This window comes from Mustelus asterias, chromosome 27 (assembly GCF_964213995.1).
Source record: "Mustelus asterias chromosome 27, sMusAst1.hap1.1, whole genome shotgun sequence".
Classification (NCBI taxonomy): domain Eukaryota; kingdom Metazoa; phylum Chordata; class Chondrichthyes; order Carcharhiniformes; family Triakidae; genus Mustelus; species Mustelus asterias.
In genome coordinates this window covers 746258-818346 of record NC_135827.1, presented here as the reverse complement: position 1 = coordinate 818346, position 72089 = coordinate 746258, and positions in this window count along the sequence as shown.

The window sequence follows — 72089 nt, the reverse complement described above, 5'->3', positions numbered from 1 at the left end:
GGCTGTATTCATTATAAGGAAGGCATCCTTCACCCAATGTGTACTCAGAATCCAACTGAATACTGTGCAGCTGCAACTGCTGAAACCAAGCAAACAAAGAACAGTGCAGCACAGGAAACAGGCCCTTTGGCCCTCCAAGCCTGTGCTGCTCCTTGGTCCAACTGGACCAATCGTTTGTATCCCTCCATTCCCAGGCTGCTCATGCGACTATCTGATGCGCGATTAAATCACTCGGGAGGCTAGATCGTACCCGGGAAATAAAGGCTTTTATTACTAACAAGAATGGAGCACACTATATACAATACAATCCCAGACTAAAGGGTCACCAGGCAGTGCAGTGACCTTTATACTCCTCCAGGTAGGCGGAGCCAACTGGAGTGTACCACAGAACAATATCAACAGGTAGAACACCCCAACTCTAACCCCAACAGTGACAACAGTAACATATGTACAAGTACCCATAGTGCTGACCATCTATGGTTCAGTACTCATAGTGGTAACCAACTATGGTTCACCACATTCACCCCTCCTTTAAAACAAAGGCCGGCGGGGCAAAAAAAAAACAGAACGAACTGTCCATATAATCACAAGTTCAGTCGTATTGGAGGACCGCACCGTCTCTGCGACCTCCTCAACACTGGCGGTAACGCCAGTTCTGGTGACCGTGATGACCCTCTCTCCAAGGCGATGTCCAGTGACTCCTCCAGTTCCTCACGGACAGGTGGACGACGAGGTGGCGACAATCTGCTGGACTCGAGCACGCCTCGAGGTGGCGACAATCTCCTGGACTCAGGCAAGCTGTACACGGGAGTAAGAGGATTAAGTGGTGGTCCCGATACTGCCCGCGCCGTGTCAGGAGGGGAGATAAAGGTCAAGGGGTCCCTAACTAGGGGTGTGGGAGCGACTGGGGTTTCCAAGTCCCCTGCAGGCGCCAGATCTCTAATAGAGACCGTGTCCTCTCGCCCATCAGGATATGCCACATAGACATATTGAGGGTTGGCGTGGAGGAGATGGACCTGTTCAACCAAAGGGTCGGACTTGCGGGTTCTAACATGCCGCCGCAGGAGGACAGGTCCTGAGTACATCAACCAAGACGGCAATGAGGTCCCAGAGGAAGACTTCCTAGGGAAGGAAAATATCCTCTCATGTGGAGTAGCGTTGGTTGCCGTACACAGGAGGGACCGGATGGAATGGAGCGCATCAGAAAGTACCTCTTGCCAACGGGAGACTGGAAGACCCTTAGACCTCAACGCCAGTAAGACAGCCTTCCAGACTGTAGCATTTTCTCTTTCAACCTGCCCGTTACCCCTGGGGTTGCAACTCGTAGTTCTACTTGAGGCAATCCCTTTTGAGAGCAGGTATTGCCTCAAGTCGTCACTCATAAATGACGAGCCCCTATCACTGTGGATATAGTTGGGGTAACCGAACAGGGTGAAAAGATCCCATAATGCTTTGATAACCGTGGCAGCGGTCATGTCTGAACAGGGAATGGCAAAAGAGAATCGTGAGTATTCGTCAATCACGTTGAGGAAGTACACGTTCCGATCTGTCGAAGGAAGGGGGCCCTTGAAGTCCACACTCAGTCTTTCAAAAGGGCGAGTGGCCTTAATGAGGTGTGCCCTGTCAGGTCGGTAGAAGTGCGGTTTGCATTCAGCACATACCTGGCAGCTTCGGGTTATTGACCTGACATCATCCACTGAGTAGGGTAGATTCCGGGCCTTTACGAAATGGAAGAGCCGAGTGATTCCCGGATGGCAGAGATCATTGTGGAGGGCCTGTAATCGATCCTCCTGCACACTGGCACATGTTCCACGCGACAGGGCGTCTGAGGGCTCATTGAACTTCCCCGGACGGTACATGATATCGTAATTGTAGGTGGAGAGTTCGATTCTCCACCTCAAGATTTTATCATTTTTGATCTTACCCCGTAACGTGTTGTTGAACATGAACGCCACGGACCACTGGTCTGTGAGCAGGGTGAATCGTTTCCCGCCAAGTAATGGCGCCAATGCCGTACGGCCTCCACAATGGCCTGAGCCTCTTTTTCCACCGCGGAGTGCCGAATTTCAGGGCCTTGGAGGGTGCGAGAGAAAAAGGCGACGGGCCTGCCCGCCTGGTTAAGTGTGGCGGCCAGGGCGAAATCAAATGCATCGCTCTCCACCTGAAAGGGGATGGACTCATCAACAGCGTGCATCGTGGCTTTCGCGATGTTGGCTTTTATCCCTTCAAAGGCTAAGCGAGCCTCTGCTGTCAGGGGAAAAGAGGTAGACTTTATGAGCGGATGAGCTTTGTCCGCATAATTGGGAACCCACTGTGCATAGTATGAAAAGAAACCTAAGCATCTTCTCAGTGCTTTGATACTAGTGGGCAGGGGAAGTTCAAGGAGGGAACGCATACGGTCTGGATCAGGGCCAAGGACCCTGTTTTCCACCACGTATCCGAGAATTGCTAGGCGGCGCTTGCTAAATACACACTTCTCCCTGTTGTAGGTCAGATTCAGGCGAGACGCAGTGCGTAAAAATCTAAGGAGGTTGGCATCATGGTCCTGCTGGTCATGGCCGCAGATAGTGACGTTGTCCAGGTACGGGAAGGTAGCCCGCAGCCCGTTCTGGTCCACCATTCGGTCCATTGCACGCTGGAAGACCGAGACCCCATTCGTGACGCCAAAGGGAACCCTTAAAAAGTGGTAAAGACGACCATCCGCCTCAAAGGCCGTATATTTTCGGTCCTCTGGGCGAATGGGGAGCTGGTGGTTAGCTGACTTCAAGTCAATGGTGGAGAACACCCGGTACTGCGCAATCTGGTTGACCATGTCAGATATGCGCGGGGGAGGATACGCGTCCAGCTGCATGTGTTTGTCTCCAGTTTTAACCACCACGACTTGCGCTCTCCATGGACTAGTGCTAGGTTGAATGATCCCTTCCCTGAGGAGCCGCTGAACTTCAGATTGAATAAAGATCCGATCCTCAGCGCTGTAACGCCTGCTCTTAGTTGCGATGGGCTTGCAGCCTGGCACGAGATTCTCGAATAAAGATGGCGGGGTGATTCTGAGTGTTGAGAGGCTACACGTGGAGCGCGCCGGGCAATTTAGAGGCTGCTGTGCTCCCACTGAAAGTGGAGGGAGTGGCCCATCGTACTGCAGGGTTACACTCCTCAGGTAGACCATAAAGTCTAGTCCCAGGAGTATCGGAGCGCAAAGGTGCGGTAACACGAGGAGCCTGAAGTTCTCATAAACTGTGCCCCGCACCGTTATGTTGACCATGCAGCTCCCAAGCACGGTAACAGATCGGGACCTCGACGCCATCGAAATTGTCTGTCTGACAGTCCGTACTCGGAGACCGCACCGTTTCACGGTGTCAGGGTGAATGAAACTCTCCGTGCTCCCGCTGTCAAACAAACAATGAATTAGGCGTCCATTTACCTCTATGCCTATCATGGACTTGTCGAGTCTGTGAGGCTTGGCCTGGTCCAGGATGATTGACGCCACCGTTGGGTCTTGAGTGCAGGCAGCTGAGATGGTTGATGATGATGACCCCTGCTGGTCGTCTGCGGTCGGTGCCGACCAAAATGGCTGCGCCCATGGATCGCACGTGGTCGGTGGCGCTAAAAGTGGCGGCCCCTGCAGGTCGCACGTGTCTTGCGTCTTCGTCGTCAGGAATGGCGGCGCTCTGGAATCGCACGTGGTGGAAGACCTCGAAGAAGCTGGAGACAAGGAGACAGGCTCAGGAGAATCACACGCCGCGCTGCTATGCTTCGAGGGTGGTTTAGCCCTGCAGACTTTGGCATAATGCCCTTTCTTCCCACACGCGGAGCAAAATACCGTTCTAGCTGGACATCGCTGCCGAGGGTGTTTCGCCAATCCACAGAAATAGCACCACGGGCCTCCTGGAGCTGCCGCCGTCGTCAGGTCTGAGGTTGAAAGCACAATCGCGCAGTTTTTCGGAGCCGCTGGGTAGAGTTGAGTCGGTGGCTGTACTTGCCACGATGTTCCCACGTGGTCGGTGGGGTAAGTTTCTAGACTTCTGGAGGCCGTTTCCATCGTGTCAGCCAATTCCATTGTTTTAGCGAGGTCTAGATTACCTTGCTCTAGCAGCCGCAGGCGAATATACGATGAGCCGATTCCCGCCATGAACGCATCTCGGATCAAGTCGTTAGTATACTGGGCCGCCGACACTGGCTTGCTGCTGCTGAAGTTCGCGCAGGTACTGTCCTGTCGTTTCGCCGGGCTGCCGCCGTCGAGTGGCTAGAAGGTGTCGAGCATGGATCTCGTTTGGCGGTTTGTTGTACAGTTTCTTAAGTAGTTCGATGGCCCCTTTGTAGTCTTGGGCATCGTGGATTGATGAGTATACAGTATGGCTTACCCTTGCGTGGAGGACCCGCAGTCTATCGGCGTCGTTTTGAATGGCTGTTGAGGCATCGATGTAGTCTTGAAAACACTTTAACCAATGGTCGAAAGTGTTCGACGCTCCCGCTGCACGTGGATCTAAAGTAAGCCGATCGGGTTTCAACATTTGCTCCATGGTTTTTTTTTTACCAAAATTGATGCGCGATTAAATCACTCGGGAGGCTAGATTGTACCCGGGAAATAAAGGCTTTTATTACTAACAGGAATGGAGCACACTATATACAATACAATCCCAGACTAAAGGGTCACCAGGCAGTGCAGTGACCTTTATACTCCTCCAGGTAGGCGGAGCCAACTGGAGTGTACCACAGAACAATATCAACAGGTAGAACACCCCAACCCTAACCCCAACAGTGACAACAGTAACATATCTACAAGTACCCATAGTGCTGACCATCTATGGTTCAGTACCCATAGTGGTAACCAACTATGGTTCACCACACTATCCAGGTAAGTCTGAAATGATGTCAGCGTGTCTGCCTCCACCACCCTACTTGGCAGCGCATTCCAGGCCCCACCACCCTCTGTGTAAACAACATCCCTCTAATATCTCAGTTATACTTCGCCCCTCTCACCTTGAGCCCGTGACCCCTCGTGATCGTCACCTCCAACCTGGGAAAAAGCTTCCCACCGTTCACCCTATCTATCCCCTTCATAATCTTGTACACCTCTATTAGATCTCCCCTCGTTCTCCGTCTTTCCAGGGAGAACAAGCCCAGTTTACCCAATCTCTCCTCATAGCTAAGACCCTCCATACCAGGCAACATCCTGGTAAACCTTCTCTGCACTCTCTCTAATGCCTCCACGTCCTTCTGGTAGTGCGGCGACCAGAACTGGACGCAGTACTCCAAATGTGGCCTAACCAGCGTTCTATACAGCTGCATCATCAGACTCCAGCTTTTATACTCTATACCCCGTCCTATAAAGGCAAGCATACAGGAATTGATACACCACTGATTAAATATATGGTTTCTTTATCATACTTGTGTCTGGAAGTAGATAAATAGAAAGAAATATGTATTTGATGAGATAATTAAGTAGACGTGCTCAAGTTGTAATCGGACAACTATACTCTTCTTTTACACATTATGTAATCCCAATTATTAGATATATCGACAGAGGTAATTTTTTAAACAAATGTACATCTTGATTGGTAGATGTTAATTGCTTGTACTTGAGCCAAAGGATATAAATGTCATTGTATTTCGTAATTCAGGAAGTCAGTGAGTCTCTGGTGGCCGACAGGCTTCCTTGCTCTAGCTCGAATAGAGATCTTAAACTTGGGCCGGAATTTTACGCCCCGATTCCGTGAGTGGGCGAGGCTCGGAGAATGGCATTCTCCGTTGGCCCCGGGCAGGATCATACAAACCTCGGGCGGATGTGCCGGTAAAACTCTGAGTGTCACCTGGTCAGTTATGAGGAATGAGGCACACTACAGTTGAATATCTGGGAAACTCCAGCAACAATAGCGTACACTCATCTTCTCATATTCCATTTCTTCCTCATCCCCCCAATCTCTTTTGATTCCCTAACTGCAAATGGTGTAAACAGGAATCTCTCACGTTCAGCCCCTCTGCTCTTCATTAACTTTCAGACTCCCAGTAACTGGAAGAGAAAGAAATGACTATTTAACACTACATTCTACACTCTCTCCTTTCCACCTCGATGTACGATATGCTTTGTCTGTATAGTGCGCAAGAAACAATACTTTTCACTGTATACTAATACATGTGACAATAATAAATCAAATCAAATCAAAATATATCGCCGTTCCTTCGCAATCGTTGGGTCAAAATCCTGGAATTCCCTCCTGAATGGCATTGTGGGTCAACCCACAGCACGTGGACTGCAGCGATTCAAGAAGGCAGCTCACCACCATCTTCTCAAGGGCAACTAGGGGTGGGCAATAAATGCTGGCCAGCCAGCGATGCCCCTGTCCCATGAACATAGAACATTACAGCGCAGTACAGGCCCTTCGGCCCTCGATGTTGCGCCGACCAGTGAAACCAATCTAAAGCCCATCTAACCTACACTATTCCAATATCATCCATATGTTTATCCAATAACCATTTGAATGCTCTTAATGTTGACGAGTCCACTACTGCTGCAGGCAGGGCATTCCACGCCCTTACTACTCTCGGAGTAAAGAACCTACCTCTAACATCTGTCCTATATCTCTCACCCCTCAATTTAAAGCTATGTCCCCTCGTGTTAGCCATCACCATCCGAGGAAAAAGGCTCTCACTATCCACCCTATCTAATCCTCTGATCATCTTGTATGCCTCTATTAAGTCACCTCTTAACCTTCTTCTCTCTAACGAAAACAACCTCAAGCCCCTCAGCCTTTCCTCATACGATTTTCCTACCATACCAGGCAACATACTGGTAAATCTCCTCTGGACCCTTTCCAACACTTCCACATCCTTCCTATCATGCGGCGACCAGAACTGTACGCAATACTCCAAGTGAATGAATGAACAAAAAATATTATTGATAGTGGCAGGACAGGTTAATAAAGCATGTTCTGGGCTTTATTAATAGCTGTATTGACTACAAGAGCAAGGAGGTTATGCTGAACTTATACAAGATACTCGTTAGGCCTCAGCTGGAATATTGTGTACAGTTCTAGATGCCACACTATCGGAAGGATGGGAACACATTGCAGAGAGTGCAGAAGAAGTTTGCAAGATTGATTCAAGGGATGAGAACCTTCAGTTATGAGGATCGAGTGGAGAGGTTGGGACTGTTCTCCTTCGAGAGCAGAAGGCTAAGAGGAGATTTGATAGAGATGTTCAAAATCATGTGGGGGCTGGAAAGAGTAAATAGAGATAAAATTGATTATAAAATGATCAAGAACAAGAGGGCACAGATTTAAACTAATTCACAAAAGAAGCAAATGTGATGTGAGAAAAAACTTTTTCACACAGATTGGTTCGGGTCTGGAATGAACTGCCTGGAAGTGTCTTGAAGCCAGGTTCAACTGAGACATTCAAAAGGACATTAGATGATTACTTGAATGGAAACAATGTGCAGGGGTACAATGTGCAGGTCTCTCGTGGCAGACTGGTGCAGAAGGTGAAGTTGCATGGGATCAGAGGTGAGCTGGCAAGGTGGATACAAAACTGGCTCGGTCAAAGAAGTCATGATGTGGAGATGCCGGCGTTAGACTGGGGTAAACACAGTAAGAAGTTTAACCTGGTGTTGTTAAACTTCTTACTCGGTCAAAGGAGACAGAGGGTAGCAGTGGAAGGGTGTGTTTCTGAATGGAAGGCTGTGACAAGTGGTGTTCCTCAGGGATCAGTGCTGGGACCTTTGCTGTTTGTAATATATATAAATGATTTGGAGGAAAATGTAACTGGATTGATTAGTAAGTTTGCGGACGACACAAAGGTTGGTGGATTTGCGGATAGCGATGAGGACCATCAGAGGATACAGCAGGATATAGATCAGTTGGAGACTTGGGCGGAGAGATGGCAGATGGAGTTTAATCTGGACAAATGTGAGGTAATGCATTTTGGAAGGTCTAATATAGATAGAAAATATACAGTAAATGGCAGAACCCTTAGGAGTATTGATAGGCAAAGGGATCTGGGTGTACAGGTACACAGGTCGCTGAAAGTGGCAATGCAGGTGGAGAAGGTAGTCAAGAAGGCATACGGCATGCTTGCCTTCATCGGCTGGGGTATTGAGTTTAAAAATTGGCAAGTCATGTTGCAGCTTTATAGAACCTTAGTGAGGCCGCACTTGGAATATAGTGTTCAATTCTGGTCGCCATACTACCAGAAGGATGTGGAGGCTTTGGAGAGGGTACAGAAAAGATTTACCAGGATGTTGCCTGGTATGGAGGGCATTAGCTATGAGGAGAGGTTGGAGAAACTTGGTTTGTTCTCACTGGAGCGACAGAGGTTGAGGGGAGACCTGATAGAAGTCTACAAGATTATGAGAGGCATGGACAGAGTGGAAAGTCAGAAGCTTTTTCCCAGGGTGGAAGAGTCAATTACTAGGGGGCACAGGTTTAAGGTGCGAGGGGCAAGGTTTAAAAGAGATGTACAAGGCAGATTTTTTACACAGAGAGTAGTGGGTGCCTGGAACTCGTTGCCAGGGGAGGTAGTGGAAGCAGATACGGTAGTGACTTTTAAGGGGCGTCTTGACAAGTACATGAATGAGATGGGAATAGAGGGATATGGTCCCCGGAAGCGTCGGGGGTTTTCGTTAAGTCAGGCAGCATGGTCGGTGCAGGCTTGGAGGGCCGAAGGGCTGTTCCTGTGCTGTAATTTTCTTTGTTCTTTGGGTACGGGGAAAAGGCATGAGGAATGGCACTAAGTCATGATGCTCGTTTGGAGAGCCAGTGCAGACATGATGGGTCAAATGGCCTCCTTCTGCACTGTAACCATTCTGTGATTCTGAGTGAAAACAAGGCCGGAATTATTCGGCTGTTCATGCCCTGCTGCTGCTGCAAACCAGGACGGAGAATTTGGCTCCGCCAAATTTCCGTTCACTCCAGTGGAACCAGAAAACCCTGATGGCATAAACAGCCGGAAAATTCCACCATTAATCTTTCATTTTTGCTGCGTATTCCTTGGAGTGATATTCTGTCAGGGCGAATTACCTGGTTGTGTTTTGTATTCTGTTCCACATTTTCTCACTGATATTAATCTCAAGACAGGTAGCTTTCTATTGTAACCTGGAATAGCCAAATCTTCTTGAAACTCACCTCAGCCTGGTGAATCCCCTGTTGTGTGTGTGCTGGAGCAGTTACTGAAGTAGCTGGAGGTCGTTGCTGAACTTGGCTGTCGATCTGTTCACAGTGCTGCCATTGTGCTCTTCCTGAAGGCAGTTGAACCAATCACCGAGGCAGAGCTGCGCCTGAGGGGTGCAGCCTGTCAGAACGACCTTTCATGTGGCTCCTATTTGCTGATATTTCTGAAGGAGTCAGCTGCGATAGAATATCAGCTTGGTGTAGCTTTTGTAAAGCCTGTGTGCTACCTCATTCACACTTGGAGATAAACATCTAGAAGTCTTCATCTCCTCATCTATCTTAGCCATGTTACTGGGTAAGTTGTAGTCTTACAGTTATCGCTGTAACGTACTTTCATACATTTTACTCATTTGACTGTGCTCTCTGCTCAGTAAATGACTGCTTTTGGTGCAGTTTAATTCACACACTCTGTTGGTCCATGGCTCTGCAATGAGCAGTTTTGCTCGTTCACTTTTGCCTCAATTGTTTAATTGGTGTTTTCCTTTGGTGTTCTTTGAAGACATTCCTCGTTTTACCGAGTTTGGGGATTTCTACCAGGTAAGTGGATTTAGCAATAATCCTGCTTCAAGTGGGGACCAAAGCACTTGGATGTGAGATAAATTTCAAAAGAGCCTGAGGCAAGATGAGCGGAGATTTTGTTATGCAGCAAGTTGTTAGGATCTGGAATGCGCTGCCTGGGAGAATGGTGGAAACATTAAACAGAGAATTAGAGAAATACGGGAGAAGAAAGAATTGCAAAGCCTGTAAGGAAAGGGCAGTGGAATACGACTAATTGGAGAGCTCTTTCAAAGAATGGTCTTCTTCTGTGCTTTAAGCCTATGTTTGAAGGGAAGGTACCAGAATTTCCAAGATTAGAAAACTGGTTGATCTGTATTTATAATAGGCAAACAGAAAAATAAAATTGTGAAGGGAATTTAGTTTTATGCTTCCACAGATGCAAGGGTTGCGCTCTGAGAAGCATTCGTGAGAGCGTCTTGTGAATAAGATTCCAGTACCGAAACACTTTGGGTGGGACTTTACAGCCCCGCTCGAGCGAGACTGGAAATTCCCACCTGAGGTCAACAGACATTTCCGTTGTCGGCCCCTCGCCTGCTCCGATTCCGTGGTGAACGAGGCGTTACAGTTCTGGCGTTTGTGTGTAGAAACTTTGTGTCTATGTGTGTGTCTGCATGTGTGTATATGTGTGTCTATATATTTTTATATAAATGCAGGTCTGTTCATATGTTTCCTTGTGTATCCAGGTCTGTAAATAAAAATGAGAGATTTGTCTACTCCTACCCAATGCATATATGAGCATGTTTTGAGTGTATGTGGTTGTGTGTGGATGGATGAGTGTATGTGAGTGTGTGTGGTTGTGTGTGGATGGGTGAGTGTATGTGAGTGTGTGTGCGAGAACTATCGGAGTGAATATCTGTGTTGTTGATCAAGGGATGCGGTATGTGTGAACAAATTCTCACTCAAGCATTATTTGTGTGGCTGCACGCTTGCTATCCATTTTGGTTTACAGTTATGATATTCTTGAATCTGTCCTGATGAGTGCAAGTTGAAAAGCTTCAACAACATGTTGTTTTTGTCAATATTATTCGGTTTTCTTCTCTGATGAATTGATATTTCTGCTGGAACATTTGGGGAAGTCACTGGACTCTGTGTAAACACACGCTTCTCCCTGAAAGTGACCTTGCTGCTTTACTGTATCTCCCCCAAGTACAAGAAGCAGCTAACATTACAATCTGCATCACTCGATTCTGACCAATCCTATACCTCATAGAATCATACAGCGCAGAAGCGGCCATTTGGTCCATCAAGTCTGCACCGACACGTGAAAAACACTTGACCTCTCACCTGATCCCATTTACCAGCACTTGGCCCATAGCCTTGAACGCTATGACGTGCCAAGTGCTCATCCAGGTACTTTTTAAAGGATGTGAGGCAACCCGCCTCCACCACCCTCCCAGGCAGTGCTTTCCAAACCATCACAACCCTCTGGATAAAAAAGTTTTTCCTCCCTCCCCCTAAAACTCCTGCTCCTCACCTTGAACCTATGTCCCCCTCATGACTGACCCTTCAACTAAGGGGAGAAACTGCTCCTTATCCACTCTGTCTATGTCCCTCATAATCTTGTACACCTCGATCAGGTCGCTCCTCAGTCTTCTCTGCTCCAACAAAAACAACACAAGTCTACGCAACCTCTCTTTATAACTTAACTGTTCCATCCCAGGCAGCATCTTGATGAATCTCCTCTGCGCCCCCTCCAGTGCAATCACATCCTTCCGATTGGTATGCTTGCCTTTATAGGACGGGGTATAGAGTATAAAAGCTGGAGTCTGATGATGCAGCTGTATAGAACGCTGGTTCGGCCACATTTGGAGTACTGCGTCCAGTTCTGGTCGCCGCACTACCAGAAGGACGTGGATGCGTTAGAGAGATTCCAGAGAAGGTTTACCAGGATGTTGCCTGGTATGGAGGGTCTTAGCTATGAGGAGAGATTGGGTAGACTGGGGTTGTTCTCCTTGGAAAGACGGAGAATGAGGGGAGATCTAATAGGCGTGTACAAGATCATGAAGGGTATAGATAGGGTGAACAGTGGGAAGCTTTTTCCCAGGTCGGAGGTGACGATCACGAGGGGTCATGGGCTCAAGGTGAGAGGGGCGAAGTATAACTCAGATATCAGAGGGACGTTTTTTACACAGAGGGTGGTGGGGGCCTGGAATGCGCTGCCAAGTATGGTGGTGGAGGCAGGCATGCTGACATCGTTTAAGACTTACCTGGATAGTCACATGAGCAGCCTGGGAATGGAGGGATACAAACGATTGGTCTAGTTGGACCAAGGAGCGGCACAGGCTTGGAGGGCCGAAGGGCCTGTTTCCTGTGCTGTACTGTTCTTTGTTCTTTGTTCTTTGATTATGTGACGACCAGAACTACACACAGTACTCTGGCTGTGGCCTCACCAAATTTCTACACAACTCCAACATGACTTCCCTGCTTTAGTAATCTATGCCTTGATTGATAAAGGCAACTGGCCCGTATGCCTTTTTCACCACCCTACTAACATGCCCTTCCATCTTTAGAGATCTGGGGACAAATACGCCAAGGTCCCTTTATTCCACGCAACTGTCTAGTTTCATGCCATTCGTTGAATACTTCCTTGTCAAATTACTCCTTCCAAAGTGTATAACCTCACACTTTTCAGGGTTAAATTCTGTCTGCCACTTATCATAGAATCGCTACAGTGCAGAAGGAGGCCATTCAGCCTATCCGACTGTGGACCAACTCTGACTGAGCATCTTACACAAGCCCACCTTCATGCAGTATCTCCACACCCCCACACATTTACCATGGTTAATCCCCCTAACCTAGACATCTTGGGACACTAAGGGACAATTTAGCATGGCCAATCCACTTAACCTGCACATCTTTGGAGTGTGGGAGAAAACCGGAGCACCTGGAGGAAACCAACGCAGACATGGGAAGAACATGCAAACTCCACACAGACAGTCCCAAGGCCGGAATCGAACATGGGTCCTTGAATCTGTGAGGCAGCTGTGCTAGCCACTGTGCCACCATGCCGCCTCGTTGACCATTTTGTCTATATCTTCTTGTAGCCCAAGGCACTCAACCTCACTGTCAACCACCTGACCAAACTCTGTGTCATCCGCAAACTTACTAATCCTACCCCCACATAGTCATTTATTTTGTTTATATAAATGACGAATAATAGGGGGCCCAACACAGATCCCTGTGGTACGCCACTGGACACTGGCTTCCAGTCACTAAAGCAGCCTTCTGTCATCACCCTCTGTCTCCTACCACTGAGCCAATTTTGAATCCATTTTATTAAATTACTCTGCATCTTATGTGCATTTGCCTTCTTTATAATTCTCCCATGTGGGACTTTGTCAAAGGCTTTGCTAAAATCCATACAAACTACACCAACTGCACTACCCTCATCTACCTGGTCACCTCCTCAAAAAATTCAGTCAAACTTGTTAGGCATGACCTCTCTGTGACGAAACCGTGCTGACTATCCCTGATCAAGATTTGCCTCTCCAACTAGAGAGAGATGCTCTCCTTCAGAGGTCTCTCTAATAGTTTCCCCATCACTGACGTGAGACTCACTGGTCTGTAGTTCCCTGGTTAATCTCTACAACCCTTCTTAAATAGCAGAACCACATTGGCTGTTCTCCAATCATCTGGCACTCCCCCGTGGGCAGAGAGGAATTAAACATTTGTATCAAAGCCCATGCAACCCCCTCCCTTGTCTCCCACAGCAGCCGAGGGCACAATTCATCTGGGCCTGGAGATTTATCCACTTTAGAGGCTGCCAACACCTCCAATACCTTCTCCCTCACTCTGTCAATTTGCTCAAGGACCTCACAGTCTCTCTCCCTGAATTCCATATCATCGTTCTCATTATCTTGGGTGAAGACAGATGTGAAGTATTCATTCAACACTCTAACAATGTCCTCTGGCGCCAATTATGGAATGTCCCCTTGGAACCTAATGGGTCCTACTCTTTCCCTGGTTATCTTCTTCCCATTGATATACTTATAGAATATCTTGGGATTTTCCCCACTTTTTCCAGCCAGAGCTTTCTGATATCCCCACTTTGCTTTCCTAATTGCTTTGTTAAGTTCCACACTGCACTTTCTTTGCTCCATTAATGCCTCTGCTGATTTAGAGTCATAGAGGTTTACAGCATGGAAACAGGCCCTTCGGCCCAAATGGTCCGTGCCGCCCATTTTAAAAAAAAAACCTCTAAGCTAATCCCAATTGCCCGCATTTGGCCCATATCCCTCTATACCCATCGTACCCATGTAACTGTCTAAATGCTTTTTAAAATTTGGTCTTCTTGTACCTGCAAAATGTTTTTCTTTTCCTTCTCATTTTACACCTAATCTTAATCATAGTCATTTCCACTCCTAACTTGATCTTTCTTTTGCATGGACTGGAATGGTATTAATTATTTCCATGGTGGTCCATCCTATACAAGTCAGGAGTGTGATGGAATACTCTCCACTTGCCTGGATGGGTGCAGTTCCAACAACACTTATGAAGCTTGACATTAACTTGGACAAAGCAGCCCGCTTGATTTGTTCCCTGACCACAGACATTCAATCTCTCCAGCACAAATGCACAGTGGCAGCCACAGATACCATCTACAAGATGCACTGCAGCAACTCACCAAGGATCCTTCAACAGCACCTTCCAAACCTGCAACCTTTAACAACTAGAAGGACAAGAGCAGCAGATGCATGATGTGCTGAGTTTGACTCCAACCAGTGGAGAGCTTTCCCTTTGAGTCCCATTGACTTTAATTTTGCTCGAACTCCTTGAACCCACACTCAGTCAAATGCTGTCTTAATGTCAAGAACAGTCACTCTCATGTCACCTCTGGAGTTCAGCTCATTTATCCATGTTTGGACCAAGGCAGTAATGAGCTGAGTAACCCTGGCGGAAATCCAACTGAACATCAATGCACAGCTTATTGTGGAGTAAGTGCCACTTAATAGCGCTATTGACAGCATCTTTCACCATTTGCTATTGATTGAGAATAGACTGATGGGGCAGTAATTGGCCAGATTACATTTGTCCTGCTCTTTGTGGACAGGACATACCTGGGCAGTTTTCCACATTGCCGGGTAGATGCCAGTGTTATAGCTGTACTGGAACAGCTTGGCTCGGGGCATGGAAAATTCTGGAGCACAAATCTTCAGTACTATTGCTGGAATATTGTCAGGGCCCATAGCCTTTGCATAGGCAATGACTTCAGTCATTTCTTGATATCATGTGGAGTGAATCGAATTGGCTGAAGATTGACATCTGTGATGCTGGGGGCCGATGGAGGAGGGCGAGATAGATCATCCACTCGGCACTTCTGGCTGACGATTGTTGCGAATGCTTCAACCTTGGCTTTTGCACTGATGTCCTGGGCTCCTCCATCATTGAGGATAGGGTTATTTGTGGAACCTGCTCCTTCAGTGAGTTGTTTAATTGTCCACCACCATGCACGGCTGAATGTGGCAGGACTGTAGAGCTTAAGTCTGATTATTAGTTGTGGGATCATTTTGTTATGCCCATTACTAATGGATAGGTTTAGCCATTTTTCTAGGAGGCAGCATGAATGAGATGTACTACTGGACAGTGACTCCTCCACTAGTGCAGAGTCGTGAGCCCAGTTTAATTATTGTTTCATACAAACAGTACCAGCTTCGGCATCAGTAAGGGCAGATAAGGAAAGTGTTATTCACTGAGCCAATGGCACACTGCTGCAGCTTGTTCTCATCTCTTTCAGCGTCATGTGACAGAACTGACCCACTTCAAAACAATCTGAACTCAAAACCAGAATGGTCAGTTGAAAAGAATTACCGTTCTTGGCTGTTTATTCACTGGTGGCTGGGGGTGGGCTGACACGAGCCTTTCACACACAGCACACTTCTTCTTCAGCTTCTTCAGCAGCCCCACGGGATTGAGGATGACTTATATCCACTCTGGTTTGATGGCTGAGAGGTTTAATGTGTGATTTGCAGACTCCCTATATGGTATTTGGTACATGGTATCTCCCTATATGGTATATGGCAGGTGGTATTTGAGGAGTTGGGCAGATGAGATTTTGGGAGGTTTTTGTGCTCCCTCTGATTCCTCGATTTCTCCATGTTCCTGACAACGTTTCTCCATGTGTTTGGTGTCTTCCTGAATGAACCTTCTCCATTCTGACTGGTCACAAACCTGAGTTTCCGGTTAGTCGCTGGGAATGTTTCACCTCTTTAGCGATGTTTTGAGGACATTGCTAATGTTTCCATTGTCCCCGGAATCTCCTGTTGTATGCAAGTTCCACAATCGCTTTGGGAGTTTATTGTTATGGAAATGAATGACATTGTTCAGCCGGTTGGAGCTGGTTTTGAGTGATTAGCACTTTAATGCCAGGCAGGCTGACTTGGGACAGGTAAAGCTCAGCTATCATTGTGTTCCTGGCTTCTTGGGTGAGCCAGTTCAGATTAAATAACAGCTGTCACTCCTGTTTCACCAAGATATTGAGTTTCTCTGTGAGATCAGGGTGAGGACAAACTCAAACATCCCTCCTGACTTTAAAGGGAACCTTTTTGCAGAAAGTCCCACTAGTTATCCACCCTCTGATAACCAATTGTTCAGTAAATTCAAGTACAAACAACAAAAGTCGAATTACATATGAACCCAATTTAGAAAAAACAGTCAGACAGTGTAATGAATATTGAATAATGACAGTGTCATATACTTGGAGGCAGTGTAATACAATCAGAGATAGTGAAATACGCCCTGGAACATTGTAACTCATGATGTGGAGATGCTGGCGTTGGACTGGGGTAAACACAGTAAGAAGTTTAACAACACCAGGTTAAAGTCCAACAGGTTTATTTGGTAGCAAAAGCCACACAAGCTTTCGGAGCTGCAAGCCCCTTCTTCAGGTGAGTGGGAATTCTGTTCACAAACAGAGCATATAAAGACACAAACTCAATTTACATGAATAATGGTTGGAATGCGAATACTTACAACTAATCAAGTCTTTAAGAAACAAAACAATGTGACTGTTCTCTTCCTGTTGGGGAGCACTTCAGCGGTCACGGGCATTCGGCCTCTGATATTCGGGTAAGCGTTCTCCAAGGCGGCCTTCGCGACACACGACAGCGCAGAGTCGCTGAGCAGAAACTGATAGCCAAGTTCCGCACACACGAGGACGGCCTCAACCGGGATATTGGGTTCATGTCCCACTATTTGTAACCCCCACAGAGTTTCACTGGCTGTCTTGTGTGGAGACAATACACATCTTTTTAGCCTGTCTTGATGCTCTCTCCACTCACATTGTTTTGTTTCTTAAAGACTTGATTAGTTGTAAGTATTCGCATTCCAACCACTATTCATGTAAATTGAGTTTGTGTCTTTATATGCTGTGTTTGTGAACAGAATTCCCACTCACCTGAAGAAGGGGCTTGCAGCTCCGAAAGCTTGTGTGGCTTTTGCTACCAAATAAACCTGTTGGACTTTAACCTGGTGTTGTTAAACTTCTTACATTGTAACTCACCCAGGCACCCGGAATTTTCAGCAGAGACCAGTCCAACTCGGTCACTTCTGTTCCTCTGCATGTCACACCCAACTCCTCCTGATCTCACTGAGACCATTCACAGAAAGTGTACACTCCTCTTTCCAAACTGCTCCACATAATGAATGAGTTCTGAACTGTCATCACTTTTAATAAAACAAACATAACAATCGAAACAATTTTCATTTATAACTCATTTATCACAGGAAATGTCACTTCTGTGGAGTGTTACTAGATAAAATTTAAAATAAAAGAAATCATTTTATGGGATGTGTGTGTCACTGGTTAGGCCATCATTTATTGCCCTTGAGAAGATGGTGGCAAGCCACTTCTTGAACCGCTGCAGTCCATGTGGTGTAGGTACACCCACAGTGCTGTTAGGGATTGATACTGAACCAAAGGAAATATTAGGACAACTGACCACAAGCTTGGTCAACAAGTTTGGTTTTAATGTGCGTCTTAAAAGAGGAGAGAGAGATGGTCAGCTGGAGGAGTTTAGGATGCAAATACCATTTATTTTGTAAACAGAGTAACCACTATCACTTTCACTCTGAGATATACCTAGTCCTTTTGTCCTAGTTTCTCAAGGATAACAACTCTTTATATGGTTTGTTTGATGCTCTAGGTAACCTGAATCAATTGAAGACACTCCCAGCAGTTGGCCAGACTCACGGTGCAATGGTACAGCACATGCTGGATATGAAGCCAGTTGTCTCTTTTCCATTGGATGTTCCTTCTTCCATCAGGCTCTTTCACAATGTCAATGCAGTGAGTAAAACTTAAAGCAATAAACAGCTCCATTTGTAACAAAACAAACCAATGGTGTGCCATTACCTGGATTTCAGAATGGGAGAATGGAGAGAGACATCGACAAGTCATTAAGAAGGGTGTAACTGGAAAACATGCAAAACTTTCTTTTAAGTCTCCAATCTCAGAATCATGTGGCTGGAATCTTCTGGTCCTGCTGAAAGTGAGCTTTCACAGTGGGTTCCCCAGCGGTGGGACAGGCGAACCACGCAAAACGCCATTGACTTTGACGGGACCGCAAGATCCTGTTAGCAGCCAATGACAAGCTGCCTCCACCACAGGAAACCTCAGGGCCAGAAAATCCCAGCCATCGAAAGTTTACGGCACAGAAAGAGGCCATTCGGCCCATCATATCTGCACTGGCCAAAAAACGAGCCACTTTCTAGCATTTGGTCTGTTGCCCTGCAGGTTAAATCACTTGAGATGCAAATCCAGACACCTTTTCAATGAGTTGAGGGTTTCTGCCTCTCCCATCTGTTTAGGCAGCGAGTTCCAGACCCCACAACTCTCTGAGGGAATGGTTTTTCCTCATCTCCCCTCTAATCTTTCAACCAATCCCTCTAAATCCCTGCCCCCTAGTCACTGCTCTGATTAGGTAAATAGGCCCTTCCCATACACTGTATCCAGGCCCTTCACAATTTTGAACATCTTAATCAAATCTCCCCTCAGCCTCCTCTGTTTTAAGGATATTAACCCCAATCTTTTATTTCTCAGGGACTGGTATATTTCATATCTGGGGCCTGGTTTTAAACCAGACCTGACAGTAGCTCTGTTTTCTAAAGGTGTAGATGATGTAAGTTGAGCTGTGACAATCTACACATTAGCCGGGATTTCGTTCTTGTGACGTGGGCACACCCACTCCCCCCCCCCCCCCCCCCGCGCCCCCCCCACCCCCATCCCACCCCTGTTTTGTTTCCATGGGGGAGGCCGCGCATGATGGAAGTGGACTGCGTTCTATGAAGGTGATTCACCTGAACCGTCTGTGTGAGATCATCTGATTTCTTGTGACATTAATGCCCATTTCCTCGCAGGAATTCACCTCCATGGCCACTGCTTTCCATTCCCTTCTGAGGGAGGTCCTTCAGGCCTCCAAACTCCTTGAAGAAACTGTGCACAATCCATGCACTCTGCTAGGCCACATCCAGAGCTGGACTGCAGACCAAGCCAGCTGAAAGCGGGAGGCAGTGCGACATTTTCACATCAATGGAGGATGAACTTTGTATCCTGTTTGGCCCAGCTGGGCTGGCCAATCTCAAATTCAGCCCCATGCCTCAGAAAGGGAACAAACTGATGTTTAGCCCGGGAAAACTTGGAATCTTCCAGTTAATTCCAACTTGTAAACAGGTCTCAGTAATCCGTGTTTATTCTCCTGTTTCCCAATCTAATGGAGCTCAAATAGTGAAAACATTGATAAATGACACTGGAATTGTGCTGTGAAGACTCCACTAAAACCTGTCATCTTAACTCTCCTTCCTCATCATTCCAGCGAATGGGAGGGACTAAAACCTCTAAATCAGCCATCAAACGGTGAAAAACTGTCACTTTCAACCAATCAGAGCTTTGATTTACAAAGTCCATGGTGTCGATTCCTTTTTTTTTCTGTCTGTGTGTTATAACAAATGGGATTACTATCTCAATGGAAACAAATTAAAACATGCTACCGTGCAAAGGGACCTGGGGGTCCTTGTGCATGAGACGCAAAAGCCCAGTCTGCAGGTACAACAGGTGATCAAGAAGGCAAATGGGATGTTGGCCTATATCGCGAGGGGGATAGAATATAAAAGCAGGGATGTCTTGATGCACCTGTACAGGGCATTGGTGAGGCCGCAGCTGGAATACTGTGTGCAGTATTGGTCCCCTTATATGAGGAAGGATATATTGGCATTGGAGGGAGTGCAGAGAAGGTTCACCAGGTTGATACTGGAGATGAGGGGTTTGGATTATGAGGAGAGGCTGAGGAGATTGGGTTTGTACTCGTTGGAGTTCAGAAGGATGAGGGGGGATCTTATGGAGACTTATAAGATAATGCGGGGGCTGGATAGGGTGGAGGCGGAGAGATTCTTTCCACTTAGTAAGGAAGTTAAAACTAGAGGACACAGCCTCAAAATAAAGGGGGGTCGGTTTAAGACAGAGTTGAGGAGGAACTTCTTCTCCCAGAGGGTGGTGAATCTCTGGAATTCTCTGCCCACTGAGGTGGTGGAGGCTACCTCGCTGAATATGTTTAAAGCGCGGATGGATGGATTCCTGATCGGTAAGGGAATTAAGGGTTATGGGGATCAGGCGGGTAAGTGGTACTGATCCACGTCAGATCAGCCATGATCTTATTGAATGGCGGGGCAGGCTCGAGGGGCTAGATGGCCTACTCCTGCTCCTATTTCTTATGTTCTTATGTTAGATCCATTTGCCATGACACTTTACCTGTGATCCAGTTGGCCTCGTTTTCATTGGGTCTACAGGAGTAGGCTGAGCGGGGGAAGTGAAGGGGGCTGATAAGTCAGGAGGGAGGATGGTCAGTGGAGGGTTTGTTGCCCTCCTGCCATCCTGGCATTTTCCCAGCAGCAGGTGGCCCTCCGCCATGTAGGGAGACCACCAAGTGAACCCTAGTGAACTCTCCACATACATGGAGCTGGAACTCTTGGAACCAGGCACTTTGTGTCCCACAGAGTGCCCCCCCCCCCCAACACATTGGCCACCTCTGGGGTAATACTACCCCAGGCCCTGGAAACCCTAGCCTCACTTATCTTATTGTGAGGGAGCCCATCACTGTATCTCTCAACTGGATGCAGTCCCAACATTGACCACCATTCCTGGTGGCGCTGCTGAATTGACTGGCCTTCTGATTGGTGGAATGTTATCCCTTAAAGGAGCGGGAGACCCGCCAGCAGCTATAGGATTGGTGGAACATTGAGTAGGGTCCAAGGAGGTTTGATGTCAGCTTTCCTGCCCACCGTCAGGGCAAATGCCATCCCATCCTGGGAAATATATTTGATTGTCATTTTCATTTTATAGTTATGCTCAGTATAATGATTATTTTGTTACAATGCTGTTGGAAACATTGCGTTTTGATGTTAGTTTGTTCTGATATTGCCATTGGGTTCTGCACAGATGGATGTGGTGCAGAGGGCAGTCATCAGTCACACTCTCGGAATCCCCTTCCTTCCAAACAAGAGGCAGATCAACTGCTGCAATATTTGCCAGCTGCGGTTTAACTCCCAGGTCAGTCTGGTACATCTAACTTGGTCCAGTACATAGGCATAAAGTACACAAAACTTGTGGAAACATTTTAAAACATTGTTTATTGTCGGTGACAGGAAAAAATACAAATGTCAATAACTTGTCTGATACATGGACCAGCTTTTACACAGCCCCCTTCTCAGCCCACATCTACCGATCCATCTTTCCCCATTCCACCCACACTCCCCAACCTCTCCTCCACTGCTGCACCCCTCTCTTTATTCTGTATTCCCTCTCTCTCTCTACCACTCTCTCTCTACTCCTGTACTCTCTCTCTCTGCCGCTCTCCCTCTCTGTAGTTTTTTTCCTTCTCTCTCTCAGCCACTCTTCTTCTCTCCCTCTTCCCATTCTGTGCTTCTTGCTCAGCTCCTGTCTGAATTGAGTGGATTTGTTGGGGAAGGATACAATAATAGAGGCTGGTCTTTATTCACTTACACATTTCAGACTCTGCCTCTCCAATAGAAAACAAAACTCTTTCAGTTTTCTGCGATTCCTCTTCTGAGGCGGAAAAAGCAGTTGAATTTTCTATTTGAAACAGTTCTGCTGGCCCACTGAAGCAAAAAACACCCAAAACTTAAATTAAAATGTGATTTCTGGTATTGACAATGCATTCCAGATCCATACTCTCCAGTACCAACCAGTTACAGAGAGCATCAAGCTTGTTAGACACTGCATGTACCCTCTCCAGAGACAGCTGGGCACGGGCGTAGGTGTGGAAGAGACAGGCCATCAGGCCAAAGAAACTCCTTGACTACCCACTGCCCTGTCCAGTTAATGGTCACCTCGTGCAGCCCAAGGAGCAGCCTATTGATCTGATCTGCTCCTCATTTCCCCTAACACTGTATGGCTGGACTTCAGGAGCTTGGGCCCCTGAAGTCAAACCAGAAGTTGAAAAGGAGCCCAATCCAATCATGGAAAAGATGCTGCAAAGTCCCACATTCTGCATAAATATGAAAAACAGACATTTCCATTTTGCAGAAATTACAGCTAAACCATCAGTTGCCTGGGACTGCCCTAAGTGACCTAACTCTCCTGACCAAATTCCCGATAGACATGGAGGGTGTGCCTCCCCCAGATGTCTGGGAAGAATGTCACGTTGAGTCCGGATGGTCGATGAGTGTGAGGATGTGAAGGGGATGCGAGAGCATTCTGGGAGACTGAGAACCCATCTCATTGAAACTTTGTACATTTTTACAAGGTGTGACAGGATAGATGTCGATTGGATGTTTCCCTGGGTTGGGGACATCCCTTCCTGCCTCACTCTGGTTAGCGATTCTCTTATTGTTGCCTTGCTCTCTCTTGAATTGATCAAATCTTCCCCACATGGTCCTTTACCCTCTCACTATTTAGTTTAAAACTTTCTCTATTGCTCTCACTATACGACACACCAGAATATTGGCCCAGCATAGTTCAGGTAAACACTGCCCCAACCAAGCTCCCACTTTCCCCAGTATTGGTGCAGTGCCCCTGAATCAAAATCCATTCAGAACATAGGAGCAGGAGTCGATCCTTCGGCCTACCAAACCTGCTCCGCCATTCACTACTATCACAGCTGATCTGGGGTTTCAACCTCATTTTCCATTTCCCCTAATTAGTGGAGAGACCAAAAATAAGAAATCTAATTTAAATTTAAAATTTCCAGTCCCAGCAATTATAGGCCAGTCAATTTCAAATCAATAGTGGGTAAGATTTTAGAATTAATAAACAGGATGGTGAAAAAGGCTTATGGGACACTTGCCTTATCAGTCGAGGCATAGATTACAAAAGCAGGGAGGTCATGTTGGAGCTGCATAGAACTTTGGTGAGGCCACAGCGAGAGCACTGTGTGCAGTTCTGGTCGCCACATTATCGGAAGGATGTGATTGCACTCAAGGGGGCGTGGAGGAGATTCACCAGGATGCTGCCTGGGATCGAGCATTTACAATATGAAGAGAGGCTGGACAACTTGGGATGTTTTTGTTGGAGCAGAGAAGACTGAGGGGCGACCTGATCAAGGTGTACAAGATTATGAGAGACATGGACAGAGTGGATAAGGAGCAGCTGTTCCCTTAATTGAAGGGTCAGTCACAAGGGGACATAGGTTCAAGGTGAGGGGCAGGAGGTTTCGGGGGATGTGAGGAAATATTTTTTTACCCAGAGGGTGGCGATGGTTTAGAATGCGCTGCCTGGGAGGGTGGTGGAGGCGGGATGCCTCACATCCTTTCAGAAGTATCTGCATGATATTTGTATATGTATTTCTTTATATATATATATGTATTTCTCCCTGGAAAGATGGAGAATGAGGGGAGATCTAATAGAGGTGTACAAGATTATGAAGGGGATAGATAGGGTGAACGGTGGGAAGCTTTTTCCCAGATCAGAAGTGACGTTCACGAGGGGTCACGGGCTCAAAGTGAGAGGGGCGAAGTATAACTCAGATATTAGAGGGATGTTTTTTACACAGAGGGTGGTGGGGGCCTGGAATTCGCTGCCAAGTAGGTTGGTGGAGGCAGGCACGCTGACATCGTTTAAGACTTACCTGGATAGTCACATGAGCAGCCTGGGAATGGAGGGATACAAACGATTGGTCTAGTTGGACCAAGGAGCGGCACAGGCTTGGAGGGCCGAAGGGCCTGTTTCCTGTGCTGCACTGTTCTTTGTTCTTTGATGAGGATTTGGGAGATCATAACATTCAGGGCTATGGGAAGCAGCCCCGCTTGATTGGCATCACATCCACAAACATTCAATCCCTCCACCATCAATGCTCAGTAGCAGCAGTGTGTACTATCTACAAGATGCACTGCAGCAACTCATCAAAGATCCATAGGCAGCACATCACATCAGCACATCAGTTGGTAGGGTACGGGAACCGTGGTGCACGAAGGTTGTGATGAACCTGGTGAATAAGAAAAGAGAGGCGTACAGAAGTTTCAGAGAGCTAGGAGGTGTTAAGGATTTAGAGGAGTATACGGGATGTAGGAAGGAGCTTAAGAAGGAAATTAGGAGAGCGAGAAGGGGTCATGAGAAGGCCTTGGCGGGTAAGATTAAGGAGAATCCCAAGGCTTTCTACAAATATGTCAAGAGTAAAAGGATGAGATGTGAAGGCATAGGACCCTTAAAAGGTGAAGGGGGAAAAGTTTGTGCGGAACCGTTAGAAATGGCGGAGCTGCTTAATGAATACTTTACCTCGGTATTCACGGTGGAAAGGGATCTGGGTGGTTGTACTGCTGGTTTGCGGTGGACAGAAAGGATCGAGCATGTGGACATAAAGAAAGAGGATGTGTTGGAACTATTGAATGGCATCAAGGTTGGTAAGTCGCCGGGACCGGATGGGATGTACCCCAGGTTACTGTGGGAGGCGAGGGAGGAGATTGCGGAGCCTTTGGCGATGATCTTTGCATCGTCGATGGAGACGGGAGAGGTTCCGGAGGATTGGAGGATTGCAGATGTGGTCCCTATATTCAAGAAAGGGAACAGGTTCAGCCCGGGAAATTACCGACCGGTGAGTCTAACCTCAGTGGTTGGTAAGTTGATGGAGAGGATCCTGAGAGACAGGATTTATGATCATCTAGAGAAGTTTAGTATGATCAAAAGTAGTCAGCACGGCTTTGTCAAGGGCAGGTCGTGCCTTACGAGCCTGGTTGAGTTCTTTGAAAATGTGACCAAACACATTGACGAAGGAAGAGCGGTGGATGTGGTCTATATGGACTTCAGCAAGGCGTTCGATAAGGTCCCCCATGCAAGACTTCTTGAGAAAGTGAGAGGGCATGGGATCCAAGGGGCTGTTGCCTTGTGGATCCAGAACTGGCTTGCCTGCAGAAGGCAGAGAGTGGCTGTGGAGGGGTCTTTCTCTGCATGGAGGTCAGTGACCAGTGGAGTGCCCCAGGGATCTGTTCTGGGACCCTTGCTGTTTGTCATTTTCATAAATGACCTGGATGAGGAAGTGGAGGGATGGGTTGGTAAGTTTGCTGACGACACCAAGGTAGGTGGTGTTGTGGATAGTTTGGAGGGATGTCAGAAGTTGCAGCGAGACATAGATAGAATGCAAGACTGGGCGGAGAAGTGGCAGATGGACTTCAACCCGGATAAGTGTGTGGTGATCCATTTTGGCAGATCCAATGGGATGAAGCAGCAGTATAATATGAAGGGTACCATTCTTAGCAGTGTAGAGGATCAGAAGGACCTTGGGGTCCGGGTCCATAGGACTCTTAAATCGGCCTCGCAGGTGGAGGATGCGGTCAAGAAGGCGTACGGCGTACTGGCCTTCATTAATCGAGGGATTGAGTTTAGGAGTCGGGAGATAATGCTGCAGCTTTATAGGACCCTGGTTAGACCCCACTTGGAGTACTGCGCGCAGTTCTGGTCACCTCATTACAGGAAAGATGTTGAAGCCATTGAAAGGGTGCAGAGGAGATTTACAAGGATGTTGCCTGGATTGGGGGGCATGCCTTATGAGGATAGGTTGAGGGAGCTTGGTCTCTTCTCCCTGGAGAGACGAAGGATGAGAGGTGACCTGATAGAGGTTTACAAGATGTTGAGAGGTCTGGATAGGGTAGACTCTCAGAGGCTATTTCCAAGGGCTGAAATGGTTGCTATGAGAGGACACAGGTTTAAGGTGCTGGGGGGTGGGTACAGAGGAGATGTCAGGGGTAAGTTTTTCACTCAGAGGGTGGTGGGTGAGTGGAATCGGCTGACGTCGGTGGTGGTGGAGGCAAACTCGTTGGGGTCTTTTAAGAGACTTCTGGATGAGTACATGGGATTTAATGGGATTGAGGGCTATAGATAGGCCTAGAGGTGGGGATGTGATCGGCGCAACTTGTGGGCCGAAGGGCCTGTTTGTGCTGTGGCTTTCTATGTTCTATGTTCTATCACAAACCCATGATCACTTCCATCTAGAAGGATAGGGGCAGTTGGGGAATTGTTGGCAGCAGGACGAGTTGGAGTGTTGTTGGGAGCAGAGCGAGTTGGGGAGTTGTTGGGAGCAGAGAGAGTTGGGGAGCTGTTGGGAGCAGAGCGAGTTGGGGAGTTGTTGGGAGCAGAGCGAGTTGGGGAGTTGTTGGGAGCAGAGCGAGTTGGGGAGTTGTTGGGAGCAGAGCGAGTTGGGGAGTTGTTGGGAGCAGAGCGAGTTGGGGAGTTGTTGGAAGCAGAGCATGTTGGGGAGCTGTTGGGAGCAGAGCGAGTTGGGGAGCTGTTGGGAGCAGAGTGAGTTGGGGAGTTGTTGGGAGCAGAGTGAGTTGGGGAGTTGTTGGGAGCAGAGCGAGTTGGGGTGTTGTTGGGAGCAGAGTGAGTTGGGGTGTTGTTGGAAGCAGAGCGAGTTGGGGAGCTGTTGGAAGCAGAGGAAGTTGGGGAGTTGTTGGGAGCAGAGTGAGTTGGGGAGTTGTTGGGAGCGGAGCGAGTTGGGGAGTTGTTGGGAGCAGAGCGAGTTGGGGCGTTGTTGGGAGCAGAGTGAGTTGGGGAGTTGTTGGGTGCAGAGTGAGTTGGGGAGTTGTTGGGAGCAGAGTGAGTTGGGGAGTTGTTGGGAGCAGAGCGAGTTGGGGCGTTGTTGGGAGCAGCGTGAGTTGGGGAGTTGTTGGGTGCAGAGTGAGTTGGGGAGTTGTTGGGAGCAGAGTGAGTTGGGGAGTTGTTGGGAGCAGAGCGAGTTGGGGCGTTGTTGGGAGCAGAGTGAGTTGGGGACTTGTTGGGTGCAGAGTGAGTTGGGGAGTTGTTGGGAGCAGAGTGAGTTGGGGAGTTGTTGGGAGCAGAGCGAGTTCGGGTGTTGTTGGGTGCAGAGTGAGTTGGGGAGTTGTTGGGTGCAGAGTGAGTTGGGGAGTTGTTGGGTGCAGAGTGAGTTGGGGAGTTGTTGGGTGCAGAGTGAGTTGGGGAGTTGTTGGGAGCAGAGTGAGTTGGGGAGTTGTTGGGAGCAGAGCGAGTTGGGGTGTTGTTGGGTGCAGAGTGAGTTGGGGAGTTGTTGGGAGCAGAGGAAGTTGGGAATTTGTTGGGAGCAGAGTGAGTTGGGGAGTTGTTGGGAGCGGAGCGAGTTGGGGAGTTGTTGGGAGAAGAGCGCGTTGGGGTGTTGTTGGGAGCAGAGCGAGTTGGGGTGTTGTTGGGAGCAGAGCGAGTTGGGGTGTTGTTGGGAGCAGAGCGAGTTGGGGTGTTGTTGGGAGCAGAGCGAGTTGGGGAGTTGTTGGGTGCAGAGCGAGTTGGGGTGTTGTTGGGAGCAGAGTGAGTTGGGGAGTTGTTGGGTGCAGAGTGAGTTGGGGAGTTGTTGGGTGCAGAGTGAGTTGGGGAGTTGTTGGGAGCAGAGTGAGTTGGGGAGTTGTTGGGGGCAGAGCGAGTTGGGGTGTTGTTGGGTGCAGAGTGAGTTGGGGAGTTGTTGGGAGCAGAGGAAGTTGGGAATTTGTTGGGAGCAGAGTGAGTTGGGGAGTTGTTGGGAGCGGAGCGAGTTGGGGAGTTGTTGGGAGAAGAGCGCGTTGGGGTGTTGTTGGGAGCAGAGCGAGTTGGGGTGTTGTTGGGAGCAGAGCGAGTTGGGGTGTTGTTGGGAGCAGAGCGAGTTGGGGTGTTGTTGGGAGCAGAGCGAGTTGGGGAGTTGTTGGGTGCAGAGCGAGTGGGGTGTTGTTGGGTGCAGGGTGAGTTGGGGTGTTGTTGGGAGCAGAGCGAGTTGGGGTGTTGTTGGGTGCAGAGTGAGTTGGGGTGTTGTTGGGAGCAGAGCGAGTTGGGGAGTTGTTGGAAGCAGAGCGAGTTGGGGAGTTGTTGGGAGCAGAGCGAGTTGGGGTGTTGTTGGGAGCAGAGCGAGTTGGGGTGTTGTTGGGTGCAGGGTGAGTTGGGGAGTTGTTGGGTGCAGAGTGAGTTGGGGAGTTGTTGGGAGCAGAGTGAGTTGGGGAGTTGTTGGGAGCAGAGCGAGTTGGGGCGTTGTTGGGAGCAGAGTGAGTTGGGGTGTTGTTGGGTGCAGAGTGAGTTGGGGAGATGTTGGGAGCAGAGGAAGTTGGGAATTTGTTGGGAGCAGAGTGAGTTGGGGAGTTGTTGGGAGCGGAGCGAGTTGGGGAGTTGTTGGGAGAAGAGCGCGTTGGGGTGTTGTTGGGAGCAGAGCGAGTTGGGGTGTTGTTGGGAGCAGAGCGAGTTGGGGTGTTGTTGGGAGCAGAGCGAGTTGGGGTGTTGTTGGGAGCAGAGCGAGTTGGGGAGTTGTTGGGTGCAGAGCGAGTTGGGGTGTTGTTGGGAGCAGAGTGAGTTGGGGAGTTGTTGGGTGCAGAGTGAGTTGGGGAGTTGTTGGGTGCAGAGTGAGTTGGGGAGTTGTTGGGAGCAGAGTGAGTTGGGGAGTTGTTGGGAGCAGAGCGAGTTGGGGTGTTGTTGGGTGCAGAGTGAGTTGGGGAGTTGTTGGGAGCAGAGGAAGTTGGGAATTTGTTGGGAGCAGAGTGAGTTGGGGAGTTGTTGGGAGCGGAGCGAGTTGGGGAGTTGTTGGGAGAAGAGCACGTTGGGGTGTTGTTGGGAGCAGAGCGAGTTGGGGTGTTGTTGGGAGCAGAGCGAGTTGGGGTGTTGTTGGGAGCAGAGCGAGTTCGGGTGTTGTTGGGAGCAGAGCGAGTTGGGGTGTTGTTGGGAGCAGAGCGAGTTGGGGAGTTGTTGGGTGCAGAGCGAGTGGGGTGTTGTTGGGTGCAGGGTGAGTTGGGGTGTTGTTGGGAGCAGAGCGAGTTGGGGTGTTGTTGGGTGCAGAGTGAGTTGGGGTGTTGTTGGGAGCAGAGCGAGTTGGGGAGTTGTTGGAAGCAGAGCGAGTTGGGGAGTTGTTGGGAGCAGAGCGAGTTGGGGTGTTGTTGGGAGCAGAGCGAGTTGGGGTGTTGTTGGGTGCAGGGTGAGTTGGGGAGTTGTTGGGTGCAGAGTGAGTTGGGGAATTGTTGGAAGCAGAGTGAGTTGGGGAGTTGTTGGGAGCAGGGTGAGTTGGGGAGTTGTTGGGTGCCGAGTGAGTTGGGGAGTTGTTGGAAGCAGAGTGAGTTGGGGTGTTGTTGGGAGCAGGGTGAGTTGGGGAGTTGTTGGGTGCAGAGTGAGTTGGGGAGTTGTTGGAAGTAGAGTGAGTTGGGGTGTTATTGGGAGCAGGGTGAGTTGGGGCGTTGTTGGAAGCAGAGTGAGTTGGGGAGTTGTTGGGAGCAGAGCGAGTTGGGGTGTTGTTGGGAGAAGAGTGAGTTGGGGAGTTGTTGGGAGCAGGGTGAGTTGTGGAGTTGTTGGGTGCAGAGTGAGTTGGGGAGTTGTTGGAAGCAGAGTGAGTTGGGGTGTTATTGGGAGCAGGGTGAGTTGGGGCGTTGTTGGAAGCAGAGTGAGTTGGGGTGTTGTTGGGAGCAGAGCGAGTTGGGGTGTTGTTGGGAGCAGAGTGAGTTGGGGAGTTGTTGGGAGCAGGGTGAGTTGGGGAGTTGTTGGGTACAGAGCGAGTTGGGGAGTTGTTGGGAGCAGGGTGAGTTGGGGAGTTGTTGGGAGCAGGGTGAGTTGGGGAGTTGTTGGAAGCAGACCCTTGTTGTTTTTTTGCAAATCCTTCAGTTGTAGGAGTCGTTAAATCAATCTTCCTTTTTTCTACCTACCACACTGAGTCACCTCAAATATCATGGGATAAACGGGAACACCACAACCTCCAAGTTCCCCCCCCAAGGCACTCAACATCCTGACTTGGAAATATATTGCCGTTCTTTCGCAGTTGCTGGGTCAAAATCCTGGAATTCCTTCACTAATGGCATTGTGGGTCAACCCACAGCACATGGACTGCAGCGATTCAAGAAGACCATCAGGAGTATAGACACACAGAGGGACCTGGGTGTGCAAGTCCACAGATCCTTAAAGGTGGCAGCACAGGTGGAGAGGGTGGTGAAGAAGGCATATGGCATGCTTGCCTTTATTGGACGGGGCATAGAATATAAAAGTTGGCATATGATGTTGCGGCTGTACGGAACGTTGGTTAGGCCACATTTGGAATACTGCGTCCAGTTCTGGTCGCCACACTACCAGAAGGACGTGGAGGCTTTGGGAAGAGTACAGAAAAGGTTTACTAGGATGTTACCTGGTATGGAGGGTCTTAACTATGGGGAGAGATTGGGTAAACTGGGGTTGTTCTCCCTGGAAAGACGGAGGGGCGACCTAATAGAGGTGTATAAAATTATGAAGGGCATAGATAGGGTGAACAGTGGGAAGCTTTTTCCCAGGTCGGAGGTGACGAACACAAGGGGTCACGGGTTCAAGCGGAGGGGGGCAAGGTTCAACACAGATGTCAGGGGGACGTATTTTACACAGAGGGTGGTGGGGGCCTGGAATGCACTGCCAACCAAGGTGATTGAGGCGGACATGCTGGGATCATTTAAGACTTATCTAGATAGCCACATGAACAGACTGGGAATAGAGGGATACAAACGAATGGTCTAGTTGGTCACATGAGCGGCGCAGGCTTGGAGGGCCGAAGGGCCTGTTCCTGTGCTGTATTGTTCTTTGTTCTTTGTTCTAAGACAGCTCACCACCACCTTCTCAAGGGCAACTAGAGATGGGCAATAAATGCTGGCCAGCCAGCGACGCCCTTTCCAATGAATAAAAAAAAGGCAGGTGTTTCTCGTGTGTTGGTACAGACTTGATGGGCCGAAGGGCCTCTTTTGCACCGTATGATTCTATGATCAACGTGGAGAGGTTTGAATGAATTAACAAGAGTCAGCACAGATGAGTAAAAGACATATCATTCTTGACTAACGTGATATTCGAGGTGACTCAGTGTGACAGGTAGAAAACAGGAAGATTGATTTAACGACTCCTATAACTGTAGGATTTGCAAAAAAACAACACGGGTCTGCTCCCGACAACACCCCAACTCACTCTGCTCCCAACAACTCCCCAAGTCGCTCTGCTCCCAACGACACCCCAACTCGCTCTGCTCCCAACAACTCCCCAACTTGCTCTGCTCCCAACAACACCCCAACTCGCTCTGCTCCCAACAACTCCCCAACTCGCTCTGCTCCCAACAACTCCCCAACTCGCTCTGCTCCCAACAACTCCCCAACTCGCTCTGCTCCCAAAAACTCCCCAACTCGCTCTGCTCCCAATAACTCCCCAATTCGCTCTGTTTCCAACAACTCCTCAACTCGCTCTGCTTCCAACACCCCAACTTGCTCTTCTCCCAAAAACACCCCAAATCACTTGGCTCCCAACAAGTCCCCAACTCGCTCTTCTCCCAACAACTCCCCAACTCACTCTGTTCCCAGCAACTCCCCAACTCGCTCTGCTCCCAACAACTCCCCAACTCGCTCTGCTCCCAACAACACCCCAACTCGCTCTGCTCCCGACAACTCCCCAACTCGCTCTGCTCCCAACAACTCCCCAACCCGCTCTGCTCCCAACAACACCCCAACTCGCTCTGCTTCCGAAAACTCTCCTACTCGCTCTGCTCTCAACAACTCCCCAACTCGCTCTGCTCCCAACAACTCCACAACTCGCTCTTCTCCCAACAACACCCCAACTCGCTCTGCTTCCAACAACACCCCAACTTGCTCTGCTACCAACCACTCCCCAACTCGCTCTGCTACCAACCACTCCCCAACTCGCTCTGCTCCTAACAACTCCCCAACTCGCTCTGCTCCCAACAACACCCCAACTCACTCTGCTCCCAATAACACCCCAACTCGCTCTGCTTCTAATAACTCCCCAACTTGCTCTTCTCCCAACAATTCCCCAACCCGCTCTGCTCCCAACAACATCCCAACTCGGTCTGCTCCCAACAACTCCCCAACTCGCTCTGCTCCCAACAACTCCTCAACTCGCTCTGCCCCCAACAACTCCCCAACTCGCTCTGCTCCCAACAATACCCCAACTGCTCTAATCTCAACAACTCCTCAATTCACTCTGCTCCCAACAACTCCCCAACTCGCTCTGCTCCCAACAACTCTCCAACTCGCTCTACTCCCAACTATTCCCCAACTCGCTCTTCTCCCAATAACTCCCCAGCTCGCTCTGTTTCCAACAACTCCTCAACTCGCTCTGCTTCCAACTCCCCAACTCGCTCTGCTCCAAAACAACTCCCTAACTCGCTCGGCTCCCAACAACTCCCCAACTCGTTCTGCTTCCAACACCTCACCTCGCTCTGCTCCCAAAAACACCCCAAATCACTCGGCTCCCAACAAGTCCCCAACTCGCTCTTCTCCCAACAACTCCCCAACTCACTCTGCACCCAGCAACTCCCCAACTCACTCTGCTCCCAACAACTCCCCAACTCGCTCTGCTCCCAACAACACCACAACTCGCTCTGCTTCCAACAACTCCCCAACTCGCTCTGCTTCCAACAACACCCCAACCCGCTCTGCTTCCAACAACTCCCCAACTCGCTCTGCTCCTAACAACTCCCCAACTCGCTCTGCTTCCAACAACTCCCCAACTCGCTCTGCTTCCAACAACACCCCAACTCGCTCTGCTTCCAACAACTCCCCAACTCGCTCTGCTCCCAACAACTCCCCAACTCGCTCTGCTCCCAACAACACCCCAACTCGCTCTGCTTCCGAAAACTCCCCAACTCGCTCTGCTCCCAACAACTCCCCAACTCGCTCTGCTCTCAAAAACTCCCCAACTCGCTCTGCTCCCAACAACTCCCCAACTCGCTCTGCTCCCAACAACTCCCCAACTCACCCTGCTCCCAACAACACCCCAACTCGCTCTGCTTCCAACAACACCCTTGGAGGGCCGAAGGGCCTGTTTCCTGTGCTGTACTGTTCTTTGTTCTTTGTTCTTTAACTCCCCAACTCGCTCTGCTTCCGAAAACTCCCCAACTCGCTCTGCTCCCAACAACTCCCCAACTCGCTCTGCTCTCAACAACTCTCCAACTCGCTCTGCTCCCAACAACTCCCCAACAACATTCCAACAACACCCCAACTTGCTCTGCTACCAACAACTCCCCAACTCGCTCTTCTCCCAACAACTCCCCAACTCACTCTGCTCCCAACAACTCCCCAACTCACTCTGCTCCCAACAACTCCCCAACTCGCTCTGCTCCCAACAACTCTCCAACTCGCTCTGCTCCCAACAACTCCCCAACTCGCTCTGCTCTCAACAACTCTCCAACTCGCTCTGCTCCCAACAACTCCCCAACAACATTCCAACAACACCCCAACTTGCTCTGCTACCAACAACTCCCCAACTCGCTCTGCTCCCAACAACTCCCCAACTCACTCTGCTCCCAACAACTCCCCAACTCGCTCTTCTCCCAACAACTCCCCAACTCGCTCTGCTCCCAACAACACCCCAACTCACTTGTGTTTTTAGTTAAGTCAGGCAGCATGGTCGGTGCAGACTGAATGCCCATCGAGTCTGCACCGACCACAATCCCACCCAGGCCATATCCCTACATATTTTACCCACTAACCCCTCTAACCTACACTCTGCTTCCAACAACTCCCCAGCTCGCTCTGCTCCCAACAACACCCCAACTCACTGTGCTTCCAACAACTCCCCAGCTCGCTCTGCTCCCAACAACTCTCCAGCTCGTTCGACTCACAACAACTCTCCAACTTGCTCTGCTCACAACAACTCCCCAACTTGCCCACTCCCAGCCCTGGGGAATGCACTCCCTCGCTTCCAATTGGCCAAGGTTCATGTGCTCATGCTCCATTAGTTCTGGCCCAGTCACATGTTCACGTGACATGCGAATGATCACCTCTTAAAGGGGCCATGCTACCACAACAAAATAATTGAAATTTTGATAAAGAAAAAGTGGATGAATGTGAAGTGTGATGGGATCTTTCAGTCCATTGATGTCAAGAAGTTTCCTGTTGTCCACACCCTCCCCCGCCAGAGGATCCCATGGCAGTGGGTCTGGAAGATCCCGCTGGTGGGAATGGTTGGAAAATCCTGCACAATGGTACAGTTCAAAAGTTTGCAAGGTGAGCATCTTCAACAAGAGAATTAACCATCTCCCCTTGACATTCAATGGCACTACCGCCACTGAATCCCCCACTGTCAACATCCTGGGGGTTACCATTGACCAGAAACTGACTTTGATCCACCATATAAATACTGTGGCTGCATGAGACTGGGACTCCTGCCTCCTGACTCCCCAGAGCCTCTCCACAATCTATGAGGCACAAGTCAAGAGTGTAATGGACACTTTCTTGGGTGAGTGCAGCTCCAATAGCACGCAAGAAACTCAACAGCATTCAATCCTCTTAGTTGGCAGCCCCTTGACCATCTTAAACTTTCAATTCCTCCACCATCAACACACAGTGGCAGCTCCGTGTACCATCTACAAGATGTACTACAGCAACTCACCAAGGTTTCTTCATTTGTGTTCAGGGTGATTAAGGAAGTAGATTTCGTAAATATAAATACACTATTTCTGCTGCTGAAAGCCACATCCATGCCTTTGTTTATTCTATACATGACAATCACATAATCCTGGCTGTTCCCCCATATTCTACCCTCTGTAAGGTGGAGGCTTTCCAAATCTCTGTGTCCTAACTCACAGCAAGTTATTACAAAATTTATTATTAAACTCAGCTCCTGAGATAGCTGAGATATACTGGCTCCAAGCCTAGCAACTCCTTCATTTTAATTCTCGTTCATGCTTTCAAATCTCTTCACTGCTCCACTTCTCCCTGTCTCTACAGTCCTCGGCAGCTCCACAACTCAATTCATTTCTGTGTTCTTCCAATTTTGGCCTCTTGAATGTCCCTTACTTTAGTCTCTCCCTTATTGGCAGCTCCAGCACCGAGTTGGAGTGCGTGGGTTTCTTCATTATGCTGGCTGCTTTTCCAAGGCAGCCGGAAGTGTAGACAGAGTCCATGGATGGGAGGCTGGTTTGCGTGATGGACTGGGCTACGTTTACGACCCTTTGTAGTTTCTTGCGGTCTTGGACAGAGCAGGAGCCATACCAAGCTGTGATACAGCCAGAAAGAATGCTTTCTATGGTGCATCTGTAAAAGTTGATGAGAGTCGTAGCTGACATGCCAAATTTCCTTCGCCTCCTGAGAAAGTAGAGGCGTTGGTGGGCTTTCTTAACGATAGTGTTGGCATGGGGGGACCAGGACAGGTTGTTGGTGATCTGAACACCTAGAAACTTGATACCCTCGAACATTTGCTTGTCCCCATTGATGTAGACAGGGTCATGTCCACCACTACGCTTCCTGAATTCGATGACGATCTCCTTCGTTTGACTGACATTGAGGAAGAGATTATTGTCATCGCACTAGTTCACCAGATTCTCTATCTCTTTTCTGCATTCCGTCTCATCATTGTTTGAAATCCGACCCATCAGCAAACTTGAAAATGGAGTTGGAGGGGAATATTTTTCATAGAATCCCTACAGTACAGAAAGAGGCCATTCGGCCCATCGAGTCTGCACCGACCACAATCCCACCCAGGCCCTACCCCCGTATCCCTACATATTTATCCACTAATCCCTCTAACCCAAGCACCTCATGACACTAAGGGCAATTTCAGCATGGCCAATCAACCTAACCCGCACATCTTTGGATTGTGGGAGGAAACCGGAGCACCCGGAGGAAACCCACGCAGACACGAGGAGAATGTGCAAACTCCACAAGACAGTGACCCAAGCCGGGAATCGAACCCGGGACCCTGGAACTGTGAAGCAGCAGTGCTAACCACTGTGCTACCATGCCGCCCGTTTTGTGGCAAACAAGAATGGATAATTGTTGCAATTCATGCACACGCTCTTTAAATATGAACCATTGTCTATCCACTGACTTGCTTCAGAAAATTGGGTTACCGAGAGCCGGCATCTCAAAGAACAAAGAACAAAGAAAATTACAGCACAGGAACAGGCCCTTCGGCCCTCCAAGCCTGCACCGACCATGCTGCCTGACTGAACTAAAACCCCCTACCCTTCCGGGGACCATATCCCTCTATTCCCATCTCATTCATGTACTTGTCAAGATGCCCCTTAAAAGTCACTACCGTATCTGCTTCCACTACCTCCCCCGGCAACGAGTTCCACGCACCCACCACTCTCTGTGTAAAAGATCTGCCTCGTACATCTCTTTTAAAACTTGCCCCTCGCACCTTAAACCTATGCCCCCTAGTAATTGACTCTTCCACCTTGGGAAAAAGCTTCTGATTATCCACTCTGTCCATGCCTCTCATAATCTTGTAGACTTCTATCAGGTCTCCCCTCAACCTCCGTCGCTCCAACAAAGAACAAAGAACAATACAGCACAGGAACAGGCCCTTCGGCCCTCCAAGCCCGTGCCGCTCCCTGGTCCAAACTAGACCATTCTTGTATATCCCTCCATTCCCACTCCGTTCATATGGCTATCTAGATAAGTCTTAAACGTTCTCAGTGTGTCCGCCTCCACCACCTTGCCTGGCAGCGCATTCCAGGCCCCCACCACCCTCTGTGTAAAATATGTCCTTCTGATATCTGAACCTATGACCCCTCATGAACGTCACCACCGACCTGGGGAAAAGCTTCCCACCGTTCACCCTATCTATGCCCTTCATAATTTTATACACCTCTATTAAGTCTCCCCTCATCCTCCGTCTTTCCAGGGAGAACAACCCCAGTTTACCCAATCTCTCCTCATAACTAAGCCCCTCCATACCAGGCAACATCCTGGTAAACCTCCTCTGTACTCTCTCCAAAGCCTCCACGTCCTTCTGGTAGTGTGGCGACCAGAACTGGACGCAGTATTCCAAATGTGGCCGAACCAAAGTTCTATACATCTGCAACATCAGACCCCAACTTCTATACTCTATGCCCCGTCCTATAAAGGCAAGCATGCCATATGCCTTCTTCACCACCTTCTCCACCTGTGACGTCACCTTCAAGGATCTGTGGACTTGCACACCCAGGTCCCTCTGCGTATCTACACCCTTTATTGTTCTGCCATTTATCGTATAGCTCCTCCCTACATTAATGCATCACTTCGCATTTATCACGATTGAACTCCATCTGCCATTTCTTTGCTCAAATTTCCAGCCTATCTATATCCTTCTGTAGCTTCTGACAATGCTCTTCACTATCTGCAAGTCCTGCCAATTTTGTGTTGTCCGCAAACTTACTGATCACCCCAGTTACACCTTCTTCCAGATCGTTTATATAAATCACAAACAGCAGAGGTCCCAATACAGAGCCCTGCGGAACACCACTAGTCACAGGCCTCCAGCCAGAAAAAGACCCTTCCACTACCACCCTCTGTCTTCTGTGACCAAGCCAGTTGTCCACCCATCTAGCCACCTCCCCCTTTATCCCATGAGATCCAACCTTATTCACCAGCCTTCCATGAGGGACTTTGTCAAACGCTTTACTAAAGTCCATATAGACGACATACACGGCCCTTCCCTCGTCGACCATTCTGGTCACTTCTTCAAAAAACTCCACCAGGTTAGTGAGGCATGACCTCCCTCTCACAAACCCATGCTGACTATCGTTAATGAGTTTATTCCTTTCTAAATGCGCATACATCCTATCTCTAAAAATCTTCTCCAACAACTTCCCGACCACGGACGTCAAGCTCACCGGCCTATAATTACCCGGGTTATCCTTCCTACCCCACCCTTCTTAAATAATGGGACCACATTAGCTATCCTCCAATCCTCTGGGACCTCACCTGCGTCCAGTGGCGAGACAAAGATTTGCGTCAGAGGCCCAGCGATTTCATCTCTCGTCTCCCTGAGCAGCCTTGGATAGATTCCATCAGGCCCTGGGGATTTGTCAGTCTTTATATTCTCTAACAAACCTAACACTTCCTCCCTTGTAATGGAGATTTTCTCCAACGGTTCAACACTCCCCTCTGAGACACTCCCAGTCAACACATCCCTCTCCTTTGTGAATACCGACGCAAAGTATTCATTTAGGATCTCCCCTACTTCTTTGGGCTCCAAGCATACTTCCCCACTTTTGTCCCTGAGAGGTCCGATTTTTTCCCTGACAACCCTTTTGTTCCTAACATATGAATAAAATGCCTTGGGATTCTCCTTAATCCTGTGTGCCAAGGACATTTCGTGACCCCTTTTTGCCCTTCTAATTCCCTGTTTGAGTTCTTTCCTACTTTCTTTGTACTCCTCCAGAGATCCCTCCGTTTTTAGCTGCCTGGACCTAACATACACCTCTCTTTTCTTTTTGACCAGTCCCTCAATTTCCCTGGTTATCCACAGTTCTCGAATCCTACCCTTCCTATCCTTCTTTTTTACAGGCACATGCCTGTCCTGCAGCCCTAACAACTGTTCCTTAAAAGACTCCCACATGCCAGATGTGGATTTACCCTCAAACAGCCTCTCCCAATCAAGAGCTGCCAATTTCTGCCTAATCCCACTAAAGTTCTCCAGTGAGAACAAACCAAGTTTCTCCAACCTCTCCTCATAGCTAATGCCCTCCATACCAGGCAACATCCTGGTAAATCTTTTCTGTACCCTTTCCAAACCCTCCACATCCTTCTGGTAGTGTGGCGACCAGAATTGAACACTATATTCCAAGTGCGGCCTCACTAAGTTTCTATAAAGCATCAACATGACTTGCTAATTTTTAAACTCAATACCCCGGCCGATGAAGGCAAGCATGCCGTATGCCTTCTTGACTACCTTCTCCACCTGCATTGCCACTTTCAGTGACCTGTGTACCTGTACACCCAGATCTCTTTGCCTATCAATACTCCTAAGGGTTCTGCCATTTACTGTATATTTCCTATCTGTATTAGACATTCCAAAATGCATTACCTCACATTTGTCCGGATTAAACTCCATCTGCCATCTCTCCGCCCAAGTCTCCAACTGATCTATATCCTGCTGTATCCTCTGAGTCGGAGAAGTTCCACCAGCCGAACCTTCGCAAGATCCTCCAAATCCAGTGACGAGAAAGATTGTCCAACAACAGCATCGAGGCGCTAATCACTCAAAAGCAGCCCTGTTTTGCAGCAATGTCATTCGTATGACTTGCATCAGATTCCTGAAGCAACTGCTCTACTCAGTCATAGCAGGACATCTCCCATGAGGATAGTGGAACTCTTGAGGGATGTCAGCAAAGCATTGCTGACTCATAGGAGTTCCTGGCTTGTGAGCAGCTGAATAGAAGGTTCATTTGGAAAGCCACCAGACACATCGAGAGACTTTGTCGGGAGTGTGCAGAGATGAAATTGGAGGAAATGCAAAAACCTCCCAACAACTCATCTACCCAGCTCTTCAAACCCCACCTGTCCTACATGCGGCAGAGTCGACAGATCACCATTGGACTCATCAGCTTCTCAGAACCCATCGAACTGGAGTGGAAGAGGGGACCCGGGTTCGATTCCAGCCTTGGGTGACTGTGTGGAGTTTTCACGTTCTCCCCATGTCTACATGGGTTTCCTCCAGGTGCTCTGGTTTCCTCCCACAGTCCAAAGATGTGCGGGTTAGGTGGATTGGCCATGTTAAATTGCCCCTTAGTGTCCAGAGATGTGTAGGTTAGATGGATTGAGTATGGTAAATGCACGGGGCTATGGGGATGTGGAGGAAACTAGGATGTGATGCCCTTTCGGAGAATTGGTGCAGACACAATGGGCTGAATGGCCTCTTTCTGCACTGTAGAGATTCTATGAGTAGGATTTTCTGGCCACGCTTTCCCCAAGACCGGAAATTCCTGCCTGAGGTCAACGGACCTTTGCATGGTCCTGTCAGGAAAATCTGCCCTTTGGTTCAATGGTTGTAAAACAATTATCTGGGCAGCTGTGGGTGGCTTATACTGAGATTCTGATTTCTATCTAATAAACAGATGTGTGTGAATGAACCCGATTATACAATTCATTTATTTTCCTTTGTTAGAATCAAGCTGAAGCTCACTACAAAGGCAACAAGCATGCCAGGATGGTCCAGGGACTGGAGTCCCACAAATTGAAGCTGAGAGGACCTGCTGCTAGGGACAACACAAGCTCTATTATCTCCCGGACCACGTACCCCCTACCTACAGCTGTTACCGAAAAGAAAATTAAAACAGCAGGTTTTCCGATATATTTCATGTGTTTCACCAGAGTTTTGTGTATGCCCTGTTCACCCTGTGCATCATCCTCTGCTAGTGCGAACATCGATTTCATTGCCCTTTGCCACAGATACTACTGCAAGCATGAACCCACACTGAGCACTGGGAAAAGGCTGCTTTTGACTTGAATAGATCTGTTTAACACTGTTTAGAGTTAGACTTAACACTTTTTAAACATCTTTTAATCTAATACTATCCTTAACTTCCCTAGTATGTCATGGATGGATCTTAGAGTCATAGAGGTTTACAGCATGGAAACAAGCCCTTCGGCCCAACTTGTCCATGCCACCCTTTTTTAACCACTAAGCTATGCATTTGGCCCATATCCCTCTATACCCATCTCACCCATGTAACTGTCTAAATGCTTTTTAAAAGTCAAAATTGTACCTGCCTCTACTACTACCTCTGGCACTCACCACCCTCTGTGTGAAAAAATTGCCCCTCTGGACCCTTTTGTAGCTCTCCCCTCTCACCTTAAACCTATGCCCTTTAGTTCAAGACACCCCGACTAATGTTTTGTTTTTTGAACACTGGATATTTTTGGTTGAACAATTTGAATTGTTTCTTTAAAGGTTTTCCACTGGTTATTTCCTGTCACTTTTTAATCTATTTATCCAAACAACTTACTTATTGGCTTTGTTTAAGTTTAAGATTCTTCTTTTGCCTGAAGTATGTCATTGTCAAATTTAATTTGGAATTCATTTGTATTATTTGTATTCATTTGTCACTTTATCCCAGAGGATTTTTGCCTATAAATTTCTAATTAACTCTGCCTGATGACACAATAAAAGATGTAAACTAATTTCAGCCCGAGATACATATTGTTCCAGAAGCTGTCATGAAAACACTTTTCAAACTCATCTTCTGGCCCTCCTTTGCCAATTTGATTTGTTCATTCTATATCGCGTTTAGATTTCCCCATAGTTATTACATTGCCTTTGTTACAAGTTCCAATTATTTCATTTTAAAGCTCCGTCAAATGGAAGAATTACTAAAACAACTCACATTGGTGTTTTGTGATCCATGTTTTTTCTGATGTTTCGCCATATTTATTCTCCTCCCTGATTTTCTGAGCCAAGATCCTTTCTCACCACTGTCCGTATGTTATCCTTCTTTTTCCATTCTGTCTGTCTTTATGAAGCTTTGTGCACCTGTGTCCTTCGCAGGGCAGCACAGTGGCACGGTGGTTAGCACTGCTGCTTCATAGTGCAAGGGAGCCGGGTTCGATTCCAGTTTTGGGTGACTGTGTGGAGTTTGTACATTCCCCCCATGTTTGTGTGGGTTTCCTCTGGGAGCTCCAGTTTCCTCCCACAGTCCAAAGGTGTGCAGGTTAGGTGGATTGGCCATGCTAAATTGCCCTTAGTATCCCAAGATGTGTAGGTTGGGGTATTAGTGGGGTAAGTACGTGGGGTTATGGGTGGGGGTTGGCTCTACAACAGAGCATCTTACACAGGCCTAAAAGATGGAAAATGTCATGAGCAACACTAACATTTCCATTCGTGAAGGCTTGAAAAAAATACCAAGAAAGCACTGAAACTTCTGTTGGCCACTCTGGGAAATAGTAACTGATATTCATGCAGCTGATAGCAATCCATTATCCTGCCAGACGCAATCCTGGTTGCTGTATACACCACATAGGCATCATGGCAGTGAGTGAGGAGCAGAGCTCCCGGACTCCACCCTCCCTCAAAGACAGGGGACAGTGCTGAACAATATCCACACTGAGCATGCTCAATGCTGCCACCTTCTTCATAAGAAGGTGAGGGATGGCCTAAAGTGTGACTGGAACCTGAATCGTGAAGCATGGAACGTGTCACATCAACCTGCACACTAACAACTGCTGAGGGAGGCCCCATACGTCTCCACCCGACATCTAATCTCCTCCATGAAGACCCTCGAGCCTGACCCACCCATTTCAGCTAGCCACACGGTAATGAACAATGTGCTTGATGATGGAAAATCACCCATTATTTGAATTTTCTTCTGTCACATGTCTCAGACACTCTCATGTAGTCCCAGGGCCACTCCATCCACACTCTACCTATTCAGGAATACTAACCATGCATCCTCCTCCAGCCCAGCCCATGGAACCATCATAAACTCAACCCTCCCATTGAGCTGGACTTCACAGCCCATGTATCATAGAACAATGGCAGATGAAGTTTAATTTAGATAAATGCGAGGTGATGCATTTTGGTAGATTGAACCAGGGCAGGACTTACTCAGTCAATGGTAGGGCGTTGGGGAGAGTTACAGAACAAAGAGATTCAGGGGTACAGGTTCATAGCTCCTTGAAAGTGGAGTCACAGGTGGACAGGGATTACACTGTAGCACAGTGGTTAGCACTGCTGCTTCACAGCTCCAGGGTCCTGGGTTCGATTCCCGGCTCGGGTCACTGTCTGTGTGGAGTTTGCACATTCTCCTCGTGTCTGCGTGGGTTTCCTCCGGGTGCTCCGGTTTCCTCCCACAGTCCAAAGATGTGCGGGTTAGGTTGATTGGCCAGGTTAAAAATTGCCCCTTAGAGTCCTGAGATGCGTAGGTTAGTGGGATTAGCGGGTAAATATGTGGGGGTAGGGCCTGGGTGGGATTGTGGTCGGTGCAGACTCGATGGGCCGAATGGCCTCCTTCTGCACTGTAGGGTTTCTATGGTTTCTATGATTTCTATGAAGGCATTCAGCATCCTTGTTTTCATTGGTCAGAACATTGAATACAGGAGTTGGGATGTCTTGTTGAAGTTATACAAGACATTGGTAAGGCCACACTTGGAGTATTGTGTACAGTCTGGTCACCCTATTATAGAAAGAATATTATTAAACTAGAAAGAGTGCAGAAGAGATTTACTAGGATGCTACTGGGACTTGATGGATTGAGTTATAAGGAGAGGCTGGATAGATTGGGACTTTTTTCTCTGGAGTGTAGGAGGCTGAGGGGTGACCTTATAGAGGTCTATAAAATAATGCGGGGAACAGATCAGCTAGATAACCAATATCTTTTCCCAAAGGTAGGGGAGTCTAAAACTAGAGGGCATAGATTTAAGGTGAGAGGGGAGAGATACAAAAGTGTCCAGAGGGGCAATTTTTTCACACAGAGCGTGGTGAGTGTCTAGAACAAGCTGCCAGGGGTGGTAGTAGAGGCGGGTATAATTTTGTCTTTTAAAAAGCGTTTAGACAGTTACATGGGTATGATGGGTATAGAGGGATATGGGCCAAATGCGGGCAATTGGGACTAGCTTCGGGGTTTTAAAAAAAAGTGCGGCGTGGACAAGTTGGGCCGAAGGGCCTGTTTCCATGCTGTAAACCTCTATGACTCTAATAGAATCATAGAATCACTACAGTGCAGAAGGAGGCAATTTGCCCATTGAGTCTGCACCAACTCTCCGTAAGAGAGAGTCCCTCACCCCTGCCTTATCCCCAGAGCCCTGCACATTTACATTGGCCAATCCACCTAACCTGCACATCTTTGGACTATACTTTCCATGATACTGTAGTATACTGGACCCAATGTTCCACGTGCCCTTGGGGGGAGCTCTCTGCGTCTGTTGGGGGAGAGGTTCCTTATATCAGTTTGGGGTGTATTCCCCATGTTTGTGGGGATCTCAGTCTATCCACAGGGATCTCTATGCAGGGGGTTCCCCTTGTCTGTGGGGATCTTCCCTGTGACAGAGGGGGGATTCCCCATGACTGTGTGGTGAGGGGTTCCCTATGTGGGGGGGCGTTCTCCATCTCTCTGGGGGGATTCCCAGTGTCTGTGAGGGTGCCTGAAGGGGTCTTGGTGCCAATGGGAGGAACTTTTCTTTAATTTTTATTTTGGCTTTCCCAATCTCCTAAAAGCCCAGGTTGCTGGTGGGACAATCTCAGTCAGTCTGGTGGACAATCTCAGTCAGAGTCCGGTGGACAATCTCAGTCAGAGTGCAGTGGACAATCTCAGTCAGAGTCTGGTGGACAATCTCAGTCAGTCTGGTGGACAATCTCAGTCAGTCTGGTGGACAATCTCAGTCAGTCTGGTGGACAATCTCAGTCAGAGTGCGGTGGACAATCTCAGTCAGTCTGGTGGACAATCTCAGTCAGTCTGGTGGACAATCTCAGTCAGAGTGCGGTGGACAATCTCAGTCAGTCTGGTGGACAATCTCAGTCAGTCTGGTAGGACAAGCTCAGTCAGAGTCCGATGGGACAATCTCAGTCAGAGTCCGGTGGGACAATCTCAGTCAGAGTCCGGTGGGACAATCTCAGTCAGTCTGGTGGACAATCTCAGTCAGTCTGGTGGACAATCTCAGTCAGTCTGGTGGACAATCTCAGTCAGAGTCTGGTGGACAATCTCAGTCAGTCTGGTAGGACAAGCTCAGTCAGAGTCCGATGGGACAATCTCAGTCAGTCTGGTGGACAATCTCAGTCAGAGTGCGGTGGACAATCTCAGTCAGAGTCTGGTGGACAATCTCAGTCAGTCTGGTAGGACAAGCTCAGTCAGAGTCCGATGGGACAATCTCAGTCAGTCTGGTGGACAATCTCAGTCAGAGTGCGGTGGACAATCTCAGTCAGAGTCCGGTGGGACAATCTCAGTCAGAGTCTGGTGGGACAATCTCAGTCAGAGTCCGGTGGGACAATCTCAGTCAGAGTCCGGTGGGACAATCTCAGTCAGAGTCCGGTGGGACAATCTCAGTCAGAGTCCGGTGGGACAATCTCAGTCAGAGTCTGTCCCGTCAGCCTGACGTTGTGGGATTCACCCACCTCCTGTATATTTTTAGCTAAGTGTTAAAAGCTCGGTGGGAAAAGCCAGCAGTGAAGCTGGAGAACAGCACCTCACTTTCCCGCCTGAGTGAGTTGAGTTAAAAAATGATAACATTCTGCCGTAGTTTGGAAGTTAACATTCTGGTGTTTTATATGTTAAATGTAGGGAAGTTTCTCTCAGCAGGTAAATATGGCTGGCTGATTATCCATAGGCCTTTGTTCCAGATTTCTGCTTTTGGTTGTCCAATCTCTTATCATATCTTTGGGTAAGGTTCCAGAAACCCTGTTGAAATGTGTGAACACATTATTTTTCCAGACACTCTGGCAATCTCTCAACAGTAAATCAGGATAAGTCAGGTAGAAATCTAAAGATCCATGTTTCCACTGAATTACAATCATTGGTGAGTTTCACTAACCTCTCTTACTTCGGGTTTCAAGACTTTAATATATTTATCTTGTTTTCTCAATCGCAGTCGAGGTGGGAGTTGTTTCTACTGCTGTTCACCCAGAAACTCTGCAGCCTATCATCACATTGCTCCCTCCTCAGCCTCAACCACCCAGCAGCCTGACTGCATCAAGTGTCAGCACGTCCCCACTAACCACAGCAACAACAGACTGGGAAATGGACAGAGTGACAGACATCGATCCAGCAATTAGCAATAGCCTCTTTGATGAGGGGTCAGTGATGAAGTTACGATATTGTTCACTCTGCAAAGTCGTTGTGAACTCATTTTCCCAACTACAAGCTCACAACAGGGGTAAATGACAATTACAGCTCTTCCTTCTTCACCATCTTTCAAACATGTCTCTCCATCTCCGTTCAAACATTGATCATGTAGATCAGGAGATGTCAGTAAAGTCGCTCTGAGGGGGTGACGGGGCAGTAAGGTCACTCTGAGGGGGTGACAGGGTCAGTAAGGTCACTCTGAGGGGGTGACAGAGTCAGTAAGGTCGCTCTGAGGGGGTGACAGGGTCAGTAAGGTCGCTCTGAGGGGGTGACAGGGTCAATAAGGTCGCTCTGAGGGGGTGACAGGGTCAGTAAGGTCACTCTGAGGGGGTGACAGGGTCAATAAGGTCGCTCTGAGGGGGTGACAGGGTCAATAAGGTCGCTCTGAGGGGGTGACAGGGTCAGTAAGGTCGCTCTGAGGGGGTGACAGGGTCAAAATGGTCGCTCTGAGGGGGTGACAGGGTCAATAAGGTCGCTCTGAGGGGGTGACAGGGTCAGTAAGGTCGCTCTGAGGGGGTGACAGGGTCAATAAGGTCGCTCTGAGGGGGTGACAGGGTCAGTAAGGTCACTCTGAGGGGGTGACAGAGTCAGTAAGGTCGCTCTGAGGGGGTGACAGGGTCAATAAGGTCGCTCTGAGGGGGTGACAGGGTCAGTAAGGTCGCTCTGAGGGGGTGACAGGGTCAAAATGGTCGCTCTGAGGGGGTGACAGGGTCAAAATGGTCGCTCTGAGGGGGTGACAGGGTCAGTAAGGTCACTCTGAGGGGTTGACAGGGTCAGTAAGGTCACTCTGAGGGGGTGACAGGGTCAAAATGGTCGCTCTGAGGGGGTGACAGAGTCAGTAAGGTCGCTCTGAGGGGGTGACAGAGTCAGTAAGGTCGCTCTGAGGGGGTGACAGGGTCAGTAAGGTCGCTCTGAGGGGGTGACAGGGTCAGTAAGGTCGCTCTGAGGGGGTGACAGGGTCAGTAAAGTCGCTCTGAGGGGGTGACAGGGTCAGTAAGGTCACTCTGAGGGGGTGACAGGGTCAGTAAGGTCACTCTGAGGGGGTGACAGGGTCAAAATGGTCGCTCTGAGGGGGTGACAGGGTCAGTAAAGTCGCTCTGAGGGGGTGACAGAGTCAGTAAGGTCGCTCTGAGGGGGTGACAGGGTCAGTAAGGTCGCTCTGAGGGGGTGACAGGGTCAGTAAGGTCGCTCTGAGGGGGTGACAGGGTCAGTAAAGTCGCTCTGAGGGGGTGACAGGGTCAGTAAGGTCACTCTGAGGGGGTGACAGGGTCAGTAAGGTCGCTCTGAGGGGGTGACAGGGTCAGTAAGGTCGCTCTGAGGGGGTGACAGGGTCAGTAAGGTCGCTCTGAGGGGGTGACAGGGTCAGTAAGGTCACTCTGAGGGGGTGACAGGGTCAGTAAGGTCGCTCTGAGGGGGTGACAGGGTCAGTAAGGTCACTCTGAGGGGGTGACAGGGACAGTAAGGTCACTCTGAGGGGGTGACAGGGTCAGTAAGGTCGCTCTGAGGGGGTGACAGGGACAGTAAGGTCGCTCTGAGGGGGTGACAGGGACAGTAAGGTCGCTCTGAGGGGGTGACAGAGTCAGTAAAGATTTTTAAATTCATTTATGGGATATGGGGTCGCTGCTGCCATTGTTCGTCAGTCGTGGAGAGATTGAATGTTTGTGGAAGGGGTAGCAATCAAGTGGGTTGCTTTGTCCTGGATGGTGTCGAGCTTCTTGAGTGTTGTTGCAGTTGCACCCATCCAGACAAGTGGGGAGCATGCCATCACACTCATGACTTGTAGATGGTGGATAGGCTGTGGGGGTGGGGGTTGGGGAGGGGGGGTGGTGGTGGGGGGTGGGTTACTTGCAGCAATATTACTGGCCTTTGACCTATTCTGGTAGCCACAGTATTTATAAGGCTAGTCCAGTTCGGTTTCTGGTCAATGGGTTGAATAAGGTTTTTTTATTATTTACGGGATGTGGGTGTCGCTGGCTGGGCCATATCCAGAGATATGCCCAATGGTTTCGTTTACTGTAATATAACGTCAACAGAGTGCATTTCTCGTCAACCTGCCCCCGGATGAAAAGTATCTTGCTCATCCCTAGTTACCCTTGAAAGGTGGTGAGCTTCCTTCTTGAACTGCTGCATTCTCTGAGGTGTAAATGCTGATGGTGACCCCAGGATGTTGAAAGTGGGGGATTCAGCGATGGTGATGTCATTGAATGTTAGATCCTCTCTTGTTGCAAATGGGCATTACCTGGCACTTGTGTGGTGCGAATGTTACTTACCACTTGTCGGCCCGAGCCTGGATATTGTCCAGGTCTTGCTGCATTTGGACATGGACTGCTTCAGTATCTGAGGAGTCACGAATGGTGCTGAAAATTGTGCAATCATCGGCAAACATCCCCACTTCTGACCTTGTGATCGATGGAAGGTTATTGATAAAGCAGCTGAAGATGGTTGGGCCCAGGACACTACCCTGAGGAACTCATGCAGTGATGTTCTTGAAATGAGATGGTTGACCTCTAACCTACAGCCATCTTCCTTTGTGACAGGTATGACTCCAACCAGTGGAGAGTTTGCCCCCGATACCCATTGACTCCAGTTTTGCTAGGGCCCCTTGATGCCACACTCGGTCGAATGCAGCCTTGATGGCAAAGGCTGTCACTCTCATCTCATCTCTGGAATTCAGCTCTTTTATCCATGTTTGAACCAAGGCTGTAATGAGGTCAGGAGCTAAGTGGCCCTGGCGGAACCCAAACTGAGCATCTGTGAGCTGGTTATTGCCAAGTAAGTGCTATTTGATATTGCTATTGATCACCCCTTCCATCATTTTACTGATGATCGAGAGTAGACCGATGGGGCAGTAATTGGCGGGGTTGGGTTTTTCCTGTTTCTTGCCTACAGGACCTCTGAAGGAAGCCAAGATGGATCATCCACTTGGCACTTCTGGCTGAAGATTGCTGCGAGTGCTTCAGCCTTATCTTTTGGACTGATGTGCTGGCCTCCTCCATCACTGAGATGGAGATATTTGTGGAGTCTTCTCCTCCAGTGAATTGTTTAATTGCCCACCACCATTCACGGCTGGATGTGGCAGGACTGCAGAGCGTGGATCTGGTCTGTTGGCTATGGAAATGCTTAACTCTGTCTAATACGTGCTGCTTATGCTGTTTGGCACGCAAGCAGTCCTGTGTTGTAGCTTCACCCGGTTGACATCTCATTTTTAGGTTTGTCTGATGGTTCCTGGCATGCCCTCCTGAACTCTTCATTGAACCTGGGTGTGATGTATGTTGGAGTTTGCGTTGTAGACTACCCCTTTAAGAGTATGGGTCAGGTGACCCCTGGACTATTAGCTCCGCCTAGTGTGGGACCCTGTTGGGCAGTCTTAGTCCTGACGGCGGCACGGTAGCACAGTGGTTAGCACTGCTGCTTCACAGCTCCAGGGTCCCGGGTTCGATTCCCGGCTCGGGTCACTGTCTGTGTGGAGTTTGCACATTCTCCTCGTGTCTGCGTGGGTTTCCTCCGGGTGCTCCGGTTTCCTCCCACAGTCCAAAGATGTGCGGGTTAGGTTGATTGGCCAGGTTAAAAATTGCCCCTTAGAGTCCTGGGATGCGTAGGTTAGAGGGATTAGCGGGTAAATATGTGGGGGTAGGGCCTGGGTGGGATTGTGGTCGGTGCAGACTCGATGGGCCGAATGGCCTCCTTCTGCACTGTAGGGTTTCTATGATTCTATGATTCTGACTGTGAATCAGTGCACACCTTCATTAAACAGTTCCCAGTATTGAAGTATTCAAGCCTACCATCACTGTTAGTCCACAGGGGCATATATAATACAGGGTCGATCCCCTGGCTTGGTGGGAATGGTAGAGTGGGGGATATGCTGGGTCATAAGGTTGTGGTGGAGTACAATTCTGCTGCTGCTGATGGCCCACAGCACCTTATGGATCCCCAGTCTTGAGCTGTTCAAAATCTATCCCATGTAACACAGTGTGATAGCACCACACAACACGATGGAGGCTATTCTCACTGTAAAGATGGGACGTTGTCTCCACAAGGACTGTGCGGTGGCCACTCTTATCGATACTGTCATGGACAGATGCATCTGTGGCAGGCAGGTTGGTGAGGATGAGGTCAAGTATGTTTTTCCCTCTTGTTGGTTCCTTCACCACCTGCCACAGTCCCATTTTAGCAGCTATGGCCCCTTTACCCCAGTCCAACGCCGGCATCTCCACATCATGACTTTAGGACGCAGACAGCTTGGTCTGTGGGGTTACTGCTGAGCCACTCTTGGTGACGGGCATTGGAGTCCCCCACCCAGAGTACATTTTGCGCCCTTGTCACTTTCAGCGCTTCCTCCAAGTGATATTCAACATGAAGGAGTTACTGATCCTTCAGCAAAAGGGGGACGAAACGTGGTAATCAGCAGGATATTTGATCTGATGACATGAGACTTCATGGGGTCCAGAGTCAATGTTGAGGATTCCCAGGGCAACTCCCTCCTGACTGTATACCATTGTTTCCCCTCTCTCTGCTGGGTCTGTCCTGCCGAGGAATGTTGATGGTGGTGCCTGGGCTATTATCTATAAGGTATGATTCTGTGAGTGTGATTATGTCAGGCTGCTGCTTGGCTAGTCTGTGAGACAGCTCTCCCAATGTCTGCACAAGCCCCCAGATGTTGGGACTTTGCAGGGTCGACAGGGCTGGGTTTGCTGCTGTCATTTCCTGTGCCTGGATTGATGCCGGCCGGTCTGTCCAGTTTCATTGCTTTGTATTTTCTTTGTAGTGATTAAATACACTGAGTGACTTGCTCGGCAATTTCAGAGGGCACTAAGAGTCAACCATATGGCTATGGCTCTGGAGTCACATGTAGGCCAGACCGGGTAAAGATGGTAGATTTCCTTCCCTAAAGGACATTAGTGAACTGATGCACATCAATTTAGACATGAGGCTCAAAGCTTCAGTAAAAGAAGGCTTTTATTAACTAATAATGAAGCTATCAGAACTTTAGTACACTATCCCAGACTGAAGGGGTCCCGGCCAGAGCAGGGACTCTTATACCTCTCCCAGGAGGCGGAGCCCGACTGGGATGTGCCACAACAGTAACAAACACAGGTGTAACAATCCCACCCTAACCCAACAGCAACAGTAGTACAATCCAACAGTAACATATATACATCCTTGTAGTACTGGCCAGCCCTGGCTCAGTACTATCCAATGGGAACCAACGATGGTTCACCACATTCACCCCTCCTTTGAGAACAAAGGCCGGCGGGGTACAAAAACAGAATAAAGTGTCATCAGTCTATAAGTTCAGACGGTCAGGGGGACCGCACCGTCGTTGTGACCTCCTCAATACCGGCGGTGACACCGGAGTAGGCACATGCGGTGGCGTTCTCCCCAAAACGGCGTCCAGCTGTTCTTCCACGGACTCACAGGCCGGTTGACCCTGATGAGACGGTAGTGCAGGGGATCCTGACATGCCCTGCGGTGGTGACCATCTTCGGGGCTCAGGCAAGATGTGCATTGGAGTAAAATTGTTAAGCAATGGTCCCGATGCTGTCCGTGCCGTGTCTGGGGAAGAAATGAGAGATAATGGATTTGTTACTGGGGGTATGGGAGCGACAGGAGTTGCTACGTCCCCTGCAGGCGCCAGGTCTCGGATCGAGACCGTGTCCTCTCGCCCGTCAGGGTATGCCACATAGGCATACTGAGGGTTGGCGTGGAGGAGGTGGACCTGTTCGACCAAGGGGTCGGACTTGTGGGCCCTTACATGTCGCCGCAGGAGGACGGGTCCTGGGTACGTCAACCAAGCTGGTAAAGATATCCCCGAGGAAGACTTCCGAGGGAATGAGAACATCCTCTCATGGGGAGTAGCATTGGTTGCCGTACACAGGAGGGAGCGAATAGAGTGAAGCGCATCAGGGAGGACCTCCTGCCAACGGGAGACTGGAAGACCTTTGGATTTCAACGCCAGTAGGACAGCCTTCCAGACTGTAGCATTCTCTCGTTCCACCTGTCCATTACCCCTAGGGTTGTAACTCATGGTCCTACTAGAGGCAATCCCGTATGAGAGCAGGAATTGCCTCAAGTCTTCGCTCATGAACGACGAGCCCCTGTCGCTATGGATATAGCTGGGGTACCCGAACAGGGTAAAAAGATCACGGAATGCCTTGATGACCGTGGCAGCGGATGTATACGAGCAGGGGACAACAAACGGGAACCGTGAGTACTCATCGATTATGTTTAGAAAGTACACGTTCCGATCTGTTGAGGGAAGGGGGCCCTTAAAATCAACACTCAGCCTCTCGAAGGGGCGAGTGGCCTTGACCAAATGTGCCCGGTCAGGTCGGTAAAAGTGCGGTTTGCATTCCGTGCAAATCCGACAGCTCCTTGTTACCGACCTGACGTCCTCCACCGAGTAAGGCAGGTTGCGGGCTTTTACAAAGTGGTAGAGCCGAGTGACCCCAGGATGGCACAGATCATTATGGAGGGCGTTCAAACGATCCTCCTGAATACTAGCGCATGTTCCGCGTGAGAGGGCATCCGAGGGCTCATTGAGTTTCCCTGGACGATACATGATATCGTAGTTATAGGTGGAGAGTTCAATTCTCCACCGCAAGATCTTGTCATTCTTGATCTTGCCCCTCTGCGTGTTGTTAAACATGAACGCCACGGACCGCTGGTCTGTGATCAGGGTGAACCGCTTTCCCGCCAGGTAATGGCGCCAGTGTCTGACAGCCTCCACAATGGCCTGGGCCTCCTTCTCCACCGCTGAATGCCGAATTTCGGGGCCTTGGAGGGTGCAGGAAAAAAATGCGACGGGCCTGCCCGCCTGGTTAAGTGTGGCGGCCAGGGCGAAATCAGATGCATCGCTTTCCACCTGAAAGGGGATGGATTCATCTACCGCGTGCATCGTGGCTTTCGCGATGTCATCTTTCAATTTCTTGAAGGCCAATTGGGCCTCTGGCGTGGGGGGAAAAGTCGTGGACTTAATAAGCGGACGGGCTTTGTCTGCATAGTTGGGGACCCACTGCGCATAATAGGAGAAGAAGCCTAGGCATCTTCTCAGTGCTTTTGCGCTAGCGGGCAAGGGAAGTTCAGCAAGGTGGCGCATACGGTCTGGATCAGGGCCAATGACCCCGTTTTCCACCACGTATCCCAGGATGGCTAAACGGCACGTACAGAACACACACTTCTCCCTGTTGTAGGTCAAGTTCAGGCGAGATGCAGTGCGTAAGAAGTTATGGAGGTTTGTGTCATGGTCCTGCTGATCATGGCCGCAGATGGTGACATTATCCAGGTACGGGAAGGTAGCCCGCAGCCTGTTCTGGTCCATCATTCGGTCCATAGCACGCTGGAAGACCGAGACCCCATTGGTGACACCAAAGGGAACCCTAAGAAAATGATACAAGCGACCATCCACCTCAAAAGCCGTGTATTGTCGGTCCTCTGGGCGAATGGGGAGTTGGTGGTAGGTGGACTTGAGGTCTATGGTGGAGAACACCCGGTACTGCGCAATCTGATTGACCATATCAGATATGCGCGGGAGAGGATACGCATCCAGCTGCGCATATCGGTTAATGGTCTGACTGTAATCAATGACCATCCGGGGTTTGTTCCCGCTCTTGACCACAACAACCTGTGCCCTCCACGGACTAACACTGGGCTGTATGATCCCTTCTTTGAGGAGTCGCTGAACCTCAGATCTGATGAAGATCCGATCCTCAGTGCTGTAACGCCTACTTTTAGTAGCGATGGGCTTGCAGCCTGGTACCAGATTCTGAAATAAAAAGGGTGTGGTGATCTTTAACGTAGAAAGATTGCAGGCGGGGCGCGTTGGGCAATTTGGAGACTGCAGCTGTTCTCCCACTGCCAGCGAAGGGAGTGGCCCACCGTACTGTAGGATTACACTCCTCAAGTGGACCATGAAGTTTAGTCCGAGAAGAATTGGCGCGCAAAGATACGGCAACACAAGGAGCTTGAAACGCTCGTAAATTGTGCCTTGTACTTTCAAGGTTACCACGCAACTCCCTAGCACGGCAACAGACCGGGACCTTGATGCCATAGATATTGTCTGTTTGGCAGGTTGAATCTGGAGTCCACACCTCTTCACAGTGTCAGGGTGGATAAAGTTCTCAGTGCTCCCGCTGTCAAACAGACAATAAAGCACATGATTGTTTACCTGGATATCCATCATTGAACGATCGAGCCTGTGAGGCTTAGCCTGGTCCAGGATGATCGACGCCACCGTTGGTTCATGAACGCCACTGCAGGCAGCTGAAGTCGATGCTGAGGACTCCTGCTGGTCGCTCGTGGTCATCGTCGACCAACATGGCCGCCCCCATGAATCGCACGTGGGTGAGGGTGCCAAACTCAGCGACCCCTGGTGGTCATACTCCTCCGACTCCGTCGACCGTAATGGCGTCGTCCTGGACTCGCACGTGGACGACCCCCGCGACGACTTCGATGACGATGGTGATGATCCAAGCTCCGAAGAGTCGCAGGCCGCACTGCCGTTCCTGGGGTTTCGATCTGCACACCTTTGCATAATGACCTTTTTTACCGCATGCGGTGCAGATTACCGCTTTAGCGGGACACTTTTGTCGGGTATGTTTTGCTCCTCCGCAGAAATAGCACCGCGGGCCACATGGGGCTGCAGCCGTCGTCTGGCCCAAATGGGAGCACGCCATAACACAGCACTTCGAGCCCGAGGGGCGAGGAGGGATTTGCGACTGCTCCTGCCACGTTGTCTCCACGTGGTCCTCTGGATATAAGACTAAGCTCTTCGAAGCCGACTCGAGCATTTCAGCTAATTCGATGGCCTGGGTAAGGTTGAGATTACCCTTTTCTAGCAGTTTGAGACGGATGTATGATGACCCGACCCCGGCCACAAACGCATCTCGGGCGACGTCGTACATGCTCTGCTCAGCCGACACAGCTTTGCGGTCACAGCCCTTGGCTAGCTGCAAGAGCTCATTGGCGTAGTCCTCCATGGTTTCGCCCGACTGCCGTCGTCGTGTAGCAAGGAAGTAACGAGCGTGTATCTCGTTAGGAGGTTTTGTATAGCGCTTCTTTAGAAGCTCGAGGGCCCTCGGGTAAGTGGTGGCCGCACGGATCGCGAGGTAGACTGTGTCGCTTACCCTCGCATGGAGGACCCGGAGTCTGTCATCATCTGTGGTGACCGCTGCGGAGGCTGCCAGGTAATCTTCGAAACACTTCAGCCAGTGGTCGAAGGTGTTAGAAGCGCCCACCGCACGTGGATCTAGCATCAGACGTTCTGGCTTGAGAATTTGCTCCATACTCTCCTTTCTTTTTTCTTCCGTCGAGAGTTTAATTTTAGTTAATAAAATTGATGCACATCAATTTGGACACGAGGCACGAAGCTTCAGTAAAAGAAAGCTTTTATTAACTAATAATGAAGCTATCAGAACTTTAGTACACTATCCCAGACTGAAGGGGTCCCGGCCAGAGCAGGGACTCTTATACCTCTCCCAGGAGGCGGAGCCCGACTGGGATGTGCCACAACAGTAACAAACACAGGTGTAACAATCCCACCCTAACCCAACAGCAACAGTAGTACAATCCAACAGTAACATATATACATCCTTGTAGTACTGGCCAGCCCTGGCTCAGTACTATCCAATGGGAACCAACGATGGTTCACCACATGAACCAGATGGGTTTTTTCAACAATCAACAATGATTTCATCATCAGCAGTAGACTTTTAATTCCAGATTTTTGTTGAGTTTTTAAATTCCACCATTTGTCATAGTGGGATTTGAACCCAGGTCACCAGAGCATTACCCTGGGTCTCTGGATTACTAGTCCAGTGACAATGTCACTACGCTACTGTCTCCCCTGAAGTGGGGGAATAGGGTCAGTAAGGTCGGTTTCCGGGGTGACAGGGTCAGTAAGATCAGTTTCCAGGGTGACGGGGTCAGTAAGGTCGGTTTCCGAGGTGATGGGAACAGTAAGGTCGGTTTCCGGGGTGACGGGTCAGGGAGGTCGATATCCCAGGTGATGGGGTCAGGGAGGTCGGTTTCTGGGGTGACGGGGTCAGTAAGGTCAGTTTCCGGGTTGAGGCGTCAGTAAGGTCAGTTTTCGGGTTGAGGGGTCAGTAAGGTCAGTTTTCGGGTTGAGGGGTCAGTAAGGTCAGTTTCCGGGTTGAGGCGTCAGTAAGGTCAGTTTCCGGGTTGAGGCGTCAGTAAGGTCAGTTTTCGGGTTGAGGGGTCAGTAAGGTCAGTTTCTGCGTGATAGGGTCAGTAAGGTCGGTTTCCGGGTTGAGGGGTCAGTAAGGTCGGTTTCCGGGTTGAGGGGTCAGTAAGATCAGTTTTCGGGTTGAGGGGTCAGTAAGGTCAGTTTCTGCGTGATAGGGTCAGTAAGGTCAGTTTTCGGGTTGAGGGGTCAGTAAGGTCAGTTTCTGCGTGATAGGGTCAGCAAGGTCGGTTTCCGGGGTGACGTGCTCAGAGAGGTCGATATCCCGGATGATGGCGTCAGGGAGGTCGGTTTCCGGGGTGACGGGGTCAGGGAGGTCGGTTTCCCGGGTAATGGGGTCAGTAAGACAGTTATGAATAATTGTTTTTAGGCCACTGAAGATCTCTGTGATATTTTCCAGAATTGAAGAATAATTCCATTCTCTTTGTTTCCAATTCAGGCACCAAACACAAGACGATGATTGAGGCTCGAAATGGTTCAGGCCCTATAAAGGTTTATCTGAAACCACATTTCAAACTCCACAGGCAGACAAAGCCCTGCTCTGGATTACAGGATAAAATTTTCCACTGTCAGCTGTGTGATGTTTGTGTGAATTCAGATGTGCAGCTGAAGCAGGTGATATGTTATTCTGGGTTACTCCCTCTCCAATACCCGGGCTGATCAGGTATCAGAGCTCTTGTTCCAGACACAAGTGGAATGGGAGGAGATACAAGGGGTCTTGAGTGGGGAAAAAACATAGAAACTAGAAGCAGCAGTAGGTCATTTGGCCCTTCAAGCCTGCTGCACTATTCATTTTGATCATGGCTGATCATCAAATTCAGTATCCTGATCCCCCCTTTCGCCCATATCCCTTGATCCCTGTAGCCCCAAGAGTTATATCTAATTTCTTGAAATCAGACAATGTTTTGGCCTCAACTACTTTCTGTGGGAGTGAATTCCACACATTCCCACCCTCTGGGTGAAGAAATTTCTCCTCACCTCAGTTCTAAAAGGTTTACCCCTTATCCTCAAACTATGACCCATAGTTCTGGATTCTCCCACATCGGGAACATTCTGAATCTACCTTGTCATACCTTGTTAGAATTTTATAAGTTTCTATGAGATCCCCTCTCTTCTATACTCCAGTGAATACAATCCTAACTGACTTAGTCTCTCCTCATATGGCAGACCTGCCACTCCAGGAATCCGCCTGGCAAACCTTCGCTGCACTCGCTCTATAACAAGGACATTCTTCCTCAGGTAAGGACATCAAACTGCACACAATACTCCAGGTGTGGCCTCACCAACATTCTGTACAATTGGAGTAAAACATCCCTATTCTTATACTCAAATCCTCTCGCTATGAAGGCCAACATACCATTTGCCTTCTTTACTGCCTGCTGCACGTTTACTTTCAGCAACTGATCATCAGCTAATTACAGAACATAGAACATAGAACAGTACAGCACAGTACAGGCCCTTCGGCCCTCGGTGTTGTGCCGAGCTTTGTCCGAAACTAAGATCAAGCTATCCCACTCCCTATCATTCTGGGGTGCTCCATGTGCCTATCCAATAACTGCTTGAAAGTTCCTAAAGTGTCTGACTCCACTATCACAGCAGGCAGTCCATTCCACACCCCAACCACTCTCTGAGTAAAGAACCTACCTCGGACTTCCCCCCAAATCTCCCACCATGAACCTTATAGTTATGCCCCCTAGTAACAGCTACATTCACCCGAGGAAATAGTCTTTGAACGTCCACTCGATCTATCCCCCTCATCATCTTATAAACCTCTATTAAGTCGCCTCTCATCCTCCTCCGCTCTAAAGAGAAAAGCCCTAGCTCCCTCAACCTTTCCTCATAAGACCTACCCTCCAAACCAGGCAGCATCCCGGTAAATCTCCTCTGCACTCTCTTCAATGCTTCCACATCCTTCTATAGTGAGGTGACCAGAACTGCACACAATATTCCAAATGTGGTCTTACCAAGGTCCTGTACAGTTGCAGCATAATCCCACGGCTCTTTAACTCAAACCCCTTGTTAATAAACGCTAACACACTATAGGCCTTCTTCACGGCTCTATCCACTTGAGTGGCAACCTTCAGAGATCTGTGGATATGAACCCCAAGATCTCTCTGTTCCTCCACATTCCTCAGAACCCTGTTGACCCTGTAATCCGCATTCAAATTTGTCCTACCAAAATGAATCACCTCACACTTATCAGGGTTAAACTCCATCTGCCATTTTTCAGCCCAGCTCTGCATCCTATCAATGTCTCTTTGCAGCCAACAATAGCCCTCCACCTCATCCACTACTCCACCAATCTTGGTGTCATCAGCAAATTTACTGACCCACCCTTCAGCCCCCTCCTCCAAGTCATTGATAAAAATCACAAATAGCAGAGGACGCAGCACTGATCCCTGTGGTACACCGCTGGTAACTGGTCTCCAGTCTGAAAATTTTCCATCCACCACCACCCTCTGTCTTCTATGAGATACAGTAACAGTTTTAACAACACCAGGTTAAAGTCCAACAGGTTTATTTTGTAGCAATTACCATTAGCTTTCGGAGCGCTGCTCCTTTGTCAGTTGGAGTGGAAATCTGCTCTCAAACAGGGCACAGAGACACAAAATCAAGTTACAGAATACTGATTAGAATGCAAATCTCCACAGCCAACCAGTTCTTAAAGATACAGACAATGTGAGTGGAGGGAGCATTAAGCACAGGTTAAAGAGATGTGTATTGTCTCCAGACAGGACAGCCTATGAGATAGCCAGTTACTTATCCAATCGGCCAAATTTTCCTCTATCCCATGAGCCGACCATGGGGAACCTTATCAAATGCCTTACTTAAATCCATGTATACAACATCAACTGCTCTACCTTCATCTACACACTTAGTTACCTCCTCAAAGAATTCAATCAAATTTGTGAGGCAAGACTTACCCTTCACAAATCCGTGCTGACTATCACGGATTAAGCTGCATCTTTCCAAATGGTCATAAATCCTATCATTCAGGATCTTTTCCATTCACTTACCGACCACCGAAGTAAGACTAACCGGCCTATAATTACCAGGGTCATTCCTATTTCCTTTCTTGAATAGAGGAACAACATTCGCCACTCTCCAGTCCTCTGGCACTATCCCCGTGGACAGTGAGGACCCAAAGATCAAAGCCAAAGGCTCTGCAATCTCATCCCTTGCCTCCCAAAGAATCCTAGGATATATTCCATCTGGCCCAGGGGACTTATCGACCCTCAGGTTTTTCAAAATTGCTAATACACCTTCCCTCGGAACATCTACCTCCTCCAGCCTATCAGCTTGTATCCCACTCTCATCCTCAAAAACATGGTCCCTCTCCTTGGTGAGCACTGAAGAAAAGTATTCATTCATCGCCTCTCCTATAATAATTATAATAATAAAAGCAAAATACTGTAAATGCTGGAAATCTGAAATAAAAACTGAAATGCAGGATAAATTCAGCAGATCTGGCAGTGTCTGTGCAGAGTGACAGGGTTAATGCTTCGAGTCTGTATGACTCTTCTCCAAATTTAAACAAGTGAGAAACAGTTGGAAGATAATCCCAGTTTTTATTGGGTTTAGATTGAACTCTAGTTATAGAACTAAGAATAAGTGGAGTGGACTTTCTACTGCACAATTCAGAGATAGACTGGGCCATTGTGCAATGTTTAACTGTTATATTAGCATGTGGTCAAGACCGTTTTAATTAAGATTTACAGACAAGAACTGGATGAGAAAAAACAATTCAGACTATGGGGAAGGGTGGGACAGAGCAACTTGCAATAAGTCTGGCACCGATATGATAGGCCGAATGGCCACAGTTGCTGTTGTAACCATTCTGTGATTCTATAATGAATTGTGTTTAACCAGGCCTGGGCATCGCTGGCTGGCCAGCATTTATTGCCCATCCCTAGTTGCCGAAGGGCAGTTGAGAGTCAACCACATTGCTGTGGCTTGAGTCTCATGGAGGACAGACCAGGTAAGGATGGCAGATTTCCTTCCCCAAAGGACGTTAATGAACAAAGAACAAAGAACAAAGAACAGTACAGCACAGGAAACAGGCCCTTCGGCCCTCCAAGCCTGTGCCGCTCCTTGGTACAACTAGACCAATCGTTTGTATCCCTCCATTCCCAGGCTGCTCATGTGACTATCCAGGTAAGTCTTAAACAATGTCAGCGTGCCTGCCTCCACCACCCTACTTGGCAGCGCATTCCAGGCCCCCACCACCCTCTGTGTAAAAAACGTCCCTCTGATATCCGAGTTATACTTTGCCCCTCTCAGCTTGAGCCCGTGACCCCTCGTGATCGTCACCTCCGACCTGGGAAAAAGCTTCCCACTGTTCACCCTATCTATACCCTTCATAATCTTGTACACCTCTATTAGATCTCCCCTCATTCTCCGTCTTTCCAAGGAGAACAACCCCAGTCTACCCAATCTCTCCTCATAGCTAAGACCCTCCATACCAGGCAACATCCTGGTAAACCTTCTCTGCACTCTCTCTAACGCCTCCACGTCCTTCTGGTAGTGCGGCGACCAGAACTGGACGCAGTACTCCAAATGTGGCCTAACCAGCGTTCTATACAGCTGCATCATCAGACTCCAGCTTTTATACTCTATACCCCGTCCTATAAAGGCAAGCATATCATATGCCTTCTTCACCACCTTCTCCACCTGTGTTGCCACCTTCAAGGATTTGTGGACTTGCACACCTAGGTCCCTCTGTGTTTCTATACTCCTGATGACTCTGCCATTTATTGTAGAACTCCTCCCTACATTATTTCTTCCAAAATGCATCACTTCGCATTTATCCGGATTAAACTCCATCTGCCACCTCTCCACCCAATTTTCCTGCCTATTTATATCCTGCTGTATTCCCGACAATGCTCTTCGCTATCCGCAAGTCCAGCCATCTTCGTGTCATCCGCAAACTTGCTGATTACACCAGTTACACCTTCTTCCAAATCATTTATATATATCACAAATTGCAGATGGGTTTTCCGATAATCAACAATGGTTTCATGGTCATCAATAGATTCTCAATTCCAGATATTTTTATTGAAAATCCCGTGGTGGGATTCGAACCAGGGTTCCCAGAACATTAGCTGAGTTTCTGGATTAAAAATCTATCGATAATATCATTAGGCCATTGTCTTCCTGACTTCAGATCCACAGCAATGTGGTTGACTCACAAATCCCTCTGAAACGGAGGGCAGTTAGGGATGGGTAATAAATGCTGGCCCAGCCAGCGATGCCCCCATCTCCTGAGTGAATTTAAAAATACCTGTGTGGGGTGGATTTGGATGCGTTAATGTGTGGCAGTGGAAGGATAGTTTTTGAGGGAAGGTGTGAGCCCAGGTTTATTAGCAGTGGGCTTTGGGCTCTGATACTTTGCCATTGAGAAGGTTATCATTTTTTCTGTCTTTAGCATATATCCAGCCGAAGGCACAAGGACAGAGTGGCAGGAAAGCCTCCAAAGCCCAAGCTCAGTCCACACAACAAACCTCGGCTCAATATGCAAGCACCAGCGGTAAGTCTGAGCGAAAGAGTGGAGACTGTCCCATTTCCAACTCTTCCCATGTATTCTCTCTCTTGTGTAGACTGCAACCAGAATAACAAGTATGCGATAGTGTGGCATTCTAGGGGATATGATGCTGATGAACTCGTTGGGAATACGAGGGGACACCTGGTATTACTGCCACCTGCTAACGGACAATTAGAATTCTGAGTTCTCACGTTACTAAAGTACAAATCAAGTTCAAAAGAAGCAAGTGTGTGAATTGAGGTAGAAGATGTCTCAGAAGGTACAAGAACAGAATCTATTTATCTGGAGCGAAGGAACAGTAGAAAGGTATAATGATATTAGTTGCTGTTTTCTATAAGCCACCAAATAATGAGCAGGATGTAGAGGAACACTTTGCAAGGAAATTACAGAGAGTTTCAGGAATTGAAGAGTAGTTATAATGGGGGGCTTAAATTATCTGAATAGAGACTGGGAGAGTAATGGTCTGAATGGGAAGAGAGGAGCAAGTTTTTCTAGATTGTGTACAGGAGAATTTTCTCCAGCAGTTTCTGCCCAGTTGAAGGAGAAAGGAAGGATTGCTGGACCTGCCTCAGAGAGGTGAGCCACAGTGTCATAGGGGAATATTTAGGTAACAGTGATCATTGTATCATAAAGTTTAGGTTGGCAATGCAAAAGGACAACGAACAATTTAATTAAGACATCTCCTCATGGCTGGAGACAAACTTGGAGCAAGAAAGGAAGGATCCAGTTATTGTGATCCACATAAGGACAATGACATGGGTCAAACTGGGAATTATGCTCTGCTGATAGGTCCAAAGATAATCAACACTGGATTATTAACTGAAGCACATGCAAGTTGATATAGAATCCATAGAATCCCTACAGTCCAGAAGGAGGCCATTCGGCCCATCAAGTCAGCACAGACTCACTGAAAGAGCATCTTACCCAGGCTCACCCTCCCACCCAATCCCTTCACATTTATGATGGCTAATCCACCTTGTGTTAGGTGAAGCATTTTGGTAAGAAGAACATGGAGAGACAATATAAAATAAGGGGGAAAGTTCTTAAAGGGGTGCAGGAGCAGAGGGAGCTGGGTGTAAATGTGCTCTCCACTTTTAGCCCCACCAGTAAATTTAACAAGCTTACAATTGGTAACTTTAGAGAATCACAAAGTACACAATGAGGCCACTCATCCATCAAACCCATGCTAGCTCTTTAAAAGAGCTATTGAATTAATCCCACTCATCCTTACTTTCCCCAGAGGCCTGGAATTTTCTCCCTCTGAAGAGGTTCACTTTTGAAAGTTATTATTGTTTCCGTCACCTTTTTGAGCAAATGCATCACAACTCACTGCGTAAAATAAATTCACCTCGTCTTTTCTCTGGTAATTTTGCCAATCATCTTCACTCTGTTTCCCTCTGGTTACCAAGTCTTCTGCCGTGGGAAACTGTTTCTTCCTCTTACCCAATCAAACCAGTGCATGATTTTGAAGACGTCTCCTCTGAGCCTTCACTTCAAGGAGATCCGTTGCAGCTTCTGTGGATGCTTCAGTGACCTGAGATCCACAACCTCTGATACCATCCCAGTAAATCGCTTCTGTCTAACTCTGCAATTCCCTAGCATCCTTCTTGAAGTGTGACTGGTGAAATCAGACACAATCCTCCAAGTAGAACCTAACTAGTCAGCCAGCTATGATGAGGGTGATTGTTAACAATGGCACGGCGACACAGTGGTTAGCACTGCTGCCTCACAGCGCCACGGACCCAGGTTCTATTCCGGTCTCGGGTCACTGTCTGTGTGGAGTTTGCGCTTTCTCCCCGTGTCTGCGTGGGTTTCCTCCGGATGCTCCAGTTTCCTCCCACAATCCAAAGATATGCGGGTTAGGTTGATTGGCCATGCTAAATTGACCCTCGTGTCAGGGGGATTAGCAGGGTAAATGAGGGTTATGGGAATAGGGCTTGGGTGGGATTGGTGTCGGTGCAGGCTCGATGGGCCGAATGGCCTCCTTCTGCACTGTAGGGATTTCATGATTCTATTCCAAGAATTTGAGAATTCAAATGAAGACTTGCATTTTGTTATTCAACATTTACAAAGATTCAGAGATATTCTACTAATGGGTTTTTCTTATTTCATCAGATGTTGCTGCCGTTCCAGAATGAGTTCCAGAAGTCAGTCACAGCCCGATTCTTGCCCAGTCATTTGGCTTCTGCCATGACAACAGTCTCACCCTCGCTGTCTCTGCAACCAGCTCCGGCTCCCACCATTTTCCCAGTGCCACCACCATTGGTTCACTCTCTACTTCAGCCAGCACCCGGGCCAATCCGGACATCGTCCAGACCCATTCTCTTCACCCCATACTAAAGCAGCAAAAAAGCAGGACTACACCCAAGTGGAACCTGAATCCTGTTTCCCAACTTGTGTTGAGAGGACAGCTCAACGTGACTGCTCAGTAGTTGGAGGCCTCACTGAAAGAATATTGAAACTCAGAAGTCACCTGAAGGCAGGATCTTTTCCAAAGGTGCCTTTGATGGAATCTTGTGACGTTTCCACTAATGGCACCTGCTACTGAAGGAGGAGAGACCTCATCATGCACAGCATGATCCCACGTGGCTGGACCCCCACACAAGCTGCAGCTGTGGGAGAAGGGATCTCCACCACAGGAAGATCAAAAATAGTTCAGATTTCTTAACCGATTACAAGGGTGTAAAGATAAGTTCAGTAACTGCAGGTCAGACAGTAAACTTAAAGGTGAGAAGCTTCTGGAAATGAGAATTTGGGACAAAATTAGGCAAATGCTAGTTAATTTAGGAAAGCCAGCTTGGATTTTTTTCAGGACAAATCAGGTTTCGCTCACTTGTTGGAGTTTTCTGATGAGCTAAGTGAGAAGGTTGATGAGGATAATGTTGTTGTATATGGACTACCAAAAGACATTCGATAAAGTGCCACACAACAGACTTGTGAGCAAAGTTCGAGCTCAGGGAATAAAAAGGGGCAGTAGGAAATTGGCTGAGTACAGGAAACAGAGAGTTGTGGTGAATGGATGTTTCTCAGACTAGAAGAATGCTTGTAGTGGACATTGGTTTTGTGACCCCTGTTCTCTCTGATATTATTAATGACTAAGACCTTGGTGCACAGTTTCAACATTTTCAGATAAATCAAATCTTAGTGCTGTGAGGAGGATAGTGAAGTACTTCAAAAAGACATAGATTAGTTTGATGGAATGGGCAGACTGGTTTGATGGAATGGATGGAGCTATTGGCCAATCTGATTAGTCAGCAGCTCCTGAGGGTAGGACATCCCCCCCGCTAAGAGGCAGTAGCCCTATAAGCTGCCCATTTATATGCCTGCAGTGTCCATCGAGTCTGCACTGACAATATCTATCACTAAAGTTGCACTATCTCATTTTCCTGCACTTGTCCCATATCGTTGAATGCTATGATGTTTCAAGTGCTCATCTAAATATTTTTAAAAGGTTGTAAGTTTTCTGGCCTCCACCACCTTCCCAGGCAGTGCATTCCAGATTCCCACCACCCTCTGAGTGAAATTTCTTTTTCTCAAATCCCCTCTGAATCTCCTGCTCCTTACCCTAAAGCTATGCCCCCTCATGATTGACCCCTCAACCAAGGGGGAACAGCTGTCCATACCCCTCATAATCTTATACACCTCAATCATGTCCCCCCTTAGCCTTCTCTGCTCTAAAGAAAACAAAGCAAACCTATCCAGTCTATCCTTATAGCTCAAATGCTCCATCTCAGGCAACATCCTGGTGACCCTCCTCTGCACCCCATCTAATGCAATCACATCTTTCCTATAGTGAGGTGACCAGAACTACATTCAGTACTCCAGCTGCGGCCCAACCAATGCTCTGTACAACTCCAACGTTACCTCCTTGCTCTTATACGCTATGCCGTGACTGATAAAAGCAAGTGTCCCATGTGCCTTCTTAATTACCCTATTCATCTGCCCTGCTGACTTCAGGTACTGTGAATAATTACCTCAAGATCCATCTGCTCCTCTGAGTTTCCCAGTGTCCTGCCATTCATTAAATACTCCCTCACCTTGTTACATCTTCCAAATTGCATCACCTCGCACTTATCAGGATTAAATATCATCTGCCACTGCTCTGCCCATCTGACCAACCCATCTATATCTTCCTGTAACCTACGACCATCTTCTTCACCATTAACCACCCTATCAATCTTGGTGTTGTCTGCAAACTTGCTTAATATTGCCCCAAGTTTTCATCCATATCATTTATGGCTATGGGCCGATTCATATCTACTTTGCTTTTGCTGAAGCTGAGTCAGTGATATTCCTCCCCTTGATGTTCTACACATCTAATTCAGTGCCAAGTAAACTGGCTCACTGCTAACTCTTTAATCCAGGTCCTCATTTACCGGACTTTGCAATGAGACTATGACGGTGCTTCCCGATGGAGTCCACAGCAAAAGGGCATTTTAATCTGGAGTTCTCTCTCTTTGTCATAACTTCTCCTTTTGACGCAAATATATTTCATATATTTGACGCTGAATCTCTCACAGGGGTCAAGAGAAACCTTTCTGTTGTGAATGTACCAGATTTTTAAATAATGGAAGAGAATATGTACACATCACAATGTTACACTGCCCTTAACCTCAACTGGCTTTTAAGAATGATAAGACAAAGTTTCCTTTACCCCTTCAAATGTAATTGCAGAGAAATGTGTCCAGGCTGAAATTGGTATGTATAAAGTTGTCCAGAGAGTGAAATGAAAGGGCAGTTGATGCAGGTTAATCATAATTTTGAGAAGGGAATTGGATAAATACTTGAAAAGGAGACATTTGCAGGGCTTGCAAATGGTATGGGACTAAAAAGAGTTAGTACAGGCATGAAGGAACAAATGGCCTCTTTTTATACCACTTTGTTCTTTGATTCTATAACAACACGGACAATTAGTCCTGGTATATCATGCTTGATGAATCTATTGAAATTCTTTGAGGATGTAATTAGTAGAGTTAACCAAGGAGAACGAGTGGATGTGGTTTATTTAGACTTTCAGAAGGCCTGGCTTTCGACAAGACTCCGATGTAAAGTTAAAGCACATGGGAATGCAGGTAATGTCGTAAGAAGGATAGAAAGCTGGTTGGCAGATAGGAAGCAAAGACCCGGGTTGGATTCCCGGATTGGGTCACTGTCTGTGTGGAGTTTGAACATTCTCCCTGTGTCTGCTTGGGTTTCCTCTGGGTGCTCCAGGTTCCTCCCACAGTCCAAAGTTTTGTGGGTTAGGTGGATTGGCCATGCTCAATTGCCTCTTAGTGCTAGGGGGACTAGCTAGAGTAAATGCATGGTGTTATGGGGATAGGGCCTGGGTGACATTGTGGTCAGTACAGACTTGATGGGCCAAATGGCCTCCTTCAGCACTGTAAAATTCTATGATTTAGCATAAATGCATCATTTTCTGATTGGCAGTCAGTGACTAGTGGGGTTCCGCAGGGATCTGTGCTAGGACCCCAACTGTTCACATTATACATTAATGATTTAGAAGAGGGAACTGAATCTATTATCTCCAAATTTGTAGATGGTACAAAGTTGGGTGGGAGAGTGACCTGTGAGGAGGATGCAGAGATACTTCAGCGTGATTTGGACAGGCTGAGTGAGTGGACATACACGTGGCAGATGCCGTATAATCTGGATAAATGTGAGGTTATCCACTTTGGTAGAATAATAGGAAAACAGATTATTACTTGAATGGGTGTAAATTGAGAGAGGTGGATACTCAGCGAGACCTTGGTGTCTTCGTGCATCAGCCGCTGAGAGTAAGCGTGCAGGTACAGCAGGCAGTAAAGAAGGCAAATGGTATGTTAGCCTTCATAGCGAGAGGATTTGAGTAAAGGGATGTTTTGCTGCGATTGTAGAGGGTGCTGATGAGGCCACACCTGGAGTATTGTGTGCAGCTTTGGTATCCTTATCTGAGGAAGGGTGTCCTTGCTATAGGCGGGGTGCAGCGAAGATTTACCAGGCTGATTCCTGGGATGGCAGGACTGTCATATGAGGAGAGACGAAGTCAGTTAGGATTATATTCATTTGAGTTTAGAAGAGTGAGAAGGGATCTCATAGAAACTTTAAAATTCTAACAGTGCTAGATAGGGTAGATTCAGAAAGAATGTTCCCAATGGTGGGGGGAGTCCAGAACTAGAGGTCATAGTTTGAGGATAAGGGATAAACCTTTTAGAATTGAGATGAGGAGAAATTTCTTCACCCAGAGTGTGGGAATGTGTGGAATTCACTACCACAGAAAGTATTTGAGGCCAAAATGTTGTCTGATTTCAAGAAGAAATTATATATAGCTCTTGGGGCTAAAGGGATCGAGGGATATGGGAGGAAAGGGGGGATCAGAATATCGAATTCGATGATCAGCCATGATCATAATGAATGGTGGAGCAGACTCGAAGGGCCCAATGGCCTACTCCTGCTTCGAGTTTCTATGTATCTTCATTGATCTTCAATCATTGCTGTTAGGAAATAGAGACAGTTAAATAACTTGTATTTAGAACATAAGAACATAAGAACTAGGAGCAGGAGTAGGCCATCTGGCCCATCGAGCCTGCTCCACCATTCAATAAGATCATGGCTGATCTTTTCATGGACTCAGCTCCACTTACCCGCCCGCTCACCATAACCCTTAATTCCTTTACTGTTCAAAAATTTATCTATCCTCGCCTTAAAAACATTCAATGAGGTAGCCTCAACTGCTTCACTGGGCAGGGAATTTTCCACAGATTCACAACCCTTTGTGTGAAGAAGTTCCTCCTCAACTCAGTCCTAACTCTGCCTCCCCTTACTTTGAGGCTATGCCCCCTCGTTCTAGTTTCACCCACCAGTGGAAACAACTTCTCTGCTTCTATCTTATCTATTCCCTTCATAATCTTATATGTTTCTATAAGATCTCCCCTCATTTTTCTGAATTCCAATGAGTATAGCACCAGTCTACTCAGTCTGTCCTCATAAGCCAACCCTCTCAACTCCGGAATCAACCCAGTGAATCTCCTCTGCATCCCCTCCAGTGCCATTTTATCCTTTCTCAAGTAAGGAGACCAAAACTGTACACAGTACTCCAGGTGTGGCCTCACCAGCACCTTATACAGCTGCAACATAACCTCGCTGTTTTTAAACTCCATCCCTCTCGCAATAAAGGACAAAATTCCATTTGCTTTCTTAATTACCTGCTGCACCTACAAACAAACTCCTTGAGATTCCTGCACAAGGACACCCAGGTCCCTCTGCACAACAGCATGCTGCAATTTTTTACTATTTAAATAATAGTCCATTTTGCTGTTATTCCTACCAAAATGGATGACCTCACATTTACCAACATTGTACTCCATCTGCCAGACCCCCCACCCACTCACTTAGACTATCTATATCCCTTTGCAGACTTTCAGCGTCCTCTACACACTTTGTTCTGCACTCATATCAGTATCATCTGCGAATTTTGACACACTACATTTGGTCCCCAACTCCAAATCATTTATGTAAATCGTAAACAATTGCGGTCCCAACACTGATCCCTGAGATACACCACTAGTCACTGATCGCCAACCAGAAAAACACCCATTTACTCCCACTCTTTGCTTTCTGTTGGATAACTAATCCTCTATCCATGCTAATACATTACCCGTAACACCGTGCACCTTTATCTTATGTAGCAGTCTTTGATGCGGCACCTTGTCAAATGCCTTCTGGAAATCCAGATACACCACATCCACAGGTTCCCCATTGTCCACTGCACATGTAATGTTCTCAAAGAATTCCACCAAATTAGTCAAACATGACCTTCCCTTCATGAACCCGTGCTGCGTCTTACCACTGGGACAATTTATATTCAGATGTCTCGTTATTTCTTCCTTGATGATAGATTCAAGCATTTTCCCTACTACAGAAGTTAAACTAACCAGCCTATAGTTACCTGCCTTTTGTCTAACTCCTGTTTTAAACCGTGGCGTCACATTTGCTGTTTTTCAATCTGCGGGAACCACTGCAGAGTCCAGCGAATTTTAGTAAATTACCACTAGTGCATTTGCTATTTCTCCCGCCATCTCTTTTAGTATCCTGGGATGCATTCCATCAGGACCAGGAGACTTGTCTACCTTTAGCCCCATTAACTTGCCCAACACTACCTCTTTCGTGATAATGATGGTTTCTAGTTCCTCACCTGCCATAGCCTTCCTGTCATCAATTTTTGGCATGTTATTCCACTGTGAAGACCGACACAAAATACCTGTTCAATGCCTGGGCCATTTTGTCATTTCCAGTTATTACATCCCCCTTCTCGTCCTCTAAAGGACCAATGTTTACATTAGCCACTCTTTTTCATTTTATTTTGTTGTAGGGAAATATCCCTTTACCAGTGCAGAATAGAAGTTGAGTCGCAAATCAAGGTTCAAAGCGTGTCTTTATTGTACAATTGCTGGGATCCCAGGGAGACCCCCGTAGCCAGCTCAGAAACAGTGGCTTGGCCACGTTGATCTCAATTAAATCACATCAGCGGTGTATCTTTATAGAGTTTCAAATTCGAGCGGGAACATTTGATTATGCATTTTTACAATATGTATAAAGTGGTCTGTCAGTTTAAAAAGTCCCTAGGAAGTTTCATCGATTAGCATTTGTATGGTGTGTGTTCGTGTTAATGGGATTACTTGGTCCTGCCCCGGTGTCTAAATGCGTTTCCCATTATCTTCTCTATGTGTCCTCTTATCTGAATTGATCTTATTGTTTCGTGTCTGTGTTTCCTGCTTGTGAGATTGAGTGTTAATGTCATCCTGTCCTGTTGGATGTCTGGAGTATTTCATTCTAATCTTTTATTCTTATATCTTAGTTTATCAGATTTTTATGTCTGCCTTGGCCGAATTGGTAATATTTCAGTGATAGCTTGGTTTTGATAACCCACTCTATGTCTCGTTTCGTAGGGATCTTGATTGTCCTTGGCCAGTTTAAAATGCAGCTGCGCGCTGTTGCTAGGCAGATTAGGGATCTTCCGTAGTCTTTGAAATTCGCGAGTCTCTCAGCTGTGCAGGGGGGGACCCGATCGAATATCCATCCGGGGGTGCCCCTCTGCATTGTTGGCCCGTTATGAGTGGTGCCAATTAGTCCAATAAGTAAATATGTTTGATGATGCAAAATATGGCTTTCTGGAAAATTTTCTCCTTCAATATATTTAGAGAAACGTTTGCTATCTGTTTATAGCTTTTTTCGTGGCTTTCTGCTGACCTTTAAAGATGTCCCAATTCTCTAGGTTCCCACTAATCTTTGCCACTTTGTATGCATTTTCTTTCAATTTGATACCCTCCTTTATTTCCTTAGATATCCATGGCTGATTATCTCTTTTTCTACAGTCCTTCTTTATCACTGGTATATACTTCTGCTGAACACTATGAAAGATCGCTTTGAAAGTCCTCCACTGTTCCTCAATTGTCCCACCATAAAGTTTTTGCTCCCAGTCTACCTTAGCCAACTCCTCCCTCATCCCATTGTAGTCTCCTTTGTTTAAGCACAAGACACTGATATTGGATTTTACCTTCTCACGCTCCATCTGTATTTTAAATTCAACCATACTGTGATCGCTTCTTCCAAGAGGATCACTAACTGCAAGATCATTAATTATTCCCATCTCATCTTAGAAACATAGAAACATAGAAAACTACAGCACAAAACAGGCCCTTCGGCCCCTCAAGTTGTGCCGAACATATCCCTACCTTTTAGGCCTACCTATAACCCTCCATCCTATTAAGTCCCATGTACTCATCCAGGAGTCTCTTAAAAGACCCTATTGAGTTTGCCTCCACCTCCACTGAGTATGATAGGACAGCTAACTTGGCTATGCACACAGACAAGACCAGATGGGAGCTATAATGTCCTGGGGCTCAGTAATATGTTGAAGCGTGCCACAGTCAGAGAGACCTTGCAGGCTAATAAAACATTTAAAAAGTTAAAATTAGATGAGTGTGTAATTAAATTCCCAGCATTAGGAGAACCGGAAGACATGAAATTGGTTGTGTTCAGTAATGCTTCACATGCCAATCTACCAGATGGACATTCGAGCGGTGCTGGATTCACAATATAGAAACATAGAAACATAGAAAACTACAGCACAAAACAGGTCCTTCGGCCCCACAAGTTGTGCCGAACATATCCCTACCTTTTAGGCCTACTTATAACCCTCCATCCTATTAAGTCCCATGAACTCATCCAGGAGTCTCTTAAAAGACCCTATTGAGTTTGCCTCCACTACCACTGACGGCAGCCGATTCCACTCGCCCACCACCCTCTGTGTGAAAAACTTCCCCCTAACATTTCCCCTGTACCTACCCCCCAGCACCTTAAACCTGTGTCCTCTCGTAGCAGCCATTTCCACCCTGGGAAAAAGCCTTTGAGAGTCCACCCGATCTATGCCTCTCAACATCTTATATACCTCTATTAGGTCTCCTCTCATCCTACGTCTCTCCAAGGAGAAAAGACCGAGCTCCCTCAGCCTATCCTCATAAGGCATGCCACTCAATCCAGGCAACATCCTTGTAAATCGTCTCTGCACCCTTTCAATCTTTTCCACATCCTTCCTGTAATGAAGCAACCAGAACTGAGCACAGTACTCCAAGTGGGGTCTGACGAGGGTCTTATATAGCTGCATCATTATCCCCAGACTCCTAAACTCAATCCCTCGATTGATAAAGGCCAGCACACCATAC